The 72,089-nt window shown below is 40.7% G+C and overlaps 1 long non-coding RNA gene across 3 annotated transcripts; it reads left to right on the top strand.

The window, feature by feature from the left end:
• Positions 1–16,615: 16,615 nt before the first annotated feature.
• On the top strand, positions 16,616–55,008 carry LOC110742701. 3 transcript variants are annotated; one of them, XR_004183467.1, is made up of 3 exons: positions 16,616–17,656; positions 18,508–18,666; positions 54,951–55,008. It is a non-coding gene; the product is annotated as an uncharacterized LOC110742701 (long non-coding RNA). The 3 variants fall into 3 exon arrangements; XR_004183466.1 differs by lacking the exon at positions 54,951–55,008 and adding an exon at positions 27,447–28,439; XR_004183468.1 differs by lacking the exon at positions 54,951–55,008 and adding an exon at positions 24,401–24,607.
• The last annotated feature ends 17,081 nt before the right edge of the window (positions 55,009–72,089 follow it).

The following is a 72,089-nucleotide window of genomic DNA, read 5'->3' as shown; positions in this document are numbered from 1 at the left end:
AAATACTTGGTTTTAATATTTTTAAGTCAATGCTTTTGAAATGTATCCAACATTTTAACAATCCTCTACCCACCATCAATTTTTGCATTCTATTCCTCATTCCAGAGTTAATTCTCATCTAATTTAATTACACTCTTAAGTTGTTTCTTCAATAAGCATCTTGAAAGAAGAAACTCCCATTCGTTGTTTATCTGAAAATGTTTTTCCTTTGCCTTCTCTCCTGAGTAGAAGTTTAGCTACCCTAGAATCCTAGACTGACAGTTGTTTTCAATATAAACTTAGTAAGCACTTTGAAGATAATATCCTATTGTCTTCAGGTCTCTATTTTGGTAATGACAAGATTATTGTTTTATTTTCTATTTAGAATACCCCGTTTTGTTCTAGCTGCTCTTAAGACCTTCTGCCTGTCTTTAGCAGTCCATAGTTCACATACAAGCGATCTAGGTGAGTATTTTGTTTTAATCCTTTCTGCTTAGGATTCATTGAGCTTTCTACATCTCAGAACTGATGACTTTAACCAATTCCAAAAAATTCTCTGCCATTATCTTTTTGAATATTTGCTCTTTCTTTTCACTCTATTATTTTCTTTCTGGAATTTTAATTTTATATATTTTAGGCTGCCTAAGACTATTCTGCATATTCCTTTACTTCTCTTTCATATTTCAATTTCTGTATCACTCCATGTTGCATTCTAGGTTATTTCCCAGATTTTATATCTGTGTTTATTGAGTCTCTCTCCTATTATGTTTAATGCATCATTGAGTTTATCCTTTAAGTTTTTAATTACTTTTTCTGTGGAAAGACACTCTATTTATTTTGGTGGCTACTTTTTGGTTAATTAAATTGTTCTTTATACAGAGTGTCATGCCTTTCATCACGTTCTCTGTTCTTTTAAAATACAGTATCTAATAATTTTAGATATTCTTGTTTTGTAGTTTCTTTCAGATTATTCCATTACCTCTAGTTCTTGGGGGGCATTAACACTCCCATCGTTGACTCTCTATTATGATGAATAATTACTTGCTTTTTCCCATGTTTTTCTTGCTAGCTCATCTTGCCATTTTTCAGACTGAAAGTTTTTCTGAATGATAATTACTTGCATAGAAAGTAAGTCGTTATCTGATTCTAGCATCATGTGAACTGAACTATTACAGATTCACCTCCTACTACAAACATACAAAACAGCTGGATAAAGAATACCAACAGGGCACTTTAAAAAACATATATGAGGAAAAAATAAATAAGGAAAATGTCGGTTTTCTCTGTGAGTCTTTTTAGCTCTGAATCCCTAGTGGTTTTGTTTTTTCAAAGTACCAAGGATTTCATCTGAGACCAGATTCCATGTGGATTTCTGAGTTGAGATTCTGTGCTAACTAGTCCATAACTTTGCTTGCCACTCCTCTGCTTGTGGCAGGCCAGAGTTTCTGTTTCTCAAGAGATTATTTGTGACTTTTTCTACTCTTCCCTATGTTTGGGGTAGTGCAAGCTTCTTGTACTTTGCCATGTTGGTCAAAGCAGCTTTTCTGTGAGGGTCTCTTCATGGAGTGGGTAATTCAATGCCAGCCTCAGTTCAAGCACTGTGCCTCATGGAGGCCACAGGCCACATCTCCTGTCCATATGTGAGCATTCATACTTCAGCCCCTAAATTGCAGGACATCTATCTAAATGTGAATTATCCCACAACCATATCAGGCTGCTGCTACATTAGCTCTGCTCTGGCCCCCCATTTCTGGCAACTGGGAATTCCTTTCATTCATTTTTCCCCTGCGATATGTCTTATAAACTATTATGGTCTTATGACTTATCCAGAATTAGTATATTTGTGACAAGAGATGGGTCTACTATAGTCCAGTCCTCCATGTTGCTAGCACTGCTCAGTGCTTTGCTTCCTATAGAAGGCATCACTACCCAGGGTGTGGGAGAGCACCAATATATAATTACTTTTATGGCAGTTTATTAAAACGTTGAATTTCCTTAAATAAGAAAATCTGAAAATACATATATGAATAAGTTAGAATGGCATCTATACCTCCAAGTAAGAAAAATATTCTCTATTACATCAGTCATCACTATTTATCTTTTGTGTCTTAGACCGTGGCCCTGTTATTTTAAATCTGTGGTTTTAATAATGAAACTTTTCAAAATTAACATATGGAACTGCATTTTTGCTAAACTATTTACTTCTCATTTCTTGTTTCCAGGTTTAGTTTAATATGATCCCTCACTTTAGCTACCATACTTTGTAGAAAATGCGTTCTCTTGCAGAGCCAAGGAAATGTAAAACAAAAATGACACACACACATGTCCCAAAAGTATCCATCTGTTCATTCACCCTTCTGGAATTTAGGAATTTTTTCATATACTAGTATGGAGACTTTTCCCCTTTAAGGCTCATATATTTGATATTTTGTGGGACCTGGTAAAACCATAACATAGCATAAGATAAGTTCCAGAAAGTAAGATAGCATTTGTTATTTACAATGCATTCAATCCCCTTGACAATCGAGTGTTATTTTCACTTTAGGAAAAATGATAAAATGAATGAGAAGGAAAATTAAGTGCTGGGAGTTGGCAAAATAGGACCTTTATGTTGGTGAATATTGAACACAGGAAAAATGACAAGTGACAGCTAGCTAGGAATTACTTTTCATGGGGAGGTACCTCATATCCAAATATAGACAGAGGGGATTACTGCTTATTAAAATCCTGTTTTGAAATATTTCTTTAAAAATTTGTGTTTTTCCTATCACGAAAGCCCAAGAAAATTCTAGAAGTTCTGTTTCTTCCACCTTTCAAGACCAGAGATTTCACAGATAACACCCCCGTCAGGCAGAAGCTGTATTTACTGAGTCAACCCAAATTACAGCCTTAGCTGGGGTTGTGAGGTCAGAAAGCAACTGCATCTTTCTGAGAAGGAGAACATGGAGTTGGAAAATTTGATTCAATAAATTTGTTTTCCCAACCCAAGTATGGTAATTTATCCAAAGTATACAAATAATGGTGAATTTTCAGACCAATCTTGTAATAATAAAGACCATAAAAACAACATGAAGGCAGCTGCTAATATATGAACAGGTTGGATTTCCAAAATGCATGTGTGTTTATGAATGTGATCACTACCTCAAGAACTGGAAAATAATGTTGTTCTTTAAGAGTTACATTTTAAATCAATCCACAAGGATCAGGGTCAGGAGAGCCAAGTCACTCGAATGAAGGAGAACTGAAAGTCTTAACATATCTATGACAAGTACTTATGTGGATGACATGTAAATCCATGTGTATCTGGCAATTCATAGCTAACATTTTAATTATTAATATACACCTGGATCCAACAACTTCACAGTTGTCCTAAAGAAATACTTAACAATGTATTAGTGGCTGGGTATGCTGGCTGTAATCCCAGCACTTTGGGAGGCCGAGGCAGGTGGATCACCTGAGGTCAGGAGTTCAAGACCAGCCTGGCTAACATGGTGAAACCTCGTCTCTACTAAAAATACAAAAATTAGCTGGGCATGGTAGCAGGCACCTGTAATGCCAGCTACTCGGGAGGTTGAGGCAGGAGAATCGCTTGAACCCGGGAGACAGAGGTTGCAGTGAGCCAAGATCACGCCACTGCACTCTAGCCTGGGAGACAGAATGAGACTCCATCTCAAAAAAAAAAAAAAAAAAAAAAAGAACATATTAGTAATCATATAAATGTTGTTCAGGGGGAAAATAAAAAGTAAGCCAAGTGCAATTATATTGGATAAAGAATTATTGATCATTGTTAACAATTATTTGCAATTGTCAGTAATTGAAAAATAATATTGCAGAATAGTTAATGCAGTACAGAGCAATCAATTAGTCAGCATCTGCATTTCTATCCTCCATAGTTTCTTCAGACAGTTTTAGGTAGGGAGAGAGTAAATACCTTGATGGAAACTTGGGGAGGCCCATGTTTTGTTTTGTTTTTTTAAATCATTCTTAGGCAATTAAATACTATCAATCTCTGTAAGACAAACGCAGTCCCAACTCAGTAAAATATCCAGTGCTATGTAATTGTCAAAATAAAGGACTTGGTTTTAGGATAAATCTCTTCATCTGACTTGAATCTTCTGCAGGTGAAGTTCAAAAGAGCTGGTGGCTATCTGTTTCTCATTCCCTGCCATGCCTCCTCGCCTTTCCCTCCATTTTGCTAAGTCTGGCTTCCAGTGAGGAAAGAGAGAAGCGAGAAGCAGAAAAGTCACTTGACCAGTCTGCAGTGGGAGGTACCATGATCTCAGGCTGGCTGGAGATTAAAGCTCGCCACCTTTGGTGGCCTTTCTGGAGCCTCCTCCCCTGCACGGGACTCAATTGATTGCATTTCCTGTGACTTGGTCATGCATTCTCTCCAATTATCCATTCCCCTTGCAGCGGTCCATAGGCAGAGACTGTGTCTGTCTGTCCCCAGGCTCCTCCAGAAAGTCCTCTTGAGCTGGAAGGAAGATGAGCTGGTCAACCATACTTGCCCAGGGGCCACAGCTGTTCCTTAGGGCTGCCCTCCTTTGACCTGAGGGCAGGCAGAGTACACTGCCCCATCTAGCCCATTGTGGCTTTTAAGTTTTCCCAAGCGGAAGTCATGCATCAGTCTCCTGCAACTCCCCAACTGAGAACACAATTCCATCAAATTAATGCAATTCTGAGTGGCCCTCAGGCTTCTCTCTACTGAGTTGATGTGAAATGGAAAGCATCCTACTCCCATCTCTTTCTGGTTGGAATGGGGATCCTTACAGGCTGTTCAGTGAAATCTTTCTTTCTTTCCTTCTTTTTTTTTTTTTTTTTTGGAGATGGAGTCTCACTCTGTTGCCCAGGCTGGAGAACAGTGGTGCCATATCTTGGCTTGCTGCAAGTTCTGCCCCCCGGGTTCATGCCATTCTCCTGCCTCAGCCTCTCGAGTAGCTGGGACTACAGGTGCCTACCACCACACCCGGCTAATTTTTTGTATTTTCAGTAGAGACGGGGTTTCACTGTGTTAGCCAGGATGGTCGTGATCTGCCTGCCTCAGCCTCCCGAAGTGCTGGGATTACTGGAGTAAGCCACCGCACCAGGCCTCTAGTGAAATCTTTCTAAAACCTTTCCTAATCTCCAGTCTTGTTTCTTTGACATCCTTGATGTGAAGAACGGGACTGACAAATGTGAAACTGATTTTTAAATATCTCACTGGAAGGGCCTCCCAGGTGGCCTTGTTTTCAACCCCTTTTGCCTTTGCCATGTATCGCATCTTTATGGCTCGGTAGAAACTTCATGCCCTTATGGAGATGTGAATGGGCTTTTCCAAGAACTCAGGTCCATTTGATAATAAGAATGTCAAAGTTTTAGGGGAGACTTTGTATATAGAAAGGGAATTTCTGAAGTTTGTAGGCAAGGTCTTTCAACATCTGTATTGCTTTGCAATACAAATACAACACAAAAAAGGTTGAAGAACATGATTTCTGCTTATGAGAGGAAGAAAGCAAAAAGAGAATGGTAAGAGCAGAGCAAGGGCATGGCTGAGTAACGTGGCTCAAAGACCAAAGGATTCTAAGGAAAAGGATGTCAAACATTCAAGCGTAATGATCTTCACATCCTGAAACATTCAGTTAAGTCAGCTGTGAATCCAAAAACTCCTTGTATGGTTGATTTGTTGTTACTATTGAATCAAGGAAAGAACCTGATTTCCACTTTTGGGTCTATGGCCAAAGAGAAATTAAGGAACAGCTGTAGGTGAGGAGTGGAGAATGGAATTCACTAGACGCAGGAAGCCAGAGTCACAGGTGAGCATTAGAATGGGAGATCCTGGGAAGTTGCCAAAATCTGGAGGAGAACAACGAAATGAAGGACCAAGGCATCTTATCTAGACAATGAGGAGCAGAGAGACCCAGTTGACATCTGGCTTATACATATAAGGATACATATTAAAATATCTGGATGATGTTAACCACAGTTATTGCTGGGTGCTGGGATTGCAAAAGATCATTATTTTCTTCTTCATGTTTTTTTCTTTTTACTAATATATGTTGCTTAGATTTTCCACCATGTTGTTGTAATTAGTGGGGGGTGGGGGAGCAAATTTGAGTTTAAAGAAAAATAAGAGAAAAAAGTATGAATTAAAATCAAGAGAGTCAGGGAAACAGGAATCCATGGGTTCTGACTTGGCAAGTCCCTTCTGGATGTAATGTGCTATCTTACGGGCTGCTCCGTTTTTCGATACAAAATAATGCATTTCTATTTTATTTATTTTATTTATGCATGCATTGTTTTATTCATGCATCTGTCTCTAAGATTAGCCAGTAAACATCCACCTTGAAGGTACTTGCCAAACGTAAAAATAAAAATAAATAATACATTTCAAAAGTGTATTCCCATGAAGAGCTAAGAAAGCTAAAGAGCAAAAATTAAATTGTAAGTGACTTTAATATGAAAAATGCCCCCTTAACAAAGCCTTTGGATAGCAAGCCACCTTTCCCAAGGTACACCTTTCTGATGGTTAGAACACAGGAACATTTTGTCCTATGAAAAGACACATGTCCTTCCAGGCTGCTGGACCTCCCTGAAACATCAGCCCTTCATAATCATTTGTTGTTCACTGTTCTCGCTGAATGCAGTTACCATGCAGATAGGGTCTTTCCCAAGCTTGTCCTTCCTAGAACACCCCTCACTCCTACTTCCACACACACATACATGCAACACCCAATTCAGGCATTTTGTGTGGTGAATGCTTGGCATTAAAGGAAGGAAGTAAGAAAAATATTTGGGGGATATATGTTAATGGTCTGTTGAGTTAAAACAGACAAATCTAGAAATAAAATCACTCAGATGTGCTTTCCCACACTGTGGGAAGAGCCCACACTGGGTCTGCTCATTGTCTGAAAGGCTCTACCAGAACCTCCTATAGAAAGTTGCATTACCTCAATGCAGTTGACTACAAATAGCCTGATGCCAGTTATCATTTGAAGGGTAGAGAACTGAAACATTCATTCATTTCTACCTCATTCTACAAGCCAAGGTAATTTGAAGAATCATCTTGCAAGCCATTAAAAATACAGAATGTAGGGCTATACTTTCAAATATTAGAATTTAGGGCCATACTTTCAAAGATTCTGGTGTACAGGGTCTGGAGTAGGGCCTGGGAATCTATATTTTTAAAATATGAGGGTAGGTAATGATCTGCCAAGTTTGAAAACCTCTGCTCATGACCACTTAAAGAAACAGCCTATTCTAATTTATTTCACCCAATTAATTGCTTAAAATTAACATGTGTACAAATAACACGCATGTATACATTATCATCATCATCACCATCGTCAACTAACCAATGCAAAGTAAATACCAAGTGTCCCCATTCACTCTACTGTGAATTACTCCATCTATTTCCTGAAACGAAGCCTCTTCTTTGATCTCTGCTTCTGTTCCACCATTCCTCTTTTCAGTTCTGACTCTTCCTACGACCACTGGACTATGGAGAGGGAAAGTTACCTCTTTGTCAGTGATTCACAACAATATCTCCTGCTTATCTCTCATCTCTAATTCAAAAGTTCTGCCTGCAATCATACTTTTCTTTTTGTTTTAAAAAGATCATAATTCTCAGGTAATGTATTGGAACATGAATGGTTTTCCAGGGTATGCCATCCATGTGTCATCCATATGCTGCATGCTTTCTATTTGATCATTCTCAATTTCCCCAGCCTATTCATCTAGATGCTGTAAATGCTTTGTCAGGTCCCTCATGAATTATGTTTGCCATATTCCTCAATATATTGGTAAAATAAATCTAATAACAACAAACAGAAAGGGAGAAATTTGGGAAATTTAGTAATTTTTTTCTTAGGGATCCCATGTTGCTTCATTGTGCTCCCAAGTTTTCTTTTCCGTGTTTAAAAACCATCCCCTTAGTAATTGAGACTGACAACTTGGCTCAATGTTGAATTTGATGCCTCTTCTGAGAAGGAGCATTGGTGATCTGCAGCTCCAGGCTGACCCTCACATCTCCAAGTCCTCAGTTGGGACTCACCACGAGGGCCCGCGAGTCTTTTACCCTTCTTAGATCTTGCTCAATATTTATCATGTTCTTTCCAGTAAGAAAATTGTGCTATTTGATTATAATAGGCCCCTTCTCACTTTTTAAATCCAATGTGAAATTGAAGAAGGAGGAGGTGGTGAATAAATTAATAAAAATATCTAACTTCGAGGTTTCTTTTTTTAAGTAACTAATACCTGTCATGATCAAACTTTTATGAAGTAGTCACTGAAAGTTTCATGGGAATAATTGTCATACTGAATCTAGTCCATTCACCACAGACACACACAGCCATGCATATACGCATATATACAACATTCTCATGTAAAACCATTTTGAAATAGATTCACATGAAGTTGCAAAGATAGAGCAGAGAGGTCACATACCCTCCCCCACTCCACCTCAGTGGTTTCATCTTCCGTAACTATAGTGCAGTATCAAAACAAGAAAATGAGCATTGGTACTTTGTATGACACACTATTTTAAGAATCTTATTATCTGTTTCTCCAGCACAAGCCTCCTTCTCAGAAGCCACAATGGACTCTCACTGTCACCGAATTGAGTCAAAATTGTCCCTGTGTGTGAACCCAGGTTTGTGGGTTCAGTCTAATTGTTTTGGTTTATCTTGGAATCGGGTTATGGTTCCCCAAATTGAAAATTGACACAATCAAACTAATTTCATATAATATATGCTCCAGTTATCTGCATGTGGGACCTGAAATATTGTCATGAGAGATTAGGAAGAGAAATAAATTAGTGAAAAAAAATCAAAACTCAGTGTTTCTTTTCCAACAACAACAACAACAACAACAACTAAAATGTGTCCTGATCAAAACTTTAGGAGGTAGCCACTTGGAATGTGTCACAATATTTGCCCTCCTAAATCAACCCATTCACTATAGCCACATGCACACACCCACAAAATGCATATACAGCCATAGATAATACACACTTAGATGCACACACACAGACACCTGCACACTTATGCACATTCAAATGAACACGTGGACACCACTTTTTTTGTTACTATATGTTCGTCTATGTCCTCGGCCAATGCTCCTTCTCAGAACTGACTCACTGGCTGTCAATGAATCCAACATCAAGACACAACTGTCCCTTTCTTTGGACCCGGGCTGGTGAGTTCAGGCAAATTGTTTTTTGTTCGTCTGTGAATGGGGTTATGGATCCCAAGAGAAGGAACTGAAATCATCAAACTAATTTTACATGATGTACTAAGAAGAACGCGGTACCACATGAAAGAGCTCAGTGATTAGTTTACCAAGCCATCCAGATCTATGTAAATGACCTGTGATAAATGACTGGTCAGCCAAAGGAACAGAAATCATGGATTATTTCCGCAGTTTGAAGTGAAATGCCATTTGTATTTATCATTGTTCTGAAGCAGCACAGCAGAGTGTGTGGGACAAAACTTTCTGCAAACACATAAGTGGACTTCTTATTTAAAAAATTATATATGCATATATAATTAATGATATATAATATATCTATATATTTAAATCAGAGTTTCCTTACTTGGATTATTAAAGGTGACTTGCAGATGGTGTTGTGCTGGCAACCATGTAATTCACTTACACAGACATTTACAAGAGTTCTGAATGTGGAACTATTTAAACAAGGTCAAAATATTTTGCTTTTCATGTAGAATTTTCATGATGGATTCTGAGATTCAAAAAATATACTCATAGCATTATCACCATAATTTTCTGATTTTTGCATTCTTCTGCTTCTTTTTAATTTTTTTTTTTTTTTTTAGTTTCTCTGGATAAAACATTAGTGTAATTAAATGTGTGGGTGGCAGTCTCTTCACCTAAAACGTCCATGAATCTTAGGGCAGCGCTGTCTAGAGAGAACTGAAGTAATCACAATATAAATGAGGCACTTGGATCTACTCAGGTTTTTTGTAAGCCAAGATTACCTAATGAATTTACCATGGAGGCCTCAGATAGCTACCATTGATCATTTCTGGGGCACTTGCTATGTGCAGGTATGGTGCTGACTGCTTTAGGTAACAGAGTCTCTTTGATCATGACAAATTTCCATGCAGCTGCTATTATTGTTCCTATTTTACAGGTTAAGAAACTTCAGTTCCTGGAGACTGAGTAGCTTGACCAGGATCACAGAGCAGTAGAGCTGGGTTGAAACTCAGACCCACCAGACACTGAACCACTGCGTTTAGCCATTATAGTTCACGGCTCTTCACAGAGGTTAAATGCTGCAAAGAAAGGCAGTGAGCTTGAGCTGTGATGGAAAAGAAGCACAGGGGAGCGTGAGTTAATCAAGCCTGGAGCCTCCTGAGGAGTATGAGCAAAGACACAGAGGGAGGGATAGTTCACCGGAACTAATGAGGGAGGGTCCATAGGCCCTGGGAAAAGGCTGGTTCCGGGAAATTTCCACACTTGAGAAACTGGGGAATCATTATTTTTCCAGCTGAATGGCAAATGATTCCAGTTCAAACTGTCTCCATTTGGCTTCCCCAGTTATTGGTTTAGCTGGGGCTGCACTCGAGAAAGATGCAAGTATGGAATATGAAGTGAAACAGAGAAAGAACATAAAACACCACCGATGAAGGGAACTGGGTGTGATTGATAGAAAAGACGGTAGCTCCAAAGCCACAGGGTAAAGAAAAAAACAAGCTGATTTGGGGTTGGAACAGCAGGAATTTTCCCACCAGTGCATTCCCAGTGGCATCTATCTGTATACAAAAGTGTACACCTGTGAATCAAGAGTTTCTATGGTTGAATATATGTGGGTAGGTCTGTAGTAATTTCTATAACCTATCCAGTTTCATTGGGAGGGAGGTGGGATGATTTACACTGTTTTCTGTCCTGTGGGATTATAATTCTCCAACTTTTTCTCACCTTGAGTTTTATTTTATGTAGTTTGCTCCAAACTCTAACACAGTGCTTCTCAAACTTCAGTCACTTATGAAACACTTGGGAAATATTGTTAAATCAGATTCTTATTTAGTAAGTATGGGGTATGGTCTGAGTTTCTGCATTTCTAACAAGCTCCCCTAGAGGTTGGGGGACACCCCAGTTGGGGTATCACACTGAATAGTGGGGGGCTCTAAGAAATAAATCATACTAGCAGAAGAGACGAAGATTATTACTTTCTCCCAATAAAGCAGCATCTGTGTCCATCCTCTCACTTCCCTTTTGTCTTCTACTATCTTTTCTGCATGTCCTAATGTGTGGCTAAGGCTAAGGAAAGGATGTACAGTGGGTACACACCAAACCCCAGGTTTGTAGAGCTCCCCTCTTCCCAGCGCCTGCTTGCTCTTCTATCCGCCTCCCTCTGCCTCATCCCATCTGGATGGCTGGACTTCCTTCCTCTCCAGAGGGAATTCCACTGAAACAGCTGCTTCCTCCTCATGCGTGTCAACCAGGGTTCTTATAGAACTATCACAATCTAGAGCTTGGAATCAAGCATGAGAAATCAGCAGGTCTAGGCTTCTGCCCTCAGTAAATGAATGTCCAAATCCTTCAAAGGGAAAGACATGCCTATTTTCCTCACCCAAACCACCATCATTTCTTTTTGTTTGTTTGTTTGTTTCTTAACCATTCATATTTTCAAACATCAGCTGTGGGCCTGGCTCAGTTTGACACTCAGTCATCAAGACCATATTTGGATTAATTTCATTCCAGGTCAAACATTCCAATTTAATACATTTATCCCATGATTTCCTAATGCTATCAAATGACACATCGTTTTATTTTTTTCTTTGTTTTTCTCTTTCAACTAATTTATTTAATGGGTCCAAAATGGGTGATTAGAGCACAAAAACATGTGGTATCCTAATTGGATTTTGAAAATGTGTAAACATGGCCCTCCGGTGGCTTGCTATTACCATCTGGACCAAATATAAACTTCTGACCATTTCCCTCAAACTCTCCTTCACCCAACACCACCCTATGGCCACTCTCATTTGTGACTTCTCCTCTCCAAGGTCCCTCTGCTCCAGCCAGGCTGTGCTTCTTGTTTTTCAGAACCAGTTTCTCAATTTCCGCTTCAAGGCCTCTGCCTGAACTGGTTTACAGAGAAGGAACAAGTTCCTACCTATCATTCTCTATGTCTTTCAGAAGGCTTCTCAGATTTCACTCCTAGAAATGTTTCCCAAACTAATCCTATCCAGTTTTTTACTCCACTATGATCCCTACTTCACCTCAATGTCTGCAATTATGTGGGCAAAGCTTGTGTTTTACTCATGTCTATCTACGTGGCTCACTGAGTCATTAACAGTAACAGTAGCAGTGGTTCCTATGTGTTGGTATCTAAGCCAGCTGCTGGGGCTCCACTGTGAACAAGCAATGAATGTACTTAATATCATAGTTTACATTCAGGTTTGGGAAGGTGGATAATGAGCAATAAATGAACAAACAAAAATTTCACATGGTGAAAAGGTTCTGCTGGGTGGGGTGAGGTTAGAGGGCAGGGAGCAAGCTTCCTCTTTATCTGAACTCTCCATCTCTCTGAATTCATTTTACAAAATAGTCCACATCGGGCACAAACACATGTAGGCTAACTTGGTTGAGATGCGCACATCAAAGTTTGCATGTGAATACAGCACATATCTCAAGGGAAGGTTCTTTGTGAGGCCAGTCATGCCTGGGAAAGTATCACCGAAGAGACCGATCACTGATTTCATTGATGAGATGGTACTTTTCTGCAGTCTTCAGTACAGCCCAGAGTTTCTCAAACTTAAATCAGACACATCTAGGGTACTTGTTAAAAGTCAATCCACATAACGAAAACATTGTATTATAGCTTTCAAGGGACAAGAATCAGGAAGCTGAGATGGATGAATGGGTGGGTGGATGGAAGGAAGGATGGATAGTGGATGGAAGGAGGGATGGATGGTAGATGGAAGGAAGGATGGATGGTGGATGGAAGGAAGGATGGATGGTGGATGGATATGTAGATGGACCCAGTGACCCAGTGCTCTAAGTTAGCAACCAAATTCACATGAAGATTCTAAGCAAGTGGGCATATGATATACTGTATATCTCCATGGCTTTACCTGTCCTGTGGCACTGGGCCTATGATTTGGGAATCTAAGCTCAGTTCAGTCTCCTTCCTCTAATTTTTATGAAGAAACATTTTATTCATTGAGCCCTAAGTATAAAAATCATTTTGAGAATTAACAATTAACATAGATTCGTAGACTGTGAAGTCGAATCTTTCATTCCATTGCCCATCATTTAACATATAAGTTGCTTTTTTTTTTTTCTTTAGAGAGACATTGTCACCCAGGCTGGAGTGCAGTGGCACTTTCATAGCTCATTGTAACCTTGAACTTCTGAGCTGAAGCCATTCTCTCACCTCAGCTTTCCAACGCTCTGGGATTAAGGCATGATCCACCATAACCGGCTAAATTGCATTTTATAGAACTATATTTTCCCCCAAATAAGTCACTTTTAAGCCATGTCCCTTTTTTGCTCATATGACAGGATATTCAATACTACTGGAAACAGAGATACCGTCATATTCTCACAAGACCCATCAAGAAGCCACCATGCATTGGGACCAGACACCATCCCTTCGGGTGACCACGAGGCAGCAGGAAGGTCCCACTGCCAACAAGCACCGCTGCATCCTGCCAGGTCCTCCCCAGTCAAGAGAAGATGGCAGGAGATGTGTGCATGAGACAGGCCCAGGGGAGGGCGCATGTGCCCTCCAGCAGCGTCATTCATAGTGACTGGGGGAACTTGCAATTCAGGGAAAATGGCATCTCATTCCCCACTGGGAGACCTCCCAAGCTTCCAGAGCTGGCAGACTCAAGATGTCTCCATGGAAGATGTGGAGCCTTGAGGTGCGATACAGGCAGAGAGGAACATGCAAGCTGTGGCCTGCTTTCAGACTAGGAATTTCCCAAGGCATGGGTGCCGACTTGGAGGGACTGTGGTAGCAATTCCTGGGGAAAGGGAGGGTGATCCCCAACCCACCTAGTTTTCTTCTGTGCTCAGAGGACATGAAATCAGACTGTGACCTTTCGTTGTCCCCACTAGAAGAAACCCGGATGTGAGAGGAGGTGCTGGAGTCAGGAGGTTCCTCCAGGGTCCACTGAGTGGAGACCTGAGATGCCCTCCCAGGGCTGATGGCAGACAAGGCTGTGTTTGGGAGGGTGGGGTAGGGGAAAGCTTAAAAACACATACAGCACTTGCACGGAAACTCCTAGAGGGAAATGGAACCAGGAAAAATCAGAACAGTGCCCAGGGGCGCCTCCCTCCCACAGGCAAGTGGCCATTTAAGAAAGGATTTCTGTGCATCCCCCAGCCCTCCTTCAGGCTCCCCAGAAAAGCTGGGTCTAGAGGAGGGGGAGGATAGCATTGCTCCACAGCCAGATTTTGCCCCCCACCCTCTTTCTAAGCAGCCAGAGTCACAGCTCTAGCTTTAAATTGGATATGCAATTAAGGGTTTAAATTAAGCCACACTAAGTTTTAATTACCAAATGTGACCAGGAAGTTATGGAATACACCCAAGATTTTGTTAAGGGAAGAGAAAACTGTAGATTCTACATAGCACAATTGAACACAACGATTTAAAAAAAAAACACATAAGATCATTTAATTCTTTTTTTTTTTGGATTTCAATTGTAATTCCTTCAAGATTCCATTGTCATAGAAGCTTTCACTTAAAGCAAGCTCCATGTTCTCATGGTCAAATAATCTAAGAATGTTAATTTCCCCTTTCTTTTTCTTATTTTTTGCATATTTGTGGGATTGCATAATGTAGTTTCACTCATTGATTATCCCACATTAAATCTTTCACTAAAAGTTCAAAGCTAAGTATTTGATCACTTGCAAGGGAATCTATCTGGCATTGGTGACTGGGTCTCCAGAGCAGAGGAATTAAATGAAGTGCCAAAGCATTGCATCCGGTTCCCTGGGTGATATTCTAAGGCGTGCACACAGCAGGAACAATACTCTTGGCCAGAATCAGAGAGGAAGTCATGAGCTCTCGTGCTGAGTGTATTCTTGGGTCTCCCCTTGTTTACATTTTGCCACTCTTGTATATCCCTAGCTTTACTCTGGATTAAGGAGGCCTCGACTTGTTGTAAAATGCTTTTGGAAAAGCCTGTTCAGTGAGGGTCATCTCACTTGATCAAACAGGATCATGCAGACCAACCAGTAGTGTAATATTAAGTAGGTCAGGGTGCCATTTGAGAAAGGAGACCCATCCTTTATTTTTGAATGATGACTCTTATACCACAATCTTTGTTTTATTATCATCAAAGTTAAAATGGAAATAAAATATATTTTAAAAATAAAATAGGATTTGTTTCCACTCCTTAATTTAAAAAAAAAAAACTGAATCTCTAAGCTTGATTTTTCCATATTAATAAAATCAAAATTTTTTCCAGAAACCTGAGGCCCCTCTTCTTTAAATTTATGTCAGCTTCATAACCAACTAACAAAGATATATGCTGTAATAGAGCCCATCACTTCAGTGGATAATCATGTAACTTACAGAAATCATTTCACAATCTTCAAATAGTTATTCTTCAATCGGCCAAGGTATTCAATCAATAAATGCCATTCTATGTAATCATTGCAATGACCGCCAAATTATGAATCTTAAAATGTGGAAGAAAAAAAGTCAAGAAGGAGAAGGGTGAATATCCAAGACAGAACCAAGTATTTTACAACAGGCCTTTCAGGTAGACTGGCTGGATTCCATATAAGCTCATTCATATCTGGAAGTCTTTATCGTTGTCTTAAGCCTGGAAATCAATGAACACCATCCCCTTGAGAGTCTGAAACCTGAAACAAGCATATTTCTTTAAGCACCTTTGCAAAAGTGCTTAATTTTCCATGAGAACTTACTGTCTTGACCTGGCTCCTGGAATTCAAGGGAAGGGTGGAAAGTCAAGTCCAATAAATGAATAACTTTCAGGAACTTCAAACTTCATTATTTCTGATGGCAACCCAAAGCTTTTTCCATTATAAAAAAAAAAAAAAGGGCAAGGTATTTTGCACTCAAGTAGCTCTTTCAAAGAGGAGAATGAGAGCATGCAGCCCTCTTTACCCTGGTGAGAGCCTCACATTCTATATCTTGTTGGCTCAGAGCGCCTTTGTTTGGAGTCCAGCCCCTGGTTGAGGGTCAGCTAATGAAAGAGGAAATGAGGTTCAAATTCTTTAATTAGTTTTGTCAGTGATTCTCTACGGCTGGCAATAAAAGAAATACTTTCTGGGAGATCAGGTTCTCGCGCTGAAACTTTGGATAGGATAAAGCACTTGAAAGGCCAAGATCATTTTCAGCCCATTGTTCTAGCCTGTCTCTGAACTGGGCTTTTTACTGAAAAGTTTTGGAGCCAAAATTTTTATGTCATCTCCACAGTCATGTCTCCCAGGCATCAATAAGCATGTCTCTTTCAGATATTTATTAATGCACGGAAACCTGCCATCTTAGAAGGGCTTCACAAAACAGTGTATTCCTCAAGCCAACTGGGAGAAAAACAAGTTTTGTTTGGGAATGTTGTGAATGAACATTGCAGTCTGGGATACACATTTCCTGGAATGCTCGGAGGTCAAGTTCCCCGAAGTGGGAGTACTTATGCAAGGTTGAGGGCCACTCACCAAGGATGGGGAAACGGACTTAGATGTCAGTATTGGGGGTGAGGAAAATCAGCATAGAAGCATCTTTGGAATGACCATGCCCTTTCCTAACAGCAAGTTCTATGCCCTGATCTTCACGTAGGTCCTTATAAGGCTGACCACATAGCCTGATACAAAGGCAACAAACCTAAACACAGGTAACCTCATTGATAACAGTCACGTACCCAGATGGAAATTCTTCCCACATCACAGGGTAAAAAGAGGATTCCAATGCTACCTCAAAATGGGACATTACAAACTTGAACAAAACCCACAAAGGAGAAGTTGCCATGTCTTTCCAGCTTATGGAACAGCTGGAGCTTGTCTAAAAGAAACCACACCCTGGACCTCCTCAGTGAGTCATGGCCCTTCTCCTTCCGTGGGGAATACCCGCATTGCTTCCTGATGGAGAAGACTTTATATGGAGACACCTCTTTTCTCCCTCATGGGTGGGGGGATGGGGCAGGGAGAAAGTTTCCAATCTGATATTAACATTCAATTTCAGAAAAGTGTTTCTTGGGCAGCCTGACTTGCTTTGATAGGTCTATATCAAACACAGAGCATACCTTCAGCTGAGGGGGAAACACTGGCTTTCTAAAGGGTACTAAATCTCCTCCCTCAAACCTCACTGTCCGGGAAAATTTTAAAAATAATTCCTTATGAAAATCACCTCTCTGATTCTAGGCACCGGATGACTCTGAAAGTCATGTTAGACGCACATCACATGCACCCAGGAGAGAAACTCAAGCACCAAGACAGCAAACAATGGCAAAGAGACAGCATAGGAAGTATGCAGTTGTTTACCATTTTGGGGGCAAATGCTCATTAACGTTTACTTTTTCCATTGCAGATATGTATTTTGTGTGATTCTTCAGGGCCAAGTCCACTGATGTCACAATAAACATATTGTCTCTAAGTTCCATTAGCGTCCTGCCATATCTTGGGAGCTTTCTTCCCAGGGGAAGGGATCAGTTGCTTGTTTCAATGAGAAGAATATTGAGACGTCAGTTATTTTTTTCCTACAAAGGTAATGTATTATTCCCATAATTTGTAGAATATTTGACGGTACAATAACTTTTCTATGTGATTATTTGACTCTTATTTCAAAACACTGGGTACATGTTTTCAAATGGCAGGGAGGACAGGAGTTGCAACTGACTGATGTCCCTGATAGCTATTCTCTTCCATAGCCTGCCCAGTGGGCATCTTGTTAGAGCCATAGCAGTTCCTCTCTGAACCTGGTGGTATTTGTGATTCTGCCCATGATGTCCCATTGCAGATGTCTGCACATGATGCTGGCCTCTTGGCTGCAACAGTGTGTCTCCCAGTGCTCCAGTTCTGCAGCAGTGTTTGAAGTTTTTGTGCTGGGTCTTTTAAATCATTTCTTCTGCCCACCCTGCTTAGGATTGCTCAAAAAATAGCAAATAACAACAATACGCCTGCCTTCACTTCGCCAAAAGAAATTGCCTGGGACTGTTCAGAAGCCACATTCAATTTATGAATAAATGAAATGGATCTTCTCGACCGACCATGACAATAAGCACTGGCCTACATATTCAGGGCCTGAAAGAAGTTGAGGCAATGGGCCTAATGAGAAGCAGTCAGCGAATCTAATGAGAATCAGACAGAAGGCCTAATGAGACATTTAACATGCTCTGCCTCTCCCTCCTCTTTTGTTCAGTTTTCATGGGAATCTGTGTTTGGGGAGCTCAGTTGCACTGGCTACAAGCAGATACATATGTCCTTAGTGGGGCGATCCAGGAAGCAATAGAAAGATGCCCAGGGATGGGGAGGGTGGAAGTTGGAAAATGTACCCCAAGACCATGATAATGTGATGGGATTGGATTTTTATTTTAATTGTATCTATACCTTTTCCAGAATACGGTAGAGCCATACAGCTATGGATGATGACACAATTAAACAGGCAAGAGATTTCAATCACATTACATCACTGCTCCTAGGAAAAGACAGATAAGAAAAGCATGCCTGGGCTATTCTGTTTCTGGCCTTTGTCACTCAGAGAGAACCTTCTGGAATGTAAGTGTTGCACAAAGGATACCTGGGATTGTCTCCGTATGAGGCAGCACTGCTTGGAACACTAGGTGTTTTCATTTGTTGATCTTGGATGGGGTTGGCAGCTAGAGAGATGGCTATCAAATTATAAGTTGGGCTGGGCTGAAGTCTCCATTACCTGTGCTGGAGGCAGGAAAAGGAAATAGAGAGACATATGCCCATGCCACCGTTAGAAATTTTGTCTGATGCATGGATTTAACAGTTTGGGAGTATAGCTTGGTTTTGAGAAAGTAGGCAAGATTTCTGTTTTATTTAGCTTGCAAGCACAGGAAATTTGCATTGGCCCTTGTCGCCTGCCTATCTAATTAACAGAGTCTCTTTGGATATACATGCTCTTTGTTTTATTTGCTTACCCAAATATATGCTTTAAATGCAACCCTATCCCTCTCTCTATCCATCTGTTTATTTATTTATGACAATTCTTCTTTTGGTTGTCAAGGTCCAGCTTCTGCTCGCCCACCTGTATCTGAGTTAAATCTGAAGGTAAATGGAACAGGCTTGCTCTTTGGTGGCGCCACCTAGTGGTCTCCCATGGCAACACCGTTCTCAGCAATCAAATGACTAAGGACTTCGATGTCAGAATATTATGTAGGTTGGTGGGGGAAGTACAGAAAAGAAACGCACCGACATTTATTAAGTTCCAAGTGCTAGGCTCAGAATTTCACACATTTCATCTTTCTTAAACTTTATAAAACTCTATGTGGTAGATAACATCATTTCCTAAATACTGCTATTCATAGCTAGCATTCATTGAATGCGTCCTATGGGCAGGGCACTGTGCTAGATGCTTTATATACCATTGACTCATCTGTCCTAGTAACAACCCATGAGGCGTGAATTATGTGGTCTTTTGAGTCTAATTGCCAGGATCTGTAACAGGCCCCAGCCCTTTCAAGCTATCCCTATTTCATTTTCCTCACCTATAATAATAGCACATATGTCATAAAGCAGTTGTGAGAAACAAATAAGACTTCTAAAGTACTTCAGAAAGTGTCTGACACCTAATAAACATTAAATATATGCCAAATAGCAGCCAAGACTTTTGCCCCAGTGCAGCTAAACATTGCTGGACAAAAACCCAACTATGCTGACTGGTCTTCTAAATTTCATATTGTTAAATCTAAAATAGACACTCAATCATGCCAGGCAGCCCTCCTTGGGTTTCCTTTTCATCTTCATGTTTAGGCTCTCCCAAATAACGATTTCTCACCCTTCTGTCCTATCTTATACATCCTTGCAACCCTCACCCTCAACTGATGGCCGTGCCTCATTGCTGAGAAAGTAAGCAATCAGCTAGGAGCTTTTTCACCTCTTCTCCACCATATTTACTGACTGCTTGTTCTCTGTCCTCTGTCTTTTGATAAGGGATAAAGTTCCCATTCTCCACAAGGCACAGTGTCTCATGCCTGTAATCCCAGCACTTTGGGAGACCAAGGCAGGTGGATCACTTGAGGTTGGGAGTTTGAGAACAGCCTGAACAACATAGCGAAACCCCATCTGTACTAATAATACAAAAATTAGCCAAGCGTAATGGTGTGTGCCTGTAGTCCCAGCTACTCAGGAGGCTGAGGCAGGAGAATCACTTGCACCCAAGAGGCAGAGGTTGTAGTGAGCTGAGATCATACCACTGCACTCTAGCCTGGGCAACAGAGCAAGACTCTCAAAATAAACAAACAAAAAAATTCACAGTTCTCATGAGAAGGTGACCGTTCCAATTTTGCACCCAGCTCTCATGCAGTCTTGTCTTTTCAAAGACTTGGTTCCTGCCTTGGCTAAATCATCAAATTCTTTCTCTCTACTGTATTCCTGCTGTCAACAGACAAACATGCAACTTTAAATGATTCTTGCCTGGAAGCTACATCCCTGTTGGGTGCTAAATGTGTCCTCCCAAAATGTATACATTGAAAGCCTCACCACCAATGTGATGGTATTAGAAGATGGAGTTGTTAGGAAGTAATTGTCATGAGGGTGGAGCCCTTATGCATCGGATTAGTGTCCTTATATAAAAAAAAAAGACCCCAGAGTTCTCTCTCACCCTAGTAACAGCAGGTGAAGATACAAAAGAAGTCCACAGTCTACAGGGCCCTCACCAGAACTGGACCATACCAGCACACTGAACCTTTCAGGTTCCAAAACTATGATAAATCAGTTTCTACTGTTTATAAGCCACCATCTATGGTACCTTATTCTAGCAGCCTGAATTCAGACATTCCCTCCAGTTAACATCCCATTCTCAGTCCCCATTTTTCTTAGTAGACGATTTCTCATTCTTCCCACAACTCATTCCGGTAAGACTTCTATTCCCCCCATATCTCTAGTCATCAAGAACACTTATGCCACCAAATCCATGGTGTCCTCTCTCCTCACTTTATATCTCAGCAGGATGTTATGCATTTTTGTGTGACACTCCTTCTTCCCTGAGTTTCTGTGACACCGCACTCCCCACTCATCAACCCTCCACTAATTGACCTTAAATGTTGAAGTGCCACCTCAGAGCTTCAGCCAACCCTCTTCTCCTCTATCAGCATCTTTAACTGAGTACTGTTATCAGACTCATCATGTTAAATATCATTTTTATGTAAACATTGAAAGTAGATATCCCCAGCCCTGATCCCTCCCTGAAACTCCAAACTCAGAGACCACTCCTGATTTGTCTGTCATCTCCACATGGATATATAGCTGATACCTCAAACTGCCACAGCAAGAATTTTGATGCCACTCTCAAACATGTTTCTTTTCCAGTTTTTAAATTTTTTCTTAGTAAGTAGCATGACTATATACCTAGTTGGTCAAATGCAAGGCCAAGGAGCTAAAAACCTAAGAGTTATCCTTTGATGACTTCCTGAACCTTAACAATATGTTGTGCCTCTGTCTATTCCTCTCCATATGCACATTTTCCCACTAGCAGGGCCCCATCGTTTCTGCTGGGTCCATGAAATGTCTCCTCACTTATCATCCTGATTTCATCCCACACATCTACAAGCTATTCTCCATACAGCAGCTGGAAACATTATTTGCAAATATAAATCAGATCACACCACTACCCTCCTTTAAATCCATCCAATGGCTTCCTTTCACATTGTAATTAAATCCAAATTTCTCACTCTGGCTTACAAAACACAACATAGCATCTTTAAGAAAAATGATAATGATGCTTTTTCTTCATTTTGAGAGTTCTCTAGTATCTTTCCACCAAATTCCTTTAAAAAAAAAAAACTAAGTTAGGCAGAGTCTAACTTAGTTGCTTACAATTGAAGAACTGTAATTACATAGCCTCGGACTAGAATTCATTTAATGTCTGGCTCTTCGTAGGAAAACATTTGGGATATGGATAAATTATGGACATATCAACCAGATTGCAAACTCCTACCATCCAAGACCAATTTAAGAGTGTGTGTGTGCGTGTGTGCATGTCCGCGCACGTGTGTGTGCACGTGTGCATGCCTGTTTGCTCATGTGTTCATGCATGTGCATGTCCGTGCATGTGTGTGCATGTGTGTAAGTGTAACGAGTAATGCATGCACACACACACAAACATAATGATGCTTAATAAGAACTTGTTGAGTGCTTTGAATTTTATTTACAATTGCTCACGAAATCTGCCTTCTCCCAAATCTCAAAAACAAAACAAAACAAAATAAAACACTGCCATCTTGTTCTGGAAAGGAAAAGAACTGGCAAAGTCAAGGCCTCTTCAATCGGACTATTGGACAGGGTCAACTTACCCATGAAGAACTGTGCCTGGGGCCCACAGTTCTTTTAGGGACCGATGAAAATGTTTTAATTTAAGTTTCCTTTAAAATCAACAGAAAACAGTGATATAGTAACAAACATATAATAATAAATTCAGCTTGTATTTTTATTTATCTTTATGCCAAAGCAGTTGTCAAATGTAATTGTTAAATGTTTTAATGGAGGAAGGATGAAGGAAGCAGACGTTCTGGAAAGGTAGAAGTCCTACCGTGATCCTGCTACTGGAGGCCTTGCTCTCTGCAGGAAAGTCTGGGGTAGGGGACTTTAGAATGTCTGGCCCCACTGGAATCTCATTGATTGGGCAGTGGGCTGTTACCCAGAAGAAATGATATAAGAAAGCAAAAGTAGCAGCATTCTACTACATTTATCCTGTGTTTGTTTAACACTCGTGTAGTGTTAGAAGTGCATGCGAGGCACTATTCTAGTTGCTTTGCAAACACAGTCATACAATCTGCAGTCTCCTAATGAATAGGAAGTATGTCTCTAACACCCTGGCTCACTCTCTGTTGGCCTCTTTCTCAAGGTGGATGTTATTTTAGGATCAACAGAAATTCAAGCATAGACATTGTGAATTTGTCCGTCGATGTAGCAGGCATGAAAGAATTGAAAGACTAATTTTTTTTTTAAGTTTTAGTCCCAAGGCTGATGTTTGTCAGGTGTTTTCATCTCCTCAGTGATGGTTGGTCTTGCTTCAGGGAGACAAGAATACTTTTAAAAGAGAGAGAGAGAAAAAAAGAAAGCTGTGCATAATGGAAGAGTCTGTCCCCAGGCAGCGCCCTCAATCTACGGATGTCCTGTCACCTAAATTTATGAAGATCGATGTCCAGGCTCTCCCAAGTCAGAGATAAAGTTCAAAGTGTGTCCCTTCAGCTGCTCACAGCACAGCGGTCTCTGTTGTGCTGCACTGCATTCCACAGAGGCAGGGGCATAACATGTTATATTTGCATTGGGTACATATTTACACGTGTATGTGTACCACTGCTTAAATTACCTGTTACAGAATCATAAATGTGATCCCTTTGCAGTGTTTTCTTTTTCTCTTTTCAACACATTTTCCGCATAGTGAAATCCCAAGTTGAAGAATCACTGGAAGCTGTGCTCAAGAGAGATCACCTAAGCTTTTGTAATGTCCACAGTCATTAGGGGTGCAGTGAAAAAGAACTTGCTTTGGCTGGGAAGACAGAGTCGGGGGTGTCACCACCAAGGAGGAGAAGCTCATTGTAGAGCAACCTGTCCTAATTCTGGATGTTCAAAATATCCCTGAGGGGCCTTCTAGAAGACACTAATACTCTAGGTTTTACCGAGGCTGATTAAATCAGAACCTTTGAGATTGTACCTGGGCATCAGTTTTTCTAAAACTTCCCTACGTGATGTAATAATAAGCCAGTACTCAGAAAACATACTAATTTAGTGACAGCTGGGCACAAGAGCTACTAAATTTTCCCAAATAAGACCAACCTTTGTACCTACAAAGTGCCATAGAACTGCAACATTTTTCACGTCACCCTTGTTCCTCTGGCTTTATTCTGGAGCAATTTTTTAATGTAGTAGTGATTACATAATCAGTTCAACACACCTAGTCCCTCCCCCACCCCTTTTTTTTCCCAGAGTCTTACTCTGTCACCCAAACGGGAGTGCAGTGGTGCAATTTTGGCTCACTGCAACCTCCACCTCCCAGGTTCAAGTGATCCTCCAGCCTCAGCCTCCTGAGTAGCTGGGACCACAGGCATGTGCCACCACACCACGCTAATTTATTTTTGTATTTTTAGTACAAACAAGGGTTTCACCATGTTGACCTGGTTGGCCTCAACCTCCTGGCCTCAGGTGATCTACCCACCTCAGCCTCCCAAAGTGCTGGGATTACAGGTGTGAGCCACTGCCCACACCCACTTTCAAAATCATTCCGGAATTAAGTTCTCATTGAAAATTTTTCTTAAAACTACAGAGAGGCCACCGAGAGACCCCAGGGATGGACTCCAGGACCACTGAGAGATTTCCTAGGAGTCACTCGTGAGCATTGGACAGGTTGCTCACCAACACGCCAAGGCAAGCGCCCTTAGAGGAAACAGTCTACACCATTGTCAAGACAGGAAATGAAGCAAGTCAAGAGATCAATACCAAGAAAATGGATTTTAGGGAAAAGTGAGGCTTATCACTTCCATTCAACACAGATTTCTTGAATACTTATTGTGTTCCATGTAGGGGGTCAGGTAGGGGCAATCCCGCTGTCTAGGATCTGAGAGCTTAGGAAGATGTCATCGAATAATTTCAAAATTGCATGGGAAACTATGAGCAGAGTGAGAAGACATGTTTGAACCAGGGTGATGCATTTGAGAAGGTTTCCAAGATATGCAACCTTATTCACATCTTGAGAAGTGAATATTATCCAAGTGAAGCCTGGGAATGCCTGGGGAGTGGCCAAAGGAAGGGCAAAGTCATGATCCAGCAGGTGTGTGTGTGGAGGGTGGTGGTAGGTGGACCATGAGCTATCTGGTGATCAAAGCTTAGAATGTTAGGCAGGAAAGAGGAAGGTCAGATTCTTATGGCTGACTTGTGGTGCTGGCTGCCATGGGGAGAATGGAGTTGAGAGAGGGGCTGGTGTAGAGAACGTGTTGAGGGCAGGCAGATGGTCCCAGCAAGGTGAGGGATGGCAGGACCTGCACCAGTGCAGTGGCAGTGGGTGTGCATATGAATGGGACAGGAAGTAAAATCGGTGGGACTTTGTGGCTGATGGATGTGTGAGATGAGGGAGACAGAGAGTAGATTCTGAATAAGAAACTATTAGATGCTCAGAGAATGTTTTCCTCGGGACATGGAGTTTGAAATGGGTGGAGCAGGCAGTTTAAAACAAAAGGTCACAAACCACATGAGGACTTGGGGTGCCAGGTTTTCATGGTGTGCCAGCTGTGTGGCTTGGGGTCGGCTCAGCTTCAGGTTGTAGAGCTGGGGCATCAGCAGAAAGTGAGCCAGAAAGATCATGCCTGTCTCCTTCACTTCCATCTGGGGTTTGACTCATCGCATTGACAGCTGGGATTAGTACTTTCCTAATTCAATTGTTTTTGTAAATCCTCATTCATCTGATGATTGATTACAGGTGGCTATAAATTGAGAAATGATAGAGAATAGTTTGGCTTCTCCTTGCTTCTCCCCTCAGTAAACCAGAGGCCTGGAAAATCTTGGAGTTGCCTCGGGAAACATAATGCACTCTAAATTGGGAGCTGAAGGAAGGTGGAACATTTAAATTAACCTCCAGTGGAAACCTCAACCTGCTTGTTATGGTCATTCTTGGCACAAAAGGCGTCTCATTTTGGCTAACATCCAGAAACACAAAAATGGTAAAATTGTAGGACAGAAAGCTGGCGTGGACCGTGTGGCAATTTCCCTGGTCCCCACCAATTCCCTGCTTTGGAATCCTGTCTAGACTTGGCTTCAAGGCACATTCCTTCAGCCTTCGGTAGGCAGAGGTGTTCAGCTCTTGCAGTGTGTACATGATTTAAAAAGAACTAAGAACAGGCTCTCAACAAACCACTGCCTTCTGAAGGTCAAATCTCACTGCTCCAACTGTGACCGGGAAATGAAAATATATTCCAGATCACTCAGCCCACAGGTGCAGAAGCTGAGGCTGCAAATTTCATGTGCAGACTGGCGGGGTCCCTTCTCTGAGCCTCCAGATGCACAGGGAATGTTTTATGTACAGGAAGGCAGAGGCTACACAGTGACAGCTGGGCTTCAGAGAAAAAAAGTATGGACATGTAGTTAACTCTACCACAAATCCCCAAAATTCAAGCCACCAACATAGGAGGGAGAAAGGGAGCAGCCAGGGAGATTTGGTGCATGCATTCATTCCAAAAATGTTGAGCACTGATTATATGTCAGATATTTTTTTCCAAAGATATTTCTCCATCTGTGACAAAATTGCTCACACTGGATCAGCATGTTTCCTGCCAGTCAGACGTCACTTTGCAATTCAGGGGGCTAGAACACCAGCATGCCATTTGCCCCTGGTGTATGATATCACCAGAAAAGTGATTTTATGACTTTCCTTTTATCCAACTAACTTAGTCGCTTTTCATAAATGACCTGGAGAGAAATATACCCTGAGAAATGGATTTCACAAATGAAGCAATCTGCCTGAAGGATGTTGGAGACTGGTCAGCTTGAGGTGCCACTGCCAGCCCTTTCTGTGCCTGTAGGTGGATTGCCAGGGAGCTATTGCCATGAAGGGCTGTAAGGTTTTAAATTCTCCACATACAGAAATGCTAGCCATTTTACATGATGATTATAGTGATGACGATGATGATAGGAAAATAGGCTGAGAAAAAAATATTGAAGGAGTTAAGAAGAATGAGGAAAAAAGGCTGAAGAACCTAAAACTACTAAGTGAGGGAAATATTCAAGGACTAAATTGAACACAATCCAGGGCATTATTCGTTCTGAAATATTTATTGAGCCCCTATCATGTTCAGGCCATGCTAAGTGCTGAGGATATAATAGTAAACAAAGCAATCAATGATCTCATGGAACTTTTGTTATGGTGATGAAAGAGAGTAAACTATAATAATAATAATAATACCAGCTATATAGGATACCAAGTGCTGAGAAGAGGAGGAGGTAATTGGGATAAAATGTGTGTATGTGTCTAGGGGGTGGGTACTAATTTGCTTAATGAGTGTCGGAGAAAGAGACACCAAGAAGATAACATTTAGACAGAATCCACTGGCTAAATGAAAGAGTCATTCTCTGGGCAAATGGTTGACTCTTTGACTTCCCTGTCATCTCTATTCCCAGTCCCTAGGGATTAACTGGTGTTCCCTTCTTTTTCAGCATCCTTCATTGCCTTATCTGTCAGAATCGTACAGTATGTGATGCTTAAGGGTTTTAAACATGTGGTTTTTGGATTGCATGTTAGAACATTTGTGTCGCTATAAGGGAATGCCTAAGACTGGGTGATTTATAAAGACAAGAGGTTTAATTGGCTTGCAGTTCCGCAGGCTAAACAAAAAGCAGGGTGCCAGCATCTGCTTCTGGTGAGGGCCTCAAGGAGCTTACTATCATGGTGGAAGAAACCTGTATATTACATGGGAGAGCAAGAGAAAAGGGAGAGGGCAGGAGGTGCGTGCTCTTTTAAACAACCAGATCTGGCGTGAACTCAGAGGAAGAACTCACTCATCACCAAGGGGATGATGGTAAGCCATTCATAAGAGATCACTCCCGTAATCCAGTCACCTCCCACCAGGCCCCACCTCCAACACTGGGAATCTCACTTCTCAACATGAGATTTGGAAGGGACAAATATCCAAACTCAAGCAGACCGCATGGACTAACTCACAAGGAGAATTTATCCTTCTGTACCTTCTCTGGTCAGGCCCTGCATTTCCTGGTGTGGATGCCAGGTGGTCTCTGAGCTTTTCCTGTTTCTTTAAAATGTCAAGAAACCGATCCATAGCATGTGCCCCAATCTCTTTACACTTGGGGCATGGGACTTTTTTATTCAGGTCAAGGAGTTAGAAAAGAACAATATTAGGATGCTGACAGGCTTCCACATGGGGGGTAACTCTTTGAGAGAAGCGGGATGTAAATATCTTCTTTGTTCTTTTCCATCCATACATTAGATTTTGTGGGTATTCTCGATCTAGTTGTAACGATATGGAAGAAACTGAACTCCATCCTTTTGCTCAGATGTGCTTTATTAGATTAGGGAGATCTCTTTGCCTTCAAACTGAATGGCCACTGCACACCTTCAAGGGACCATGGGGTCTACCATTTGGGGTCATGCTCTGGCTGTCATGTCCTGATCTGCATTGCATCCTTGGGGACACAGGTGGCCACACCATGTGAGACATCATGAGACACAGAGGGCATGAGAGATTTCCTGAGCAGTTGTCACCTTTCTCTCTGCATTGCCCCTTCCTCAGATATACTTAAGGTCCACCTTTTGTCTTAGATATAATTTCACAGTCAGGCAATTGGATAACTAAGCTGCCCTAAAACTCTTGTCCCTACAATCCTTTACAGTTGAATAGTGTTTTATTTGCTTGTTTTTCAAAGTTCTTGCATACATTTTTTCACTTGTTCCTGACAATAGGGTTACTAGAAAACTTGTGCTATTTGATAATCACCATTTTACAGGTTAAAAGGTTGAGTCTCAGGGAGGTTAGAAAACTTGTGCAAGTAACTGAACAGATCATTTTCCAGCTCTGAGCAGCATCCAGTTCTTCCGACTTCAAATCTATTGCTCTTCGATTACATCTCAAAGACGCACAACCCTGTGATTGGATTCTGGCCATGTGTAAAATGCTTGCCAATGGGAAACAAGTCACCGTCTTACCTACCGGCTATCAAGGAGTAATTTGCGCTCCCTAGACTCATGAAGGAAACTGCAGATGAAGCTGCTTCCTGTGCTGTGAGATGTGAACACTCAACAATGAAGGGAACCAGTGACACAGACAGCCTTTCATTTTCCATCTTCCCTCTGACAAGCTCTCCACCCAGGCCTTGGCCAGGATTCTACCAATGTTTCCTGACTTTTGAGCTCAGCTCCATTTGTAAGCCTCTCCCATTCAGCTCTGCAGGATAAGCAGATGGCATCCGGGCATCTCCTTTACCTCCCATAATTGAGCTCTCTTCCTCCACAGAGTAAGCAAACACAGTGCACAGAACACTAAACACATCTAGGATTGCCTTGGAAGAGCTCACCATTTAGTGGGTAGTAGAAAGACTTCTCGGGAATAAAAATAAGGGTGATGAGGTCCGCCCTCATGTGTGATCTAGAGCATTTTGACCCAAGTGGTCCACAAACCAGAAGATCCGTATGACCAGGAGGCAGGGGCTAGTTAGAAACAGAAACTCAGGCCTCATGCAAGAACTCCTGAATCAGAATCTGCATTTTAGTAAGATCTCCAGGTGATTTACGCACATATCCAAGGTTGAGAAACCTATATCAGGGAACCGATTTCTCTAGAGCCTGCATATGAGAGCTGTGCCCTAATTCCTCCTTTATTCTCTTACCTATCCCCTCCCCCAATAACTGTGTCTGTGTCCACCTGCCTCTCTCACAATGCTCAAACCTCACAACACTCTTGCTCTTGAATATATGACTTAAATTCTCACAACAGCTCATAGATATGTTTTGTTGTCACCACGTTACAGGTACTGAAACTGAGGTACAAAGAGAGAATAACTCACCTAGGGTAGAATTACTGCTAGGTGTGGCTGTGCCTGGAATGTGAAGCTAGGCTTGGCTCACTGCAAAGCCAAATCTCTTCCTATTATAACCAGAACTACTCCATACCAAGCTCCTATGGCCCATTTTTCCCAGAAAAATCCCCTGCAGAATATGGGGAAGCCGTTTTCACAGATCCTATAGACCCACAAGAGGGATACTTTTGTCAGAGGTGTTTGAACCACAGCAACTCCATCTTGAATAGGGACTGGGTAAAATAAGGCCAAGATCTACACTGGGCTGTGTTTCCAAGAGGTTAAGGCATTCTTAGTCACAAAATGGGATAAGAGGTCAGCACAAAATACAGGTCATAAAGACCTTGCTGATAAAACAGGTTGTGGTAAAGAAGTCAAAACCCACCAAAACCAAGATGGCCATGAAAGTGACCTCTGGTTGTCCTGACTGCTGATTATATGCTAATTATAATGCATTAACTTGCTAAAAGACACTCCCACCAGTGTCATGACAGTTTACAAATGCCATGGCAGTATCTGGAAGTTACCCTATATGGTCTAACAAGCGGAGGAAGCCTCAGTTCTGGAAATTACCCACCCTTTTTCCAGAAAACTCATGAATAAGCCATCCCTTGTTTAGCATATAATCAAGAAACAACCATAGCATAGCCAACCAGTAGCCCTTGGGGCTCTGCCTATGGAGTAGCCATTCTTTATTCCTTTACTTGCTTAATAAACTTGCTTTCACTTTACTCTGTGGACTGATCCTGAATTCTTTCTTGCACCAAGAAAATTCCCTCTCTTGGGGTCCGAATTGGGACCGCTTTCTGGAAATACATTCTCTGGCAGTTCAGATGTTCCCCTCACCACTGTTCTTGCCACAGAATAGCTGAGAAAACTCAGCTTCCATCTTCAAACACCACGCAGAAGAGGGAAAGGCTCTTCTGATATGTGCTCGTCCTGAATGTATTATCATTTATTGGCCCAAATTGTTTTGTGCCCACTCTTTCCCAATCACAGGGGCTGAAGGTGAAAACACTGAAACACTTAAACCAATTTGGGGGCATTCCTGGAGCTGCAGGTGGGTCTTCTCACCAGTCACATGGCCAAACGAGAGGAAGTAAATTCCCTCCTGCCTGCTTCACCCTAAACAAATCAGAATACAATAGATGAAGTGAGAATGTAGAGGCATACTTCATTTTTGTCTGCTTCATTTTATTGCATTTCACAGATACTGCATTTTTTACAAATTGAAGACTTGTGGCAACTCTGTGTCCAACAAGTCTATTGGTGCCATTTTTCCAACAGTCTGCACTCACTTCATGTCTCTTTGTCACATTTTGGAAATTCTCAAAATATTTCCAATTTTCAAATTATTATTATATCTTTTATGGTGATCTGTGATCAGTGATCTTTGATGTTACTATTGTAATTGTTTTGAGGTGCGAGGAACAGTGAAGATGGCAAATCTAATTAATAAATGTTGGAATTGCTCTGACTCCTCCGCCAACCAGCATTCCCCATCTCTCTCCATCTCCTCAGGCCTCCCTATTCCTTTGAGACACCACAATATTGAAATTAGGCTAATTAATAACCCTACAATGGCATCTAAGTGTTCAAGTGAAAGGAAGAGTTGCACATCTCTTTCTTTAAATCAAATGCTGGAAATGATTAACCTTAGTGAGGAAGATATGTCAAAAGCTGAAACAGGTCAAAAGCTAGGCCTCTTGTACCAAGTGTTTAGTCAAGTTGTGAATGCAAAAGGAAAGGAATGAGAAAGCAAAACAGCCTTATTGCTGATATGGAGAAAGTATGAGTGGCCTGGATAGAAGATCAAGTCAGCCATAACATTCCCTTAATTTAAGCCTAATCCAGAGCAAGGCCCCAACTCTCTTTACTTCTGTGAAAGCTGAGAGATGAGGAAGCTGTAGAAGAAAAATTTGAAACTAGCACAGGTTGGATAATGAAGTTTGAGAAAAGAAGCTCTCTCAACATAAAAGTGAAAGGCGAAGCAGCAAGAACTGATGGAGTAGCCACAACAAGTTATCTAGAAGATCTAGTTAAGAAAATTGATGAAGGTAGCTACACTAAACTATGTGGATTAAACATCCTTCTATTGGAAGAAGATGCCCTCTAGGACTTTTATAGCTTTTATAGCTAGAGAGAAGTTAATGCCTAGCTTTAAAGCTTCAAATGACAGGTTAACTCTCTTGTTACTAGCTAATGCAGCTGGTGACTTTAAGTTGAAACCAATGCTCATTTACCATTCTAAAAATACTAGAGTCCTTAAAACTTATGCGAAAGATACTCTGCCTGTACTCTCAATGCAACAACAAAGCCTGGATGACAGCACATTCGTTTACAGCATAGTTTATTGAATATTTTAAGACCACTGTTGAGATCGACTATTCAGGAAAAAAGAAAAAGATTCCTTTTATTAGTTTGCTGCAAAAGTATTTGCAGAACTGGAATAACTTTAGCACCAAACTAAAAAATATTACTGCTCATAACAATGCACCTGCTCAACCAAGAGCTCTGATGGAAATGTGTGAGGAGATTAATGTTGTTTTTGAGCCTGCTAACACAATATGCATTCTACAGCTCATGGATCAGGAAGTCATTTCAACTTTTGAGTCTTATTATTTAAGAAGATGATTTTGTAAGACTGTAGCTGCCAAAGGGCTTGGTTCCACTGATGAATTTAGGCAAAGTACATTAAAAACCTTCTGGAAAGTAGTCACCATTCTTGATGTCATTAAGAACATTTGTTATTCATGAGATAAAGTCAAAATATCAACATTAAAAGGAGTTAGGAAGAAGTTGATTCCAACTTTCATGAATGACTTTGAGGGGTTCAAGACTTCAGCAGAGAAAGTAACCATGGAAGTAGTAGAAATAGCAAGATAACTAGAATTGGAAATATAGCCTGAAGAAGTGACTAAATTTCTGCAATCTCATAATAAAACTTGAACAAATGAGGAGTTGCTTCTTTGTTTTTGTTCTGTTCCTTTTTTGTTTTGTTTTTGAGACAGAGTCTTACTCTGTCACCCAGGCTGGAGTGCAGTGGCATAATCCTGGCTCACTGCAACCTCTGCCTCCAAGGTTCCAGTGATTCTCCTGCCTCGGCCTCCAAAGTAGCTGGGATTACAGGCCCATACCACCATGCCCAGCTAATGTTTGTTTTGTTTTGTCTTAGTAGAGATGGGGTTTCACCATGTTGGCCAGGCTGGTCTCGAACTTCTGACCTCAGGTGATCAGCTCACATTGGCCTCCCAAAGTTCTGGGATTACAGGTGTGAGTCACCATGCCAGCTAAGGAGTTGCTTCTTATGGATGAGCAAAGAAAATGGTTTCTGAGATGGAGTCTACTGCTGGTCAAGATGCTATGAACATTGTTGAAATTACAAAGACAAATTTAGAATATTACATAAATTGAAATGACAAAAATGATTTAGAATAGTACATAAACTAAGTTGATAAAGCAGTGGTAGAATTTGAGAGGACTGACTCCAATTTTGAAAGAAGTTCTACTGTGAGTAAAATGCTGTGAAACAGTATCACATGTTACAGAGAAATCTTTTGTGACAGGAAAAGTCAATAGATGCAGCAAAATTCATTGTTGTCATATTTAGATCCTGCAAACAGGTTACAATGTGCCGAAGGCTCAAATGATCTTGAGTATTTCTTTTAGCAACAAAGTATGTTCGATTAGGGTCTGTACATTGTTTTATATACATAATGCCATTGTACAATTAATATACTACAGTATAGTGTAAACATCACTTTTATTTGCACTGAAAAAACAAAAAATGCATGTGACTTGCTTTATTGCGATATTTGCTTTATTGTTGTTCTGGAATCAAACCTGCCTGTATACTGAGGAGAAAACAAACAAGCAAACAAAAACTACAAAAATTAAGAATGTGCTAGAAATATATTTATTGGCAAAGTCATATATTAACTGGAAAAAATCTAGTCACAAAATAGGAATTTCAGCATTTTCTTATGTCTTTTTTCCCAAGAATCTGTCGATCTATAATATTGAGTATATAAGGGTGCTAAAATAATAAGTTTATGGGAGCTCTTTAGTTTATCCTTAATGCTTTTTCTCAATCTTTTGATTTTTTTCTCTATAATAATCATAAATTACATGTAGAGCACATATTTAAAGCACTTTTTTTAAACACACACTTTTTTTTCTACAGCATTATTATGTGTTTTTAAAAACACACTTTTTTTCTATAGCAATATCAGTATCCACATTTTAGGACCTACACAGCTGTATAGCACTCTGTAAAGTCAGTTTTTTTGAACACCTCCTTGTAGCATGATCTCAGTAGTTTATGCCAATCTATAAAAGATTCCTTCAAGGAGAAGTACATGTACCTTAAAAAAAAATTGACCCCAGAACCTGGTAGCATTAGAAGGAGAATCTGCTTCTGGAGAGGAGGGATAAGTCAAGGAGCCCAACTTCCTTTCCCTGGAGTTGCCTGTACCCTAAGGTCTTATCTCCACCCACCAATTCCTGTGGGTCCTCTTGGCCTTTAATACTTCTAAACACATTTAAACTAAGCATCTTCATCTAGTTGCCTCTTTGCTTAGTTGAAAACATGTTGCAAAATTTTAATATTAAATTAAAATTAAAATTAAAGACTTTACCAATTACAAAAAGATGAATAAACCCTAACTACTTGACTTTGGAGAGCCTATTACGTAGGCTCCATGCACTTTGGAGGAGAATCGATGGGATTTCACACACGTGAAACCTTCTAGAAATGAGAAGGCTTCATCCCACTCCCTGGATCCACCTCTCCATTCTCCAAGCCTCCCTTTCCCTTTGAGAGAGAGACACACACACACAGAGAGAAAGAGAACAAGTTTCACAGTGTATCGATCAACCTCTATGTTTTAAGAATGATTTCACATGGGCCCAGATCATCAACAAGGTATTTATTTCTATTGGCCTCTCTGTGCAGATAGATAATAAATAGAATGAAAAATAATGGTTCCTGCTCTAAGAAGCTTACAGTTTCTGGTGGGAATATCAACAAATGCCTAGAATTCATGGTGAAATACCAAGAAAGGAATATGCAAATACTCTCTGTTTACTCCATTTATCATTTGGCTCATGGTTGGATGGTCTCTGTCTCCTTCATCATTGCTTCCTCAAATCATAACTAACCTTAAAACCCAGATGTAATGGCATCTCTTTCACAAAGCTGTCTCTGGTCCCTTCCTCCAAAGTCATAGAATTCCTTTTCTTCTGAACCTCTGGCATATATAGTATTTTTCATGGGAGATATTTTACAATTTAACACAATGATTCTCCACCGGAAGAAAGGGTGGGAGTATATGTAACACAAATCTTATTAAGTTCTAAAAAATACATAAATTATCAAGAGTCACGCAGATAGTGAAAGGTACCACACTGTAATCCATATCTTTCTTCCAAAAACCCTGCTTTAAACTACCAGTGTCTCTTCATCATTTTTAAACCACTTTCTACATCCTCCTCTCCTCCACCCCACCAGCCTGGACTGCGGTCCCTTTGTCATGTCCACATACCTTTGTCCATCTCTGATGAGTCCCTGGGACTGGTGGCAGGGAGTGGCATCCCCCTCAGACCCTGAGGTGAAACAATATTGAGGACCACTTTTTGACCCTGTTCGTGGTCCTTATCCATCCTACTGGGTTATGTATGTACTCCTCTAGGGAAGACACTGTACCTTTCTCCATCTAGCTCTACCTCCCCCAGACACCATCATTATGGGAACTAGAACAATGTCTTGCCTTATGATTTTTGTATGAGTTTTTCAATAGTTTTTTTGAATCAAGGAAAAACATAGAATATACAGATTATGAAAGTGCAAATAATATAATGTGTAAGTGATAGCATTTATGGATAAAGGGGTTGATGTGGGGAGACTTTCTGGAGGAGGTGAGGTTTTTTTATTTCTTTTGGCTGGGGGATCCTGACTTAGCAGAGATGAAGGTGAAAGGCAGCACAGTTGGGGAGAATTGCATAATGGTCTGATGTAAAACATTCCTCGTTGTTGATGAGAAATGACAGTGCTGATAGATTTCCTATGACCATAGAACAGATGAGCAAGACAGTTTAATTCTGGGAATTTCTGCTTTCCATCTCAGAGATTACTCCTTGGGCCATTATCTCTTCAGTGGATGAAGGTACTTGCTAAAAATAGGCTACTAATGTTTTCCTTAGAATTACAGCACACGTCAGAAGAGAGTAATGACCCAATGCCGCACTGTTTTCTTTTCATTTCAGTTGGCCTCAAACAAATAAACCCGATAAATATTATCGGAGTCACATATGCTCATTAAGGGTTATAGTCAGTGGCTCTGTTTGTTTTACTGTGTAATAGATGATGAAACCATGGTGATGAGTGGAGTAAGCTGGGATGGTTTTTGTATTTCCCCATCTCAACACTGAAGACTTGCTCATTGTTAGTTCACTGGCTTGTACAAGAAATAGAACAGCTCACTAAAACTCTTATTCATTTTGACATGTCTTAAAGAAGTCCGCATTCACATCTTCTGATTTAGCTCAATGACACATGATACAAGTTCGAAAGGCGGTTCTTAAATAAATCACTGAACATTATATAAGCATTTTCACAGCAAGAGAAACAGTGTGAAAACTTTCAAATAAGAAATAGTATTCTTAATAACTTATTAACTCACCATAACTGAGGATTCTGTTGGTAATCATTTTATGGGCTAGAGGACAAAATTCGGCTCATGTTGTATAAAGTTTATGCTACAAAAAGTCAAAGTATATAGTACTGGCCTACTGTCTTTTTAGAAAAACATTTCAAGCTAGTAAAAGAAAATAAACACTGTAATTACTTCGTAATGAGATTTCCACACATTTTCGTATCTAAGCCTCATGGCTTTCATTTTTTGTTTAAAGAGACTGAAAAACCATAGGTCTTCACACTCTTGTATGAATTTCTACCAAAACCCTAATTTTACTATCCAGAAGGGCTGCTTTTCCCTATTTGCCCTAATCCTTCTGTCCACAGAGTGATCTTTCTAAAATACAGATCTGATTGTATCACTTTCTAGTGAAAACCTTCAACAGTTCCCTGTTAAAATAATCCAAATACTTTTGGATGATGTACAGCACTCTTCATATTATGGCCTATTTTGGGGCCCTTTTAAAATTGCCCTTCTATGTAATTCACAATTGTCCTGAACTTCATATGTCCCAAAACTTGCAGGCTTTTATCCTTCAGCCTTCAAACACACTTCTCCTTATCTTCCAGGTAAAGTTGCTGTCATCAACACTGCACTCAAATATAATTTCTTCTGAGATTTTCCCCTCACATTCTCTCCCCAATACCTAGTGGTTCCCTTCTTCCTGATCATTTAGTGTATTCTCCAGGCACTCAAGCTGTGACGTTTCCATCACCAGCATTTCCATTGTTCGTTTTGGTGTCTAGCTCCCCCACCGTGCTGAGGACTTGTCTTTTTTGTAATGAAAGCTCAACGCTGATACAATCCCAAGCCCCAACCAGGTGCTCCATAAATGCCCATTTACAGTACCATTGAATAAATGAATCACCACTGCTCCTCACTAGAAAGGAACAAGCCCAGAGCTCATGCCTATTAAAGCCCTGATACAATTTGCAATTTCAATTTGCAATTGTATCAAGTTCCAGACTGAAGCCAGTGTTACGGTTCTGCAAAAGCATCCAAGTAGGTTTTAGCTTCTAGTTAAAACCACATACACCCAAGAGAACATCAAGAGTTATTACTTGAATAGACACCCTGTCCACATAAAAATGGTGAACATATACACTTTGTTCTTTGAAAATGTTCCCTTGAGTCTCTGCTGAGATGTATTCATTTAGAAGGACAAAGGTTGATCAGCATGTCACCAACCAGACAGCAGAAACTGTATGTTTGGCAGCCACTTCTAGAGGGATACAGGCCTGCATTTCATTTCCTAACAGATTTCAGGGACCTAACTTGGTGGGAGAAGTACAATCTTACAGAGGAGGAAAGCTGAACAATATAAAACAGTAACAACAGCAACAACAACAACAAAACAGCATCACACTTGATAGTGATAATGTTTCCACCGACACTGTCCAAATCTGCTCTGTAATTATACACTCAATGCCATTGTAAAATGGTAGCCGTTGGAATATAGTTATAGCAACCTAGAACATCACAGATGGAAGGAGTCTTAGGGGAATTGCTGTTAATACCTTTCATTACTGAGATGTGGATGTAATAGCTAAGAGACAAGTCCCATCTACTCGACTTATTAGATTATAGGAAAAAATTGAGGGAAAGATACTACATAAAGTGGCAGCATAATAGAGTAGACAAGCCATCAGTTCCAGGGGGCAGATCAGTCTGGCTTCATCACCTGTATGGCTATAGGAAAGTCACTTAACCTCTTTGAGGCTCATTTTTTTTTTTTTTTTTTTTTTTTTTGCCTATAAAAAAATCCATTGCTATCTTTTTTGGAGGGTTTCAGTTAGGATTAAAGGTTCTAAGTTAGGAACATCTAGTACAATGTCTGAAAAAGTACGAGTCCTCAATAATTGATAGATATTATTATTATTGCAGTGGAAATACAGGGAATGTGAATCATGTTTGGAGTGGACTTTTGTCCTCTGGGGCTACAAAACAACCAAATCTTCGTATTTGGGAGGAACTCTGATGCAGAGGAGGAAGGTCCACCTTTCATTACGGAGGCCAGAAGGGGAGGGTTCTGTCAGTGAGAGAGTGGTCACTTGGTGGAACCCATTCAATCTGAGCTTCCACTGGGGCTCTGAACCTGGAAGTGACATGGCCCTATCCCTCACCTACCTGCATTCTGCCAGAGGATCCAGCTACAGAGGCCCCCTTGGTTCCTACATGCGATTCAAGCCTGATGTTTCTGGGAGCTCTCCAATATCCTCCAACAAATTCTTTTTTTTTTTTTTTTTTTTTTTTTTTTGCTAAGGATAGGCAAAATTGATTTCTGTCACTTCTGACTAGCAAGACACTCACTATAAATATAATTCGAATAAAGGCAGACCAGTCATTTCCAATCTAGTCCTTGTTTCTCCATTGCTAACATACTTCATGCTATATCACTTTATCAGTTAAAACCATGGTTCAATTTTCTATGTTCATGGACAGAGCATAGATCTTTAAAACGGGAAAACTGTGGATAAACCACACTGTTTACTTTAATTCACAAAATGAAGCAATTATATTCACAAACCTAGACTGAGAGGCCTCTCTGTCTCCTCTGAGTTTGAAGGGCCTGGGCTAAATGGCAGCAAAGGAGTGGGCGAACAGAAGCCTAGAATGTGCAGTCTCACTAAGTGAGCACCAATTACAAAAGGAACAATCATCCAGTGCCGGCAGGACTTTGTGCTAAGCAGCCAGTGATTTTCCAATGTTTTTAAGTTGGAGGAAAATATATGACAGATGTGTTGGCTCTGGGAACAATAAAAACAGCTTCTTAAATCACCAAGAAGGGGAGGGAAAGAAAGTAATACAATACAGGATAAATCAGGAGGGAGTCGGCAGGACTGTCTGTTACGGTTGAGGGTAGCAAGGGAATGATGTGTTCAGTAGCAGTAAACAAGCATGGGGTGAGAAGGCCTCGGACCACAAGACCAATCGTCGTAGAAAACTGCCCTGAACCCCATCCTGAAGGAACATGATCTACAACTTGAGGAACACAAGAGGGATAAAACACTAACAAAAACTCAAATGGGGCAGTAATGTTAAAATACAGTTGACTCTGTGCATTACTAAAGCAAAGGGATGAAAATAATGAATCAGCAAGCTGTCCCAAGTTCCACTAAGACAGTGGTTCTCGACATATAACGTACCTAAGAATGTCCTAGGGTTCTTGCTAAAAGTGCAGAGCCCTGGGCTTCTTGGTCAACAGGTGCTACAAGGCCAGACATGGCAGCTCATGCCTGTAATCCCAGCACGTTGGGAGGCTGAGGTGGGCAGGGTACTTGAGCCTTGGAGTTTGAGACCAGCCTGGGCAACAGGGAAAAACATTGTCTGTATTAAAAATACAAAAAATTAACTGGGCATAATGGCACATGCCTGTAGTCCCAGCTACTCAGGAGGCTGAAATGGGAGGATCAATGTCTGGGAGATGAAGGCTGCAGTAAGCTGAGATCATACCACTGCACTCCAGTCTGAGTGACACAGATTCTATCTAAAAAATAAAAAATAAAAATTTAAAAAGAGGTACTGGTATAGTAACTTTTATCTGGAACCTAAGAGTCTATATTTTTAACAAGTTAGAAGGTGATTCTAATGCAGTTAGCATTACTCACTACTTTGTGTACACTACTTTACTTTGTGTATAGTACTTTACACAAAGTAGTGAGTAATGCTAACCCTAACCCTAAAAGTCCAGTAAGGGTTTTTAGTTTCAACAGATACAATGCCAGGTCACATTGTTCCAGGATAGTATGTTCAAGACTAAGACACCTGGCATTACAGCTTATGAATAATCAGTGGTGAATCGAACTCATTTATGAACATTCTAATGTTCACTGTAGTCTTGTTTTTTGGTGATGTGTACAACCTAGTGGCAATAATAATAGTCATTATGTATTGAGTCTTCATTGTGGGCCAGGCCCTGCTAATTGCTTTGTATGCATCAAAAAGGTGACTCTTCAAAGCAATTCTGTGAGGTTGATTTTATTATTATCTGGGCTTTATAGATGAAGGAACTAATAAAGAAGATAAGAATCTTGGATATGACATGAAGGTATAATGATTAATTTTATGTGTCAACTTGACTGGGTCACAAGATGCCCAGACATTTGGTTAAACACAAGTGTGGTGCTTCTGTAACAAATATCTAAACATGTGGAGTAATTTTGGAGCTGGGTAATGAATACAGTCCGAAAGAATTTTGAGATGTATGCTAGAAATATGGACATTAAACATAGATTCTGGTGAGGTCTTGAATCTATGTTTAATAGATTTATGTTTAAAGGAAATGAAGAACATGTTATTGGAAGCTGGAGGAAAGGCAATATTTGTCATAAAATGGCAAAGAACCTTGTTGGCTTCTGTTCATGTTCTAATGTTTTGTGGAAGGTGGAACTTGTGAGTCATGAAATTGGATATTTAGCTGAGGAGGTTTCCAATCCAAGTGTTGAAGGAGTGACTTGGTTCCTCTTGACTGTTTATAGTAAAATGTGAAGAAAGAGATAAATTTAAGAAGAAATTGTTCAGCAAGATGGAACCAGAATTTAAATATTTGAAAATTTCTCTGCCTCTCCATATTGCAAAAAGAAAGAAATAAAAGAAAACTTGTTCTGAAAAGAACACTAAGAGTATGGATGATCAACCATTTAATAAAAAATCATGTATGCAGTTTCTCCATTTAATCAGCCGTCTTAACAGGAGCCAGGAATAGAGATGAGATTATACCAGCAAAGACACTGCCAGTGTTAATGAACTAAAGGGGACAAAAAAGACACAACAAAATGCAGCAAGTCTGTCAGACTTCTTTTACCTGATGGAATCATGGAACTATCTGGTTGCAAACATGTGCTGTCTTTTAATAAAAGGTAAAAAGGACCCCAGAGCCACAATTCAGACTTCATCAGGGCTGCCAATCCTATCACTGGTCCAGAGTGCACAGGCCAGGGATGCAAAGCTGCGTCCACGTAAGTTTCAGATGACTGGACCACAACTCTGCAGAAACATGTGTGGGGAGAGCTACCACACAGAGCCAAAGAAATGAGGCTGCCCTGCTGACCTGTCAGGGAGATGCTGCCATCACACTGGGCCTGGAGGGTGGAGGAACAAACCAAAGAGGATTATTCTTGAACCTTAAAGTCTAATGGGGCCAGGCTCAGTGACTCACACCTGTACTCCCAGCACTTTGAGAGGCCAAGGCAGGTGGATTGCTTGAGCTCAAGAGTTTGAGACTAGCCTGAGCAACATGGCAAGATTCTGTCTCTACCAAATATACAAAAACTTAGCCCGGCTTGGTGGTGTGTGCCTGTGGTCCCAGCTACTTGGGAGGCTGAGTCGAGAAGTTTACCTGAGCTCAACAGGCAGAAGCTGTAGTGAGCTGAGATCACGCCACTGCACTCCAGGCTGGATGACAGTGAGACTCCATCTAAAAAAAAGATTTAATGGTATTTGCCTTCCTAGGTTTTACACTTGCTTAGGACCACTCACCTCTTTCTTCCTTCTAATATTTCTCTTTTACAATAGGAATGTCAATCCTATGCCTGTCCCACCATTGTATTTTGGAAACAAACAACTTGTTTGGTTTCATAGTTTCACAAGTGGAGAGAAGTTTTTCCTCAGGATGAACTGTATATTGAGTCTCATCCATATCTGATTTACATTATACTGAGGTGAGACTTTGGACTTTAGAGATAATATTGCAAATCAGTTAAGACTTGTGGCTATTGGGGTGGGATTAATATATTTTATACGCAGTAAGGACATGAATTTGAGGGGGCAAAAGGGATGCAATACTGTAGATTGAATATTTGTGTCCCCCCAACATTTATGTACCAAAGTCTTAACCTGTAATTTGAAGGTGTTAGGAGACAGGGTCTTTGAGAGTTAATTAGGGGTAGATAAGGTAATAAGGGTGGGGCTCTCATGATGGGATTAGTGCCCTTAAAGGATGAAACACTAGAGAGCTTCTTCTCTGTCTCTGTCTCTCTCTCTCTCTCTCTCTTGCTTTCTCTTTCTCTCTCTCTCTCTTCCATGTAAGGACACAGCAATTTGGCAAGCCATCTGCAAGCCAGAAGAGAGCCCTCATTGGGGAACAAAACTGGCCAGTACCTTGATCTTGGACTTCCTAGCCTCCAGAACTGTGAGAAAACAAACTGTTGTTGTTTATGTCACCTAGTTCAGGGTATTTCATTATGACAGCCTGAGCAGATGAACCCACTCACCTAGGAAGTGGTAGGATTGAGATTTGAATTTGGAAGCCTTACTTGAGGATTTTTCACTTGACCAACTACACTACAGTTTTAATAGTCCCTTTTCCCCACAAAGACTTCCAAAAAAGAAGGCTTAGTATCCCTCTTAGGGTATATTTTTGTCTCCAAAATTTCCCTTATACCAATGGATAAGAAAAAAAGTGACTTGATTTCAGGTTCCAGGTGCTTGGATTTATTCTTCTTCTTAAAATGTCTCTGAGTAGTGGGACAGAAATTTCCCCACCCTTCCCCTCATGAAGCTGTGTAGACAGGCCACAAAGGAAAAGAGCAACTGACTCTCTCATTTCTACATGACTTGACCATGTCACCAACACCTGTGTCAAAATGAAGTTTCACCAGATGCAGTCAAGCCTCCGCAGGGGCTGCTGAGCCGCAGTGTCTCCAGGAAGACCCGTTGATGACTCACACTCCAATCCACTCATCAGACCACCGTGCTGCTGGCCTTCTGTGGTCTGGTAAGAACCAGAGCTCTTGGAGAAAAATGCAAATGTGTCTTTAGTATCTACATAAAGGTAAAATATTTTGCAACAGCATTTCTGGTCTTTAGATTAACACGTACACTTTGTCAGGTTCACAGGTAGTTTGGGCCCGCGTTTGAGTCTTGGGAAAGAGTAGAGTAACAGGAATCCTGCTTCTTTCATATGAGTAGGAAAAGTGTCCCAGGGATATTTGCTTGTGGATATCTTGAAGCTTGGAAAGTGGGAAATGCTAAGGGGGAAACCAAGTCAAGGAAGTTCTCCTCACAGATGTGGGGCTCAGTATTTTGTGGAGGCACAAGCATAGGGCATAATGGAAAAGGCATGGGGAGCCAGGGACTGTGAATGTAGGGGTGCATCAACCTTGCACCAACTCCCAATCAGGAAGGTACATTATGAGGCTGAGCAAGGCAGATAAAGCAAATTACAGCAACTAGAGCTGTCAGCCAAGGTGATCGTAAATCCAAACCCAACCATGTCATTATCCTGCTTAAAGCCTTTCAAATGACTTCCATTGCATGAAGAATGCAGTTGGAAAGCCTTAGTGAGTCCTGCATAACCTGTGTCCTGCACATTTCAAAGACCTTACTTTTGCCTCCCTTCTCGAGCTTCATCCCATCCACTCCAGTGCCCTCTTGGTTACTGGAACATGTCAGTCTTTTTCTGCCTCGTGGCCTTGACCCATGCTGCTTTTGTTTTTCAGATGGACCACTCATGCTCTTGGCTTTGGCTTATCCTTATCATTATGGTCTTACCACAATTGCCCCATTCGAAATCCATCCCTTGCCTTTCTATTATTTTCTTTCTCAGCAGTCTGGTCTTAACTTCCTCAGTCCTTGTACATCATGAAATTACTATGCCCGCTCACACGTTATTGTCTGTCCCGCATTTCAACTGTGAGGCCCATGAGCACAGGGACCACATCTGTCTTGGTAGCCCCTCGATATCCCCAGCATCTTACACATGCCTGGCACTTGGAAGGTGTTCAGTCGGTGTTTGAATGAATAAGTGAAAGTCCCCTTGGCAAGAATTAAGCCGTCCTTGCCAGGACATTTGTGGTCGCCTGACACAGCAGTCAAAGGAGCCTGGAGAGCAACTCCTGCCTGACTTGCCGTCAGAGCTGACTTCCCTTTGACACTCTGGCCAGAGGCAAAGAGAAATGACAGAGGTGTTGCCATTCTCCAGCCCACAGCATGTGTCTGTATGCTGGGCAGAGGGCTGCAAGTGAGGGCTGAGGACCAGCCTGTACTCCAAGAGCTGGCCAGGTGCCAGCCACCTCAATCCATGGGGAGATGCTTTTTTGGTTAGACTGCCAAGAGCTGAAAGCTTTTGGAAATTCACACAAAGACACAGCAGGGGCTATCCAAGACCCTGTCAGTAACTCAAGGGGGTTACAGACCAGAGAGCCAATGGCGAACCGGAAAAAACTGAATCGCAGCCCCAAGATGGCTGAGGTTTAAGGGTCAAGTGGCAGGTCCTCAGGCTACAGAGGCAGGCTTTGGATCACAGAAAGACATCAGCCAGAACCAAGACGAGAATCTCCTGGCAGGAGCAAGAGCAGGAAGTGGTGGCATTCAGATAAGATCTGCCCAGGTAGGGATTTGCTAGTCACTTTAATGCCTTTTGGCTCTAATTAATTTAGAGGGAAAAGCAAACACCAGGGGAACCAGAGAAACAAAACAAAGGAAAATAACCTTATCCGATTGATTTCTATATCCTCTGACTACCTCTGAAAAGTGTTTATCAACAATAACTTCCTTGTGAGAGGGAGTGGTTTCCATTTCTGGTCGGAGCAGCCACTTTGTAAGCTTGTTCGTACCCCCTCCCCTAGAAGCCCTGTGCAACCTGTCACCAAAGAATACCTTGAAAAATACTGAAGCCCTAATTCCTTCATATTCTTTTTCCTATGGCATACACACAGGCCTGGGTAACATGAGATAGCACATACAAGTTGCTTTGCAAATTCGCAAAGACTCATGACAAACTTTAAATAATCTACCCCCAAAGGAAAACTAAGAGAATGAAGAAATGGAAAATGACATCGCCATTCATTTTAGTAGTAGGAGCTCTGTCCTGTCCCTTCAACCTTGTCGCCAGCATGCTCTGAAAGTCAGATCAACAGCTCCCTTTTACAGATGGTCTATTGCATTTGCTATTATTATTGACATTGCAACCTGTTCCCTTTTCTCTCCCTCCCAGCAACCGCCAGAGGATCGGCCAAATGGCCCTGAATGAGGAAATCCATTCAAGGCCATTTGTCTGTGGTTGTGTGTGTGTTCAGGTCTCCATCTCACACTCACTCCATCCTGACAAGTGCAGAAGGTGAAAACATTGCTAGTCAGCCTGTTTTCTGAAAGGGATCAGCCTGTTGCTGAAAGATTTATCATCAGGGAACTGCAGGGTAGGGGAAGGCCTTTACTTGAACCAGAATTGGTCATTCAGAGTTCATTCTGTAACTTGATCATTTATTTATATTTTATGCACCTTCTACCAAGGAAAGAGGGTGCATGTGGGACCATTACCTCATTGAAAGTAGTGTGGTCAAATAACTATCTCATTGAACAGCCTGTTAGAGAGGTAGTGTGCAGCTCATTTGACTGTTGCTTTAACCCTTTGGGCTCTGCATGACTTCTGGTGAGAAGAGGGGATTTCAGGTTTGGCCTTCTCTAGTCACATGCACTGCAAATGGGATCATGAGACACAGCTCCTGATTCCAGAAGACATATTCCATCCTCCGCTCTCAGCCACTCATTGGAAGAGAACATGCTGGGTGATAGGTGACAAAAAGCCTGGAAAAAAATGAAGGAGGGGTTGTAGGAAAAATAATTATTCTTGTAAACATTGATGGCCCATGTTCATGAGATCACATTCAGAGATGTGAAACCTATCAGTGGCTAGGAAAGGTAGCCATAGCTTGGCACTGTTCTAAGATACAAATCATAGCAACATCTTCTATTTATCTAAGGCTGCAGTCATGTCAGAATGTGCTTATTTCAATTTCTCACTTAATCCATGGATGTTTTTATTCTTACTGCACAGATGAGGCAATGGATATTTAATGAATAGTTTGCCCAAAGTCATAGTTAGAACTGGGATACCTCCCATGTTTTTGGATGCTCAGACAAGAGCTCTGTTCTCCAAGGTCTCTAAAACCACATTTAGAAGCAATTGAGGGCAGCAGGAAGTGATATCGGAAAAATCTGCCTGCAACCCGCTCACCTCCTCCAAGAGTAAATAGACCCACCTCAAGGCTGCCTTGTTCACAATGACTCCTCTTCTGTGAAAATTGCTATTAGTAAATCGAGTGCCCCTAAAACCCATGTTGGAACTATCCAACCCTGGCCCTCAGCTTGCAGGACCCCTAGCCATGACTGATCCACAAATGATGGGACGGATATCTGATCCTGGTTTGGCCATTTAGATTGGAACTGGATGACACAGACTCAGTCATGTAGCTTAGTTAAGGCAGGGCTATGAAAGAATTGGTCATAACGCTTTTTGCTGAACTCTCAGAAGCTACTCTTACTTCCAAGTCTTGTTTGGCATTCTCAGAAACTTCCTCTTCTTACCGAAGAAAGTGTAGAAGTTACTTGCATATGTGTGTTCATTCAACACATATTCTAAACCCAGTTCTTCCTTGCTTGCCTTCCTCTCTCCCTTGCATCTAAGGATGGCAATGCACTGTAACTCTGGCCAAGAAAATATAGGTAGAACTCTGTGGGATGGAAGATGGGCTTCAAAAGAATTCGGCAAAGACATACTCTTCCCATTTCTCACTGACTAGAAAGCAGATGTTATGCCTGGAAAAGTAGCCACCATCTGGAAAACATTTTTTAAAGGCCACAGAACTGAAGGATCATGGAATCAAAGGATCAACCTGGGACAGCCTACCTCTAGTATTTGTATAATATACAGCAAAGAAAGTACAACTATTGGTTTAAGCTCCTGTGAATTGGGTATTCTGATATTTGCAAACAGAAGAGGAGGCTTCTTGTACTCAGAATGAATAGAATCTTGCACACCTCTTGAACATCATGAAACAGACTTAAATGATTTGAACATTTCAGCTGTGATATGGGACCCAAGGAAGTCATCCACATATGGAGATCTGAAGGAACACTCTGTACATATGAGGAGGATGATCCTTGAGATTTCCACTTCCAAGTCCTCCCTCCTTTATAGTGTAGAACAGGATGAAGAAATCTTGGTTAAGCTTCTTTAGGTTTCTTGAAGGGAAATGTATAGAAAACCATGGGTAATGAAGGTTTTTGGAAAGACAGAAGATATGTGGAATATTTATAAAACTGATCAAACACTAGAGTCACCTCAGATTCTATTTGTTACTGATTCATTCTTTCATTCATTTATTCATTCACTTAGCCTATAACAAAGGTTTATTGACCACCTACTGCACCAGGTGCATGAATATTCTGGTAATTAAGATTTATTTACTCTCAGAGAGATAGATCTTGAAGCAGATTTTCAATAAGTACTTCCTATAAAGTTGGATGAATATCTGGATAGTTGGGATATGTCTACATTTTACAGAGAAATGAAAAAATATTCATTATAGATAAGAATGAAAACTTGGCACACATAATCTACTTTCCTTAATTCACTTAGCTTTTGTGCTTTCCCAGGAAGAGATTTCAGAGAATTCATTTGGTACCAATCAGTGAGGGTGAAATGCTACTCTTGGTTACATGTAACATGTCATCTCAAAGGTGATTGGACTTCCACCTGCCCAGTCCTAGGTAGCTGTTTCTGGAGTGTTCATGTGACTGTATTGGTCATCTCAGGCTGCCATAACAAAATACAACAGACTGTGTGGCTTAAACAACAGAAATGTATTTTATCACAGTTCTTAATACTGGAAGTCCTAGATCAAGATTTGGCAGGGATGGTTTCTGCCGAGAGCTCTTTTCTTGACTTGTGGATGGTCACCTTCTTTTTGTGTCTTCATATGATGGAGAGAGCAAGCTCTGGCATCTTTTTCTCTTTCTATAAGGGCATCAGCCCTATCAGATTACACCCTCACACTTTTAACCTTATTTAACCTTTATCGCCTCCTCATAGGTCCAGTTTCCAATACAGTCACGTTGGAGGGTTATGACTTCAACATTTGAATTTGGAGCAACATAAACATTCAGTCTATAATAATGGCTGATTCTTCCTGCTTTGGTAGTAGGGTAGATGTCACTCAAAGGGCACTCTATGTGAACAACACCACAAGATCAGAAAGAAAACTAGAGTCACTTTTCTTTGAAGGTGGCTCTTTAGGCACTATGGACTTTTCCTTCCAACATCCCTGGTATGGGGACAAAAATAAACCATCTTGAGCATGCAGTAGCCAGAATTCTTTCTCTGCAAATACTGGACTCATTGACTTCAAGCAAATACCATAGGTAATCAATTAGCAGCTAACTATGAACAACCAGTATTAGTCAATACAGAATGGATTTCAATTTATCTGCCTCCAATGCCAGGAAACACATGGGCAAGATCATGGAGAGCCACTACTGGGGGATGAAAGAGAGAGGAGCTCTAGAAGGAAAACAAAATACTGTCTTGGGTCATATGCTTTGGTGTCACATATATAAATAAAATACAGGGGCTATTAGAAATGATTTTGTGATTGAAGTAAAGGTCAGATATTTGCAGTTTCATTTAACTGAAGAAGAAATAAAAAAGAAATGAATATGCCAAAATTATAGGAAAGTTCTGTGATGAAAACAGAGTTTCCCATGCCCAAATCCACTGGCTTTAGCCACTGCCAGGATTCATGCACCACAGTCCTATCCATGGGAGGCTTTGGTCCAAGAACAAACCTTTCCTACTTAATTAGCTCTCTGATAGCTCAGACGTGCTTTCAACAGTGTTAGCTACTGCTCAGAGTCCCTTCCCCTAGATTTTCCTATATGTTAAAGACAATACAGCTGGAAAAGAGAGACACTAAAACTTTCGACATCAAAATTCAGATTGACATAAGCCAAAAGTCCCCAGGGAAGGATAATAAAAAAGTAAGAATTGCATATTTCCACATCTGTTTTCAATGAGACTTATGTCAAATAATTTTATTATTTGACAAAAGCAATTCAAAGAATTGCTTTTTTTTTTTTCCAGAATGCCTTGAAAATGTCATTAAAATTCACCTATCAGCACATATGCCGAACATACCACCTGTCTAGAGTGTTAGATCAAATGAGAAAACAGGGGCTTAGGCCTCATGAGTAGGAAGAGACTTGACCTGCTGCAGAGGAGGAGAGGCAATGTTATTTCTAAGCATTCCTGTTTCCACCAACCTGGGGCAAGCAATCTATTTTCAGCTTGACACCAATCAGGAAATGGCTCTGCTAAAATACCCTCCCTGTTAATACAAATGAGACATATCTCCGGAAAAGCAGAGAATGCCAACATGGATCTGAGCGCTTAGATGAGAGAGGCCATTCCTGGGTTAGTAAGTGAAAAGCTAGAGTTATTTTACAGAACACAAGTGAGAAAGCAAACCTGCAGGAGCAAGTTTCTAGATGGTAATTTGGTAATTACATTACAATTAGAAAGTCTTACAGAAAGTCTATGGCAGTGCAAACCCTTTGGTCCAGTAATTTCACTCCTTTGAAATTATCCTAAGGATACGTAGGCAAGGATGCTTATTGTTGGGAGGTAGCCCTAGATAAATCTCTTGTGTTACAACACACCTTGCTGGATATGGCAAGAATGTACCATCGTTTACCACTTTACCAAGGCCATTTCCCAGGCTGGTACTTATAGCAAGCAACCTTGGAGGATGAGGTAATGTCTCCTACTGAGACAAAGAGCAAGCTTGCTTACCATTTACAAAGCGGAAGTATATTCCCTAAGCTCAGTATTCCTCAGTTGCAATGCAAACCCACTGTGTGCAAAGCGTCTCTCTAGGCCCATTGAATCACGACTGTGGGGTCTGGAAGCAAAGGGAACCGATGTATATTCTGATATTCATGCTATCTGTAGTACTGCAGTAATAAAGCCCTTTGTCTCTGACTCAGCATCTTGTGTCTTCTACCAACACCCATGAAACAGTAGCAGATTTACTTTTTAGCTGGCAAGGATGGTAAAATCAAATCCCAGACCTGACAGCTATGTTGATTGTTTTGTAAAAACAAGGACATTAACTGTCATCTAAGGAGAAATTGGCTAAATTAATTGTGGTACATAGATACATAAGGTATGGCACAGACATTTAGAATGGCTTCAGGATGTATATTTATTGACATGGAAATAAAATAACAACATATTTTTGAGTGAAAACCCAGCTAAAAAAGAAACATATAGATATACCACTTTTATATAAACACATAAACATTTCACAGGTGTATATATATACAATTTCTGTATGGTCCTATACCAAAAAAAAAAAAAGTTAACCAGGGCTTTCTCTAGGTGGTGGACTCATAAATGAGTTTTGTTTACTTTTTCATCTATAAGGTCTCTTATTTCTCAAGGTAAACATGAATTACTTATGTAAAAATTAATTATATTAATTGACAAAGAACTGCTAGAAAAAGAGCATATGACAAAATCCTTGTACTTGAAACAAACTGTGAAGAACTGCTCTGCAAATACAGAGGAAGCTGCAGACAGAAGTGAGGTTCCTGATGGGACACAGCTCTGCCTGTGGCACCGACGACAACCCAAAGAACATGAAAGAGAAGAAATAATGGAAATACACATCTTAGACGCGATCCTCTCAGAACAACTGAAGATCAGTCTCAGAACCTAACTTTTAGAATCTGAGGTGCAAATTATGTCTGGTGTTTTAATGAATAAACACTGTCACTCAGTGTCTGTGAGTTATCCAGTGCCACAAGTCACCCAGGAAGCCTGAGACTCAGCCCTCAATCACTGACTCACCTCTGCATAAACCCCTTTTAAATCTCTTGTGCTTATTCCTTCCAGTGCATTTCCCTGTTCTGGCTTGAATCTAGGTTCTCATCATCATTTTCCTGGATATTAGAATATTCTTTGAGCTGGTCTGTCTCCACTTCACATGCTGATATAGTTTGGAAGTCCCCTTCAGATCTCATGTGGAAATGTCAGTGTTGGAGGAGGTGCCTGGTGGGAGGTGACTGGATCATAGGGACAGATGAATGGCTTAGCACCGTCCTCTTCATGCTGAGTGGGTTCACATGAAACCTGGTTGTGCACATCGCTCTTTCTTGCTCCTGTTCTCGCGATGTGACATGCCCGCTTCCACTTCACCTTCTGCCATGAGTGAAAGCTCCCTGAGCCATCCCCAGAAGCCAAGCAGATATTGGTGCTATGCTTATACAGCCTGCAGAGCTATGAGCCAATTAAACCTCTTTTTTAAAAAAATAAATTACCCAGTCTCAGGTATTCCTTTATAGCAACACAAGAAAAATCCAACACACACTCCTTTAACCCTGCCACCTGATTTTTTTAAAAAACATAAGTCAGAGTGTTGCTTCTTTGCTTAAAATGCTTCAGTATCTCCCAAATACCTACAAAGTGTCCCAGCACATAAGGTCCACCTGCTGGCCTCACTAAACTTTCTTGTTGTCCCCCTTGTCCTTCTCCCCAGACTCATTTCTTTTGATTTCTTGCATCTCCTTTATGGAATGTCCCCACTCCTACCCTGCCAGGCAAATGCTCCTGTCAAGATTCAGATCCTCCAGGAAGGGTTTCATAACAGTCTCCCCAAGTTGAATTCCTTCTTTGGAGTCTCAATTGTATCATATTCAAGTTCACCAAAAACACTTACCACCCTTTGCTTTTGTATTTCTCAGAACTTTCCTATTTGATTGTGAACACATGAGGTCAGGAGCCACATCTTATTTATATTTACATTATCAACATCTAGTCCTATACTTGGCACCCAAAAGAAAATCTATACCTGAATGAAAAAATATATAGTTAAAACCACAGAGTCTGGCAGGTGCAGCGGCTCACGCCTGTAGTCCCAGCATTTTGAGAGGCCAAGACAGATGGATCACTTGAGGTCAGAAGTTCAAGACCAGCCTGGCTAACATGGCAAAACCTTGTCTCTACTAAAAATATAAAAATTAGCTGGGCATAGTGGCGGGTGCCTGTAATCCCACCTACTCGGAAGGCTGAGGCAGGAGAATCACTTGAACCCAAGAGGCAGAGATTGCAGTGAGCTGACATCGTGTCACTGCATTCCAGCCTGGGCCACAGAGCGAGACTCTGTCTCAAAAAAAAAAAGGAAAACAAAACCATAGAGCCCAAGTTCAAACACACTCAACAAACCTTCTTAATTCTGAGAAGTTCCCAATTAAAAAGCCTCCTCGCGATGGACTCTCAATGTATTGCCATCAATATTTTGCTGCCCAGAAAGAAATAAATTATGTGATTTTTACCTGCAAAGAATGTTGCTTTAGACGTTTTTGTTTCTGTTGGACACAGGGCAGTCTCCCCCTCCTGCCACCCTGGAAATGTTAGCATCACTGGGACAAAAGCCAACAGGAAAAACTAACACCGTAACAGGATAATATGCTTTATCAGATTATCCTGTGGAACTAAGCATACTAAGAGATACTTTAAACCTTTTCTGTAATTTATTCAAAAAACATTCAAGGACAGAAATAAATGTCAACTCGGATGAACCAAAGCAGATGTAGAAAACAAACAAAAGCCGTGACCAGACATAAAAACTGACCCAATAGGATGTGGGCCTGAAACTGGAAATCAAGTTTCTAAGTTCTATTTAAAATACAACCGTTGAAGGCTGGGTGCCCCGACTCATGCCTGTAATTCCAGCACTTTGGGAAGCTGGGGTGGAAGAATGGTTTGAGGCCAGGAGTTCAAGATCAGGCTGGACAACATGGGACCCCCGTCTGTACAAAAATAAAAAAAAAAAAAATAGCCTGGCATGGTATAGTCCTAGTTACTCATGAGGCAAAGGTAAGAGGATCCCTTGAGTCTGGGAGGTCGAGGCTGCAGTGAGCTGTGATTGTGCCACTGCACTCCAGGCTGGGCAATAGAGCAACACTCTGTCTCTAAATAAGTATATACACACATACATAAAATGCATCAGTTGGAATAGGCCTCTAAAATCCAGACCACATGTAAATCTGAAATAATCTTTATTTCATCAGTGTGATCCTGTGATCCTTTATCATAAGCAGAGTATAACACAGTGTTTCCAGAAAGGGTTTGAAAGGTCAAGACAGACCATGTAACATAAGGACTGATAAGCCATTTGTAACATGATGATTTTTGCCAAGAAAGGCTCTGGAGCGATCGGAAGCAGTGGAGTTTAAAGAACTCTCTCTTAAGACAGGATCAGGACAAACATCTTTGCCATTACAGGTTCTTTCTCTTCCTGACATGCACAGTGCCCTGAGTTGGCCTCATGGGGCCGGCTGGAGCAGGAGCTGGAATAAGAGTAGAGCTTCAGGGACTTCTGGGTAGGACTAGGGTCTCTGGGAGCTGCTCAGGATCCACTTGGCTACAGGTAGGCCTTCTGGATGCTCACGCCACAGGGGCTTGTGAGGAGGGAACTTCCACCTCAGGTCTGTGGGGTCTGGGTGCCACGTGGAGGAAGAGTTGGCCCACGTACTGCAGCAGCCCAGTCACAGCCCTCCACGGATGGGCCTTGTCACTTACTGGAGCGTTTGCTTCAGAGATCGTTTCTGTGCCCCAGCCTGGGTTACTCCTCTTGTCTTGGTGAACATTAAGCCCCATATCCTTTCTCTACCTTTACCCAGCCATCCTTTTGGTCCTGAGATCAGCAGCACTTATTTTGCTGTATGCTGTGGAGAATTTCATTTTGTTTTTTGATGTCTCTTCTAGAGGCTTCAGGAGCTGAACCTCACCTTGGAGGTGGTTGATCACAGGTTGGGCACTAATAATGTACAGTCATTGCACTGCATTAGTTTCTCGGCTCTCCAGGGCTGGACCCATCCACTGAATTATATATAGGGAGGCAGCATCCTCAACTGGACATGGTTTGCTGTGTCCACGCCAGTTAGAGTTAAGCCCTGACAATAAAATGAGGCTGTGCTGGAAGCAGCCCTCTTCACAGCGGACTTGGCAGATGCGGATCCATTGTTCGATTTCAGGTTATGGGCAGATGAAGAAGGGGTTCGGTGTGTGACCTGATCCATGGGTGTTGTAAATTATTTGTTGTAAGAAGATTTGTTTTATAAACATTTCAAATATATCTAGATTGCCTCATCCTATTTTATTCTTTTCTAGTTTTACAGAAATATGCAAATAAGACTTAAAGCTGTGGACAAGAAGGGGAACTGGTTCCAAACCTTATCAGGTCCACTGCTCACACAATGAGTGTGTTTTTCATTGGAAATTTTCTTAGGTTCATGAAAGAAGAAAGAAAAAATGGGGGGGGGTACATAGAAAGGTATTAAATAGCATCTGTTATTAAAATTATGATCCACAGGTTAGAAATAAGCATTACGTTCAGTTTTTCTATATCCATTGATTCCAGTCTTAGACCCTATATTAGGGAAGAATAGTGGGAGTGGGTTCTTGTGGTTATTGTATATATTTCTATACAAGAATTCATTGTGTTTTATTTCCAGAAGTTCCCATAATTTGAGAGAGGATATTCAATGCTATGTAGCCAGAATTTATACAAGTACTTTTTCAACTTCAGTTTGATTGAGGGTGAGGGTGTGTGAGATTGGGAAGCAGGAAGGAGGTTATTTTATTTTAATTGCTTGGGTGTGGGAGGATCTGGTTATCAGTTTCCTATGAAATGCACTCTATTCTGAGGGATTTGGTACTTGTCTTATTAAATGGAGATTCTGTGATTTTCTCATTACTTACACATGAACTTGGTGACTTGTAATAACACTTCATGGTTCCAATCTCAACTTGCTCTTTTCCAGCTATGACAAGGATAACATCCCTGCCTCTGGGAGCCTGGCAGCACCTTTTCCATACTGGTGAGATTGCACTCTGGCCTGTGCAGAAGAGGAGGCTACTGGATAGCACGAGACTGTGGTGATGGAAGAGAGAGCACAGGGTGAGTCCTTTCTCACCCATTTGGGTAACAAAACAAAGAACCTGAGAAACACCTAAGTTGTGCTTTACAAACTCGAACTCAGAGAAGGATGAGCTTGGAAATGCCCAGGGTTCCATCATAGTAAGCATCAAATTTTTCAAAAGATGTAAGAAAAGAAAAATGAGGTCTGATGCATCCACAAGCACAGCTTTGTGGATAGTGCACAAGAAGCTAAAATACACATCTCTAGGTTCATTGAAATAACCTACAGAACAGTTTCACATATTTCCTTTTCTCCATTTCTTTCAGCTCTTTCAACCAAACCATGAGTCATTTTCCAATGTGGCGGTCTTCCTCTATGTTTAAGTCACTTTAGGCAATTTGTAAACACAAGAATGAAGTTTTTATCGGTCTAGCTTGAATAGAAGCATTAACGGAATGCTTAACCTTTAGACAACTCTTTTGTGGAGGCTGGACATTAGATAGCTTAATATTGCCTTTTCAGTGGGGACATGGAAGACCAGTAGTGTGATGAGGTATTTGAAGGCAGATATGTTGTCCTGAACCAGATATCTCAACCACAGCATAGGGACCTGCCAAAACCGATTTAACAGGTGAGCAGCTGTTACTCTCCTCCCACCGCCTCAGAGTTAGGCTCTGAGCATGAACGCAGACAACTTTTCTCATAGGAATTTATTCCCAGCATACCAACAAGAGAGTCTCCTTAAGAGAGTCTTTAACTTCTTAAATACAAAAGAGGACAGTCCATTACCAGAAAGAAAACATTGCTATTATATGATCACTCATGCATGTCCAGAGGATGTTACCCAACAGCTTTGTTTTCTATTTTTCCATCAATGCAAAATCTTTCTCAGGAGCCCTCTCCTCCGCTCTCCCTTCACAATCTCTGGGTCCTGCTTACCTTCTCGCAGAATCCTGGCTCTCAATCTATTGTTCCATTTAGTTTTACCATCTGTAAAGGTTCTGCGAAATCCACAGGGTCCTGTTTGTTTTGAAACTAGTTTTAGGTTCTTTAAAACTCAAACATGTTCAACCCTCGTCTTACGAATAGTGCCCACTTTTTATTGCATGATTCTGATGGCCTATGCAGTACCATGCAAATAGAGGTACTTTTTTTTTTTTAAAAAAAAGGTTTCTGTGTAAAACAGTGGTGGGGCAAAAAAGAAGAGAGTGACAATGTGGGGGAAATGCCCCGAAACCTGCCTTGTGATATTTGAAACTAGGCCATTACAATGACTGAATTTTTACCACTTTTTAGATTTTCAACCAACAGTCTTCTTTCATTCATGGTATCAGCATATTAACAAAGTGCAGCTAATGTAAATAACTATCATTTTTCATTGTCCATTTTAAAACAAAGAGGTCATTCTCTGATAGTAGATGCATAGATTGTATGTTCTACATCAGTTTTGGTTTTGTTTTCCAAATAGTCTCTTTTGTCTGTCAGAGGTAGAATTGCCAAATCTCTGAAACTTAAATCAACTCAAAGACAAAAGTATGTTTGTATGTTTTATTTTGTTTCATCTGTGTTAGTACCAATATATAGTACTTTAAAAGAAACATCATATACAACCCTATTAATATGAATTCATAACGTTGACATTAGAAATAGGCCAATAATCATTCTAAAGTGAAACCATCTTTAGTTTGAAAATTACCAAACATTTTCTACTTTTTAAGTTATTATTAATATATAACTCTGCCTATTTTTTTCAGAGTAATTGATGAAGGTAAAACTAAACAAATGTATTAATGAGGAAAGGAAAAAAGAAAGAAAGAAAAGAAGCAGGTGATACAAGGATGCAAATACACAGGCCCATATAGGCTTACATTGTTGCAAACATAGTTAAATTTGGCTCTTCGCCCCAGGCAGTCAAAGCAAAAGAGGGGAGATATGGTCAGTTGCATAGTTCTTATTATTAGATGAGAAGAAACATACTAGTTCCTCAGGGGAAGCGAATGTATTTTGCTTGTACTAATTTCTCAAGGAAATCAGGCTGGTGGGGCCTCATATGGAAAATGCTGAGTGATGTCACACACACTAAACTTAACTGGAGTCCTACAAGCAAGGCTAGTGTCTCCTCCCTAGAAACCAAGGGCACAACCTTAAAATGCAATCCAGTTTAGGCAATTTGTAAACCCAAGTATGAAGCTTCTATCCGTTTAACTTGGGTAGAAGCATTAACAGAGTGCTTAACCTTTAGACAACTCTTTTGTGAAGGCTGGACAATAGACTTAATATTGCCTTTTCAGTGGAGATAAGGAAGGCCAGTGTTGTGATGAGGTAGTTGAAGGCTGATATGTTGTCCTGAACCAGATATCTCAACCACAGCATATGGATCTGCCAAAAACAATTTAACAGGTGAGCAGTTGTTACTCTCCTACCAACACCCCACAGAGTTAGGATCTGAGTGTGAATGCAGACAACTCTTCTAATAGAAGTGTATTCCCAGTATATCAATAAAGAATTAAGTATTCGCCTTCTGCAAACAGAATATTTACTTGGGGCCCATTTAGCTAGGATCATTCCCATGAAGTCACATGACTAAGACTGGAACATGTGGCAAAGCATCCTCACTCAGTGGTGCACACCATTGGCTACTTTTCACTATGTGAGCTTTGCAAAGTGATGTTACTGAGACCCACCCAGACGGATCCAAGTGCCTATAACATTTGAGGCACTTGCCTGGACTGTGCTTTCCAGAATCTGGGTCTCAGAGACTTGTCTCTTGCTGATCAATACAGTCAATCTAACATGATGGAGTTAACATGATACATCCACAAAGATGGAGTGTATTTCTGATTTTATGATGCAAATCAGATGTTCAAAATTAAGTTTAAATTTTAGCAAGTTCCTTTCTGTTTCCCCTTATATACTCTCTCTTTGATCTAAGTGGGGCTTTCTCTCTACCCAGAAAGACCTTCCCAATCAAGAGCCACATAGGCAAGATCCAAGTTTATTCAAGCATAGCAAGACAAATCTGTCTCAATGTATAAATGATTCATTGATACAAAATGAATAGAGAAGTCCTTCTTGAGCAACGATTAATAGGACATTTTGGTATCTTCATGACATCAAGAAATACTATGTAGAATGTGCAAGTCTTTCTGATACTCCTAAATACCAATGTTCAATTTAACATTCACTGGGCTGGCAGACATCAGTACAAGGGTTAATGTGAAGGAAAAACAATTGCTTTGACAAGTCCAGGATATCTCTTCTGATGATGGTCTTAGTTAAGATGGGTGAGTAAGTCAGCCTCACATAAATGGGTCTAAACCTGTATCTGACATCTCTTCAAAGGATCAAAATACTGAACAGCATGAAATATGGCGGTTTGATGTCTCTTATTTTTAACTTCTATCTTGATGATTTGCAACTACTTCTAGATATAGAGGCACATCTTCTGCCAGAAACAATGAAGAGAATGAGTACACACTGATGACTGTATACAAGCAGAATAAATCATACTAGGATATTGATATATGTAAGCAATATTTCCCCATATTTATGCCACAGAATACCATTTGCCATTATTAAATTTTGTATGCAAATTCATTTGGAAAGGAGTGTTCCATTTAATTTAACACAGCTTTCTTAAGAGAAACACAAAAACATTCTTCCCAGTACAAATTGGCTCCAGGTAAGGCATAAAAGCATATCCTGCTGTTCAGGTTACAGAGTCAATTATTTTCATTCATAAAAGCAGAGAATGAGCAGATGTTTAAAAAGTATCCAGTTGTAGTTTAATACCCAAGTAGATAATGCATTTGCTATATTGGAAAGAGTAAAAATTGGGAATAGTAAAAATCAAAGAAATCTATCTCCGTCTCATTAGGAAGCTGAATTGGGATAGGGCATGTTTTTGTTCAGTGGGCCAAGGAACTTAGTGACAGTCTCCCCTTGGGCAGCCCACAATACTTTTACATTCACCAGAAGTATCTCTCACTTCTGGGTACAAAAAACCCAACATTCTTGAAAAGAATAAGCATAATACATACATGTGGGAATAATTCAAATAATAACTAGGTAAATTTTGAAATGATATAACTTGGAAGAGACAACATGTGAAAGCACAGGGCTGGGGCAACATAATAATGTTTCTTTGTTTATATGCAATTCCCAGAAAAAGGTGTAGTTGATGCTTAAAATACAACCTCTTTGGTTTGGTCAGTTTCTTTTTGGACATTATTATAAGGGGAGGAAGCTGGAAATAAACTCATCTCCAGATGATCTTCCTGGAAACCTGCCTAAAAGAGTGGTACATAGGTTTGAAAATAAACAAGCTGGGCAGATTAGGGTAGAAAAGTTTCCAGGAGCTGATCCATTAGACTTCTATCTAACAAGAACATTGAACTCAGCTGTGTTCCTTATCAAAAGTCAACCTGGAGCCATTGTGTGATCAGCCCAGGAAAAGCCAACTCACCCACCCTTTTCCCATTGAATTGCATACTATTTTCATGACACGAATGGATTTTTTAACCTAGAACTTCTCACTAGTAATGCAAGTATGCTGTCTTGAGCAAAACTCTCCATTTTTCTGATGTGTGTGTGTGTGATTTGTCTTTGAAGGAATTCATATTCCTTCACTACCTTCCTTCTGAGAGGTGACTTCGTATTTGTACACTACCTTCCTTCTGAGAGGTGAAGCTAGCTGGGCTTCTGGGTCAGGTGGGGTCTTGGAGAACTTTTCTGTCTAGCTAAAGGATTGTGAATGCACCAATCAGTGCTCTGTGTCTAGCTAATCAGGTAGGGAACTTGGAGAGCTTTTCTGTCTAGCTAAAGGATTGTAAATGCACCAATCAGCACTCTGTAAAAACGCACCTATCAGCACTCTGTGTTTAGTTAAAGGTTTGTAAATGCATCAATCAGCACTCTGTAAAAATGGACCAATCAGCACTCTATAAAATGGACCAATCAGCTATCTGTATAATGGACCAATCAGCTCTCTGTAAAATGGACCAATCAGCAGGATGTGGGTGGGGCCAAATAAGGGAATAAAATAAGGGAATAAAAGCAGGCCACCTGAGCCAGCAGCTCACACTACCTTTGTGAGCTGTAACAGAAGGCCTGCAGCTTCACTCCTGAAGCCAGCGAGACCAGGAACCCACTGGGAGGAACAAACAACACTGGATGTGCCACCTTTAAGAGCTGTAACACTCACTGTGAAGGTCTGCAGTTTCACTCCTGAAGTCAGCAAGACCACGAACTCACAGGAAGGAAGAAACTCCAGACACATCTGAACATCTGAAGGAACAAACTCTGGACACACCATCTTTAAGAACTGTAACACTCAACACGAGGGTCCGTGGCTTCATTCTTGAAGTCAGCGAGACCAAGAACCCACCGGATGGAACCAATTCTGGACACGCTTCAATCTTAGGCTTTGATTGCTTTGAAGCAAATGAAGAAGAGCTGGGATTTTCTGAGTCCTCCTCTCCCACTTCAGCCACAGAGGTGACTGATCACAAAAGAGAAGAATAAGAAACAGAATAAAGGTCTGTCATCTGGAGTCTTTGTTCACACTCCCTTGCTGACTTAATGAGGGAGGCTTTGGTCACACTCTCTCTCCTTCCTAGGAAGGCAGGTGTGGCACTGTGTGTGATCCCATCTGTCTCCAGAGCATTCCCTTAGAAAGGGCCTACATATGGATGAGCAGTCCAGCCTTTAAAGGACAGTTAAATTGCATTTGGTAAATGTTAATCCAGTTTGAAGTATTTTTAAATATTTTGAATCCACTATGTGATTTAAAGTAACTTTTATCAGGAGTGTGGGGGGTGGGGGGGCTGAGGGTGGAGGAGGAATCATATCAGTTACAGTAGACCATGATAGTGTTGTTTTCCAATATCATGTGTATGTGCACAGTATTTTGTTCCCTTCATAAGAGAGTCTTCCAATCTTTTAAGAATAAACATTCAACTTCAAAAATCCTTGTGGTAAGTAAAGGCTTTTCAGACTTTCCTGCTCAAGTAAATGATCACATGACCAGTGATATAAGTGTGTGATTGCTGTCAAACATGCACTAGTACACGTATACATGTTTGTGGACTAATGCATTAAGTTTTTGGGAGAGAAGCAATGTGCTGGTATGGTAAGATACATTAAAAGAAACATAAATGAGATATAATGCTGAAGACCATATGAAAATGGAGGAAATTTATATAAACTATTTCTCATTTTCTGTGAGATAACCATAAGAAACTTTGGAAAAACAACAAATTGAAAAAGTTACCCAAATGTCTCCAAGATGATGTAATATATACTTATAATGTTTCTCTTGAAAAATATCTTTCTAGGGCTACTAAAGTGCATGGTCTCTGAATCTCCAACATCTTTTAGATCTATGGGGCATTTAAAAGTATTTATGGTATCTGAAATGCTTATGTATTGTCCAGGATTTTGTCTGGTTTCAAACATATTGTTTGGACCGGGAAGCAAAGTGGAGAATACTTCTAATAGCACTAATGGGACTCTTCTCACGAATACTGATGTCTTTTATGTACCATGACTGATTTAAGAATAAACTTGTGGGGAAAGAAAACATTGGCATGAGCACAGATCTACATATTGGAAGTCACAACTTCCAAAGAAACTGCAGAGAAACAACTCTCATTTTTTCACTATGAGAAACAGCTTTTGAAGCAGAGTGTGCAAATGAGGTGCTATGACCTTTTGTGGGTAGTTGTTTACTCACTTCACAAAGGGCCCAAAATCTACTGATCATCATAAGCAATTGGGCAATGTGGCATCAAAGGTTTCTGAGGGTTTCCAGGCAAGATGGCCAAATGGGAATGGCTCCAGTCTGCAGCTCCCAGCGAGACCAAAGCAGAAGGCGGGTGACTTCTGTACTTCCAACTGAGGTACCCAGCACATCTCAATGGGACTGGTTAGACAGTGGGTGCAGCCCACAGAGGGTGGGCAGAAGCAGGGTAGAGAGTTGCCTCACGCAGAGAGCACAAGGGGTCGGGGAACTCCCTCCCCTAGCCAAGGGAAGCCATGAGGGTCTGTGCCTTGAGAAATGGTGCACTCCCGCCCAGATACTATGCTTTTCTGACTGTCTTTGCAACCCACAGACCAGGAGATTCCCTCGGGTGCCTACCTCACCAGTGCCCTGGGTTTCAAGCACAAAGCTGGGCGGCCTTTTGGGCAGACACTGAGCTAGCTGTAAGAGTTTTTTTCATACCCCAGTGGCACCTGGAACACCGGCAAGACAGAGCAGGTCACTGCCCTGGAAAGGGGGTTGAAGCCAGGGATCCAAGTGGTCTTGCTCAGCAGATCCCACCCATGGAGCCCAGCAAGCTAAGATCCACTGGCTTGAATTTCTTGCTGCCAGCACAACAGTCTGAAGTTGACTTGGGATGCTCCAGTTTGGTGGTGGAAGGGGCGTCCACCATTACTGAGGCATGAGTAGGTGGTTTTCCCCTCACAGTGTAAACAAAGCTGGCTGGAAGTTCAAACTGGGCAGAGCCCACCACAGCTTGGCAAAGCTGCAGTAGCCAAACTGCCTCTCTAGATTCCTCTCCTCTGGGCAGGGCATCTCCAAAAGAAAGGCAGCAGCTCCAGTCAGGGGCTTTTAGATAAAACCCCCATCTCCCTGGGACAGAGCACTTGGGGGAAGGTACACCTGTAGGCACAGCTTCAGCAGACTTAGATGTTCTGGCCTGCTGGCTCTGAAGAGAGCAGCGGACCTGCCAGCACAGCACTCAAGCTCTGATAAGGGACAGACTGCCTCCTCAAGTGGGTCCCTAATCCCTGTATCTCCTGACTAGGAGACACCACACAGCAGCAGTTGACAGACACCTCATACAGGAGAGCTCTGGCTGGCATCTGGTGGGTGCCCCTCTGGGATGAAGCTTCCAGAGGAAGGAACAGGCAGCAATCTTTGCTGTTCTGCAGCTTCCTCTGGTGATACCCAGGCAAACAGGGTCTGGAGTGGACCTCCAGCAAACTCTAACAGACCTGCAGCAGAGGGGCCTGACTGTTAGAAGGAAAACTAACAAACAGGAAGCAATAGCATCAACATCAATAAAAAGGATGACCACTCAAAAACTCCATCCAAAGGTCACCAACATCAAAGACCAAAGGTAGACAAATCCATGAAGATGAGGAAAAACCAGCGCAAAAAGGCTGAAAATTCCAAAAACCAGAATGCCTCCTCTCCTCCAAAGGATCACAACTCCTTGCCAGCAAGGGAACAAAACTGGACAGAGAATGAGTTTGATGAATTGACAGACAGGCTTCACAAGGTGGGTAATAGCAAACTCCTCCAACCTAAAGGAGTATGTTTTAAACCAATGCAAGGAAGCTCAGAACCTTGATAAAAGGTTACGGGAACTGTTAACTAGAATAACCAGTTTAGAGAAGAACATAAATGACCTGATGGAGCTGAAAAACACAGCACGAGAATTTCCTGAAGCATACACAAGTATTAATAGCTGAACGGATCAAGCAGAAGAAAGGATATCAGACGTTGAAAATCCCCTTTATGAAATAAAGCATGAAGACAAGATTAGAGTAAAAAAGAATGAAAAGGAATGAACAAAGCCTCCAAAAAATACGGGACTATGTGAGGAGACAAAACCTACATTTGATTGGTGTACCTGAAAGTGACGGGGAGAATGGAACCAAGCTGGAAAACACGCTTCAGGATATTATCCAGGAGAACTTTCCCAACCTAGCAAGGCAGGCCAACATTCAAATTCAGCAAATACAGAGAACACCACAAAGATACTCTTTGAGAAGAGCAACCCCAAGACACATAATCATCAGATTCACCAAGGTTGAAATGAAGAAAAAAATGTTAAGGGCAGCCAGACAGAAAGATCGAGCTACCCACAAAGGGAAGCCAATTAGACTAACAGGTGATTTCTCTGCAGAAACCCTACAAGCCAGAAGAGTAGGGGCCAAAATGCAACATTCTTAAAGAAAAGAATTTTCAACCCAGAACTTCATATCCAGTCAAACTAAGCTTCATAAGTGAAGGAGAAATAAAATCCTTTACAGATAAAAAAATGCTGAGGGATTTTGTCACCACCAGGCCTGCCTTACAAGAGCTCCTGAAGGAAGCACTAAATACGGAAAGGAAAAACCAGTACCAGCCACTGCAAAAACATACAAAAATGTAAAGACCATCAACACTATGAAGAAACTGCATCAACTAACAGGCAAAATAACCAGCTAGTATCACAATGACAGGATCAAATTCACACATAACAATATTAACCTTAAATGTAAATCACTAAATACTCCAATTAAAAGACACAGACTGGCAAATTGGATAAAGAGTCAAGACCCATCAGTGTGCTGTATTCAGAAAAGCCATTTCACATGCAAAGACACACATAGGCTCAAAATAAAGGGATGGAGGAAGGTTTACCAAACAAATGGAAAGCAAAAACAAAACAAACAAACAAAACAAAACAAACAAACAAAAAAAACAGGGGTTGCAATCCTACTCTCTGCTAAAACAGACTTTAAACCAACAAAGATCAAAAAAGACAAAGAAGGCCATTACATAATAGTAAAGGGATCAATGCAACGAGAAGAGCTAACTATACTAAATATATATGCACCCTGTACAGGAGCACCCATATTCATAAAGCAAGTTCTGAGAGACCTACAAAAAGACTTCAGCTCCCACACAATAATAGTGAGACACTTTTATACCCCACTGTCAATATTAGACCAATCAATGAAACAGAAAATTAACAAGAATATTCAGGACTTGAACTCAGCTCTGGACCAAGTGGACCTAATAGACATCTACAGAACTCTCCACCCCAAATCAACAGAATATACATTCTTCTCAGCACCACATAGAACTTATTCTAAAATTAACCACATAATTGGAAGTAAAACACTCCTTAACAAATGCGAAAGAACGGAAATCATAACAAACTGTCTCTCAGACCACAGTGCAATCAAATTAGCACTCAGGATTAAGAAACTCACTCAAAACCGCACAACTACATGGAAACTGAACGTCCGGCTCCTGAATGACTACTGGGTACATAACGAAATTAAGGCAGAAATAAATAAGTTCTTTGAAATCAATGAGAACAAAGACACAATGTACCAGTATTTCTGGGACACAGCTAAAGCAGTGTTGAGAGGGAAATTTGTAGCACTAAATGCCCACAGGAGAAAGCAGGAAAGATCTAAAATCGACCCCCTAACATCACAATTAAAAGAACTAGAGAAGCAAGAGCAAACAAATTCAAAAGCTAGAAGACAAGAAATACTAAGATCAGAGCAGAACTGAAGGAGATAGAGACACAAAAAACCCTTCAGAAAAAATATAAATAAATGAATCCAGGAGCTGTTTTTTTGCAAAGCTTAACAAAATAGACTGCTAGCCAGACGAATAAAGAGGACAAAAAAGAAGAATCAAATCGAAACAATGAAAATGATAAAGGGGAAGTGACCACTGATCCCACAGAAACACAAACTACTGTCAGAAAATACTATAAACCCCTCTACCTGAATAAACTAGAAAATCTAGAAGAAATGGATAAATTCCTAGACACATACACCCTTCCAGGACTAAACCAGGAAGAAGTCAAATCCCTGAATAAACCAATAACAACTTCTGAAATTGAGGCAGTAAATAACAGCCTAGCAACCAAAAAAAAAAAAAAAAATCAGGACCAGACAGATTCCCAACTGAATTCTACCAGAGGTACAGAGAGGAGCGGGTACCATTTCTTCTAAAACTATTCCAAACAATAGAAAAAGAGGAACTCCTCCCTAACTCTTTTTATGAGGCCAGCATCATCCTGATACCAAAACCTGGCAGAGACACAACAAAAAAAGAAAATTTCAGGCCAATATCCCTGATGAACATTGATGCAAAAATTCTCAATAAAATATTGGCAAACCAAATCCAGCAGCACATTAAAAAGCTTATCCACTGTGATCAACTTGGCTTCATCCCTGTAATGCAAGGCTGGTCAACATACACAAATCAATAAACATACTCCATCACATAAACAGAATCAATGACAAAAATCACATAATTATCTCAATAGATGCAGAAAAAGCCTTTGATAAAATTCAACACCCCTTTTGCTAAAAACTCTCAATAAATTAGGTATTGATGGAATGTATCTAAAAATAATAAGAGCTATTTATGACAAACCCACAGCCAATATCATACTGAATGGGAAAAACTGGAAGCATTCCCTTTGAAAACCAGCATAAGACAAGGATGCCCTCTCTCACCATTCCTATTCAACATAGTACTGGAAATTCCAGCCAGGGAAATCGGGCAAGAGAAAGAAATAAAGGGGATTCAAATAGAAAGAGAGGAAGTCAGATTATCTGTTTGCAGATGACATGATTGTATATTTAGAAAACCCCATCGTCTCTGCCCAAAATTTCCTTAAGTTGATAAGCAACTTCAGAAAAGTCTCACGATACTAAATCAATGTGCAAAAATCGCAAGCATTCCTATACACCAACAACAGACAAACAGAGAGCCAAGTCATGAGTGAACTACCATTCACAATTACTACAAAGAGAATAAAATACCTAGGAATCAAATTTACGAGGGATATGAAGGACCTCTTCAAGGAGAACTACAAACCACTGCTCAAGGAAATCAGACACAAACAAATGGAAAAACATTCCATGCTCATGGATAGGAAGAATCAATATTGTGAAAAAGGTCATATGGCTTAAAGTAATTTATAGATGCAATGATTTTCCCATCAAGGTACTATTGATTTTCTTCACAGAATTAGAAAAAAACTACTTTAAGTTGTGTACAGAACCACAAAAGAGCCAGTATATTCAAGACAATCCTAAGCAAAAAGAACAAAGCTGGAGGCATCATGCCACCTGACTTCAAACCATACTACAAGGCTACGGTAACAAAAACAACTTGGTACTGGTACCAAAACAGATACATGGACCAATGGAACAGAACAGAGACCTCAGAAATAATGTCACACATCTACAATCATCTGTTGTTTGACAAACCTGACAAAAACAAGCAACGGGGAAAGGATTCCATAATTAATAAATGGTGTTGGGAAAACTTGCTAGCCATATGCAGAAAACTGAAATTGGATCCCTTCCTTACATCTTATACAAAAATTAATTCAAGATGGATTAAATATTTAAACATAAGACCTAAAACCATAAAAACCCTAGAAGAAAACCTAGGCAATATCATTCAGGACATAGGCATGGGCAAATATTTCAAGACTCAAACACCAAAACCAATGGCAGCAAAGGCCAAAATAGACAAATGGGATCTAATTAAACTAAAGAGCTTTTGCACAGCAAAAGAAACTATCATCAGAGTGAACAGGCAACCTACAGAATGGGAGAACATTTTGCAATCTATATTTGTTAGCCCATCTGACAAAGGGCTAATATCCAGAATCTACAAAAAACTTAAATTTATAAGAAAAAAAAACAAACAAACCCATCAAAAAGTGGACGAAGGATATGAACAGACACTTTTCAAAAGAAGACGTTTATGTGGCCAACAAACAAACATGAAAAAAACCTCATCATCACTGGTCATAAGAGAAATGCAAATCAAAACCACAATGAGATACCATGTCATGCCAGTTAGAATGGCGGTCATTAAAAAGTCAGGAAACAACAGATGCTGGAGAGGCTGTGCAGAAATAGGAACACTTTTACACTGTTGGTGGGAGTTTAAATTATTCCAGTCATTGTGGAAGACAGTGTGGCGAATCCTTAAGGATCTAGAACTAGAAATAGCATTTGGCCAGGTGATCCTACTACTGGGTGTATACCCAAACGATTATAAATAATTCTACTATAAGGATACGTGCACACATATGCTTATTGCAGCACTATTCACAATAGCAAAGACTTGGAACCAACCAAAATGTCTATCAAGGATGGACAGGATAAAGAAAATGTGCCACATATACACCATGGAATACTATGCAGCCATAAAAAAGAATGAGTTCATGTCCTTTTCAGCAACAAGGATGAAGCTGGAAGCCATTATTCTCAGCAAACTAACACAGGAACTGAAAACCAAACACGGCATGTTCTCACTAATAAGTGGGAGTTGAAGAATGAGAACATATGGGCACAGAGAGGGGAATATCACACACTGGAGCCTGTCAGGGGGTAGGGGAAAGGGGAGGGATAGCATTAGGAGAAATACCTAACGTAGATGATGGATTGATGGGTGCAGGAAACCACCACGGCATGTGTATACCTATATAACAAATCTGCACATTCTGCACTTGTATTCCAGAACTTAAGCATAATAATAATTATAATAAGGTTTCTCAGGGAGCAGATTACTGCCAGAGTTGACACTAAATCTGTTTGTGGGTTACATTTCAGTCTAAGTGGCATGAATCATGGAATGATGGATGAAGTTACTTATTAAAAGTTGCTTTAGTGATCTATCTTGCAACTGCCTTGGAACATGATCACGGGTTGCAATTTCTTTAAACAAACAGCCATGCTTGTATTTTCATGCAGAGAAGGAATGGCATGGCTCTAACAAATAAAGAACTAAACTGTAAAAACTATATTGTGTTTGACATTTAGTTGCTTGTGCAATATTACAGGACATGAAGAGAAACTCCAAGATATCCAACGGATTTCTTTGTAAAACAAACAATCTAAAAGACTTGTGTGTTGCCAAACACAGAGTATAAGAGCATTAGTTACTTCTTCTCCATAATCAAATTGACAAGAGAGGCTTCATCGGCTAAGGGAGAAGAGGCTGTTCTGCTGCATACTGGATAGGATAAAAGTCATTCTTGCTGCTATTCTTATAATCTCACTAAAAGACTGATGAATGAACTTGGGGTTCTGCACAAACAATAAGTGAAGGTTAAGAAAAAGTTGCGAACTGCCCGCTTGAGCATTGAAGATATCACTTAGCACATATGAAGAGACTCTTGGCAATGGCTGGGAAACAAGCATTTAAGGAAATGTCTTTCCGATGATTAGTGGACTGCCAAGCTAACTGAACAAACTTCAGTGCTTAAACATGACAAAGAATATAGACTTTATTTAATTAGTTCAGGAAAGTCACTAAACAACCAACCACCAACAACAATAATAAAACACGGCACCATCACAGATTCTGGGGAGGAAGTCAAATGAGATATACAGAGTTGCTATACTGTATTATTTTAAATGTCTGGTTTTCAACAAAAAAATTCTTAGACATGCAAAAACAAACAAACAAACAAAAGACAAAGTATGGCCCCATACACAAAACAAAAGCAGTCAATAGAACTTGTGCATGAGCAAGCCTAGACACTAGACTTACTATAAAAAGACTTTAAATCAGATCATTTAAACATGTACAAACAAGTAAAGAAAACTATTTCTAAAGAAATAAAGGAAATAATGCCTCATCAATTGGAGAATATCAATAGAAATAGAAATTATTTTTTAAAAGAATCAAGTAGAAATTATGGAGTTGAAAAGTACAACTGAAATGGAAAATTTACTGGAATGGTGCAACAGCAGATTTGAGCTGGCAGAGGGGAGAATTAGCGAACTTGAAGATAAGTTAATTGAGATTCTCTAGTCTGAAAAACAGAAAGAAAAATAAATAGAGTCTCAGAGACCTGTGGGACACCATCAAGCATAACAACATATGTATAACAACATATGTATAACCAACATATGTATAACATTTCTCAGAAGTAGAGAAGAGAAAAAGGCAGAAAAATATTAGAAGATACAATGCGCGAAAAATTTCCAAACTTGAAGAAAAATATTAATTTACACATCCAAAAAGGTCAACAAATTCTAAGTAGGATAAACTCAATGAGATTCAGATCAAGACATTACAATCAAGCTGTCAAAGGATAAACCAAAGAGAGAAATGTAAAAGTAGCAAGACAGAAGCAAGTCATGAAATACAAAGATCATCACATACAAAAGATAATCAATAGTATTAATCGCTGATTTCTCATTTAAAAAAACAGGGATACCAGAAATCAGTAGAATGACACAATCAAAGTACTGAAAGAAAACAATTGTCAACCAAAAATTTTATATCCAGCAAAATTGTTCTTCAAAATAAAATTTGAAAAGAAATAGACATTCCCAAATAAACCAAAACCAAGAGAATGTGTCACTAGCAAACCTGCCCTAAAAGATATACTTTAAAAAGACCTTTAGAATGAAATAAAAGAGTAACTTAAATCCACATGAACAAATAAAGACCACTAGTAGATAAGCACATAGGAGCTGAATGAGCCTATTGCTGCTTGCTACTCCCTACTCTGTTTGCTGACTCTTCTCTGTAGCAGAGGCAGTTGCACTCCTTCTTGGAACATTACCCCAGTGGCCAGAGAACTGCCCTCCAATCCCCACTGGAACCACAGCTTGTATCCACATTTGCAGAGCCAGAGTGTGGACTTCCCTGTCTCAGCCCCCACCTGACTTTGCCCCTCTACCCACTATGGTCACTTAATACAAAGGACAGAAACTTTTGAGAGGTCTGTGGTCCTGCCCATTGCCTGAGACACCAGAGTAGTTCCCCTGGGTAGCATAAAGCAAGCATAAATCCCATCACTACCTCCTAGCTAGAGGCCAACCAACACAGTCTGTTACAGCATCTGTAGGCAAAAGAACAGAGTGCCATGAAAAACAAAACAAAACAAAACAAAAAAACAAACAAAAAAACCAAAAACTTGTATGTGACCTCAGATATCACCATTGCCTGCATCATCCTGGCTAACCAGGAGGTTCTGAGTCTATTCATGAATTACTACTACAGCTGGCATTTGAAAAAGCCAACACTCTAAGGCTATTTCTAAACAAGGTATCTCACAGATTCTATATCACTCCTCTGCCACCCATCAGAGTTGGTGCTGGTACCTGTTCCTGGGAGACTAGATGACAGGTCACATTACTCTAACCCTTGCAGATATTGCTCAGCACCAGCCTGAAGTACAGAGTGGCAGCCCCACTGGGTGGCTAGACTCAGAGGAGCAGCAGCATTCACATTAGTTTGGCCCTCAGGGAGGGACTCCTATTCCTGGGGCAAAGGAAGTCCCTCACATCAAGGGAGCACCCCATGGGACCAAATAATCCACATGGTAGACCTTGAGTCTCAGAACTTTTGCTTGTGGAAATTTTCATTCAGCAGAGCCATAGGTGCAGGGCTGGGCTCAGTGGTGGAAAGCCTACACTCTACCCCAATAGTCAAGCAGCCCTGGTGCTTGTGAAAGGTTTGGTGAAAAGACTTCTTCTTCCCCTCACCCACTGCTGCAGACATAGCAGTGCTTCTCCTGCAGGAGCTTGGTGTGGGTGCATCTGTAGACAGTCTTTCTAGAACACTTCAGGGTGACTGCATCCTCACAGGAGGAGTGCCCTCCAGGTTCCGGCTTGAATGAGGGGTAGAGTTACAATCCTTCTGTACATGAAACATCAGCATTCAGCATTCCTGCAGACAAAAAGAGATGCTATTTAATCTGAATAGCTAGAATACTGGATCAGGAATGTGACTGGTAGGTAGACCACTTTCCTGCTGGCCTGGCAGTGGAGTTGAGGTGGCTTCTTCCTTTCCCCCTAAAAAGACCTCAGTGTGTTTCACTGGGCACTCTCCCAACTGCCTCTGTCAAAGCTTGGACCCCTGCCCACCACTGGGTATTGCATTTACCCACCGGTTTTAGCAACAGTTGGTTTTTACCCATAGATACCTCCTCTACTGCCTGAAGTCTGAACTATTTAACCCAGTAAATAAAACACTGGGGAAAAATCAATAAACAAATAAGTGTACACCACTAGGGAATGACATAAGCCTCAAGAGACCTCTACCATTCCAACCCCACAGAAGATAGTGAACCTGCTCACACACTGAGCACATTGCTACTACAACCAGCATCTGAGAAAGCCATTTTACAAAGACTCTTTATAATGAACGAACTCTTACAGAGTCTTCACCCTTGAAAGCACCAAGAGCTGAATTGAGTTTTAATAAACTATAGTCATTAAAGTCACATCTTCAAGGGGGGAAAAGAAATTAAAAGA

The sequence above is a fragment of the Papio anubis genome, chromosome 4 (genome assembly GCF_008728515.1).
Source record: "Papio anubis isolate 15944 chromosome 4, Panubis1.0, whole genome shotgun sequence".
NCBI lineage: Eukaryota > Metazoa > Chordata > Mammalia > Primates > Cercopithecidae > Papio > Papio anubis.
This window is presented reverse-complemented; position numbering and strand designations above follow the sequence as displayed.